The 72,089-nt window shown below is 39.3% G+C and overlaps 3 protein-coding genes across 10 annotated transcripts in view; 2 read left to right on the top strand and 1 right to left on the bottom strand.

Annotated features, from left to right (window-relative positions):
• Nucleotides 1-8,206, bottom strand: part of st8sia1 (ST8 alpha-N-acetyl-neuraminide alpha-2,8-sialyltransferase 1) — a 17,158-nt gene extending 8,952 nt beyond the window's left edge. The window contains exons 1-2 of the mRNA XM_053650559.1: nucleotides 7,834-8,206; nucleotides 3,670-3,814 (exon numbers count right to left, since the gene is read on the bottom strand). Coding sequence (XP_053506534.1) covers nucleotides 3,670-3,814; nucleotides 7,834-8,015 — 327 coding nt within the window. The 5' untranslated portion in view covers nucleotides 8,016-8,206. The remainder of the gene's footprint in view (nucleotides 1-3,669; nucleotides 3,815-7,833) is intronic.
• Nucleotides 8,207-17,031: 8,825 nt separating this feature from the next.
• LOC128623577 (paramyosin-like) lies at nucleotides 17,032-38,689 on the top strand. 8 transcript variants are annotated; one of them, XR_008388605.1, is made up of 21 exons: nucleotides 17,032-17,273; nucleotides 17,637-17,746; nucleotides 23,115-23,264; nucleotides 25,598-25,687; nucleotides 25,835-26,005; nucleotides 26,237-26,329; nucleotides 26,560-26,730; nucleotides 26,963-27,037; nucleotides 27,653-27,745; nucleotides 28,266-28,436; nucleotides 28,576-28,644; nucleotides 31,116-31,202; nucleotides 31,435-31,605; nucleotides 31,822-31,914; nucleotides 32,092-32,262; nucleotides 32,488-32,562; nucleotides 32,846-32,929; nucleotides 33,500-33,700; nucleotides 34,337-34,382; nucleotides 34,620-34,712; nucleotides 34,920-34,964. XR_008388605.1 is itself a non-coding variant. In XM_053650688.1 (21 exons), exons 1-21 carry the CDS (start codon nucleotides 17,081-17,083, stop codon nucleotides 38,039-38,041), a joined length of 2,490 nt encoding a protein of 829 aa, XP_053506663.1. In that variant the 5' UTR covers nucleotides 17,032-17,080; the 3' UTR covers nucleotides 38,042-38,689. The 8 variants fall into 8 exon arrangements, 5 of the variants coding, with proteins under 5 accessions (XP_053506663.1, XP_053506664.1, XP_053506662.1 ...); XR_008388606.1 differs by having other exon boundaries at nucleotides 34,330-34,382; XM_053650688.1 differs by lacking the exon at nucleotides 34,337-34,382 and adding an exon at nucleotides 38,003-38,689 and having other exon boundaries at nucleotides 34,920-35,009.
• A 12,083-nt stretch (nucleotides 38,690-50,772) lies between these two features.
• On the top strand, nucleotides 50,773-65,658 carry tnni1d (troponin I, skeletal, slow d). The gene is made up of 6 exons (XM_053650618.1): nucleotides 50,773-50,841; nucleotides 53,405-53,446; nucleotides 58,850-58,981; nucleotides 64,398-64,487; nucleotides 64,610-64,792; nucleotides 65,096-65,658. The coding sequence occupies exons 1-6, from the start codon at nucleotides 50,788-50,790 to the stop codon at nucleotides 65,195-65,197; spliced, it is 603 nt and encodes a 200-aa protein (XP_053506593.1). The 5' UTR covers nucleotides 50,773-50,787; the 3' UTR covers nucleotides 65,198-65,658.
• Nucleotides 65,659-72,089: the final 6,431 nt, after the last annotated feature.

Genomic DNA, 72,089 nt, shown 5'->3' with positions numbered 1-72,089 from the left:
TCTTACTATAGGTCAACTTCAGATTGTGTGCATTGACTGCCTGAAGATCACAGGAAGATACTACCACATCCACATTCTATTGCTGCACGCACACTGCAGCCTTATATCTTCCCATAACGAGTCTAACACTCTTCACTTTCCTTATATTGTCTATTAGCTTCCTGTTCTGATCAATGCTTTCACTATATCCACCAACAATAATTAAAATGAGAGATGCACTGATGTATCGGCCAATAAAGGCAATTTTTCACATTATCGGTTTAAAAACATCCGATATTCAGGACCGATTATATCCTGTCAATGAAAAGAGCGCGGGAAAACATCGATTTCGTGCTGTGTGTAAAGATGATGTCTCTTCTGTGGAATGACGACAAAACTGCAGTTTGTAAGCTCTGTAATATCTGCACCACAAAATTTTTACACCGGACGCTGCGGCAGTGAAATGGAAGTTTTGGCATCGAGTCAATTTTTTTTATGCCACGCTGGTCGAACTGCTTGCGCTGAATTAAAGTGGCAGTACACTGTTGAAAGATTTAAATGTAGATGAGTTGACAAAAAGTATATACTGCACAGAAAAATATATTTGTAGAGTGGTATATTTCATATCCAGTTAATATATATAAAAAAGTTGATATTATATATTACCAGTTTGATGTCAGTGATGAAGTAGAAATGCTTGTGTTTGTGGTGAGTGAATGTGAGATTAACAGGAGGTTTTTTTTAGAATTCAGTCAATGTTAATATGAATTAATAACATTCAATAAGTTAAGAAATCTTACTTTAATCTTCAGAATTTAGTTAAAGTGTTAATGTTAATTAGAGTAATGTGTTTTCTGTTTATGAGACCAGTTACTGTGAAACAACTTGCTGAAATGGAGAGAATAAAGCTTTTTTGCATTTCCTTCAGAATTGTGGAATTAATTATTATTAATTTAAAAGAAGGCATAAAAGGCGGAACTATCGGTATCGGTATCGGCTGATATCACTCGGAATAATCAGTTATTAGAGATGCACCGATACTAAATTTCTCAGCCGACACGATTATTCAGAGTGACTTCGGCCGATACGATAGATATAATATATCGGCCCTGATCATCGGATATTTTGAAACATGGCCAATACCGTGAAAATTTGCCTTTATCAGCCGATACCAATTATTGGCCGATACATCGGTATCGGTATCGGCTGAGAAATTTAGTATCGGTGCATCTCTAATTTAAATATAAATAAACAGGCTTGGGGAGTAACAGGATACAAAAAACTGGTAACTGTAGGGCTGCAACAACTAATCGATAAAATCGATAATTATAATAATAATCGACAACAAATTTCATTATGGATTAGTTGGATCTGTCATGTATATTGTGGATAACCCCCCTCAGTGACGTTATTTCACAATGGTGAAAAACGCATTTCTATGAATAAAACCCATCTGAGAAACAGCGGAGGTTAGAGAGTGAGCTGCTGCGGGAAAAGTGCACGATCCAGGTCGTCCAAACCATGAGAATGTTTTATATTAAGCTCTTCAAATAAACTCGTGAGTGTATTAACGTGGCTCGTCGTGTCAGATGCTGCAACAGATGCGTGTGCTGATTAATGTGTTCCAGACGTGTTTTCTTCAGCGCAAAAATGACATTTTTACCTTTATATCCTTATCTGTAACTGTTATAAATTCACACCAGTGTTTCCATTTTACATAAAGACTCGTCCTGACAGAGGCAGTGAGTATCCATTAAACATGCCTGAATGAGCGCCAGTCCACGCATGCACATCAGTCAAACAGCGCGCAATAGAAAGGAATCGCTATAACTCTGACTAAAATATTCATTTTGATGAAATATGTTGTTTGATGCTATATTTATAAACAAAAGTAATGCTGGTTTTTATGAGAGCAGTAACTGTAATGTGGTGACAACAATTGTGTATAAATGTAAGAAGTGTCATACATTTACAAAATAAAGTAACATGTTACTGTGTTTAGATGAGTGAATGTGTATGTGAAGGTGAAGATGAGTGAAGGTGGCTCACATGAGCAATCTCCTGGTGCATGAACAAATAAAGTTAGCGCAAAGTGAATTTAGTAGAAATGAACACAAATGAAATGCTTTTGTTAGGGTGACCATAGTTCCACTTTTTCATACGCTTTTTTGGACCTTAATATTTCTAATCTAATAATAATTTAGATTTCTAAATTTGAGAAAATTTCCGGGATGTCCGGGAATGTTTTCACATTGCTTCGTATTATATGGCCATTCAAATGTGTAAATGATGGCAGAAGGTACACTTGTGGCATCGGATATTTTATTCCATGGACATTCAGTGATTGTTTGTTTATTTAATTAATTAAAACAAATCCAAAAATGTAATATATTTTAAGCTTTTTTTTAAAAAAAAGTATTTAGATCATATTGCTTTTTTCTTGACTTTATTTACATATAAGACCTTGAAGTAATCCAAAAATAATCAGATTATATTACTTTCATATTGTCATACTTATACTCGCTTATGAGGATTACGGTACTTATGGGGGAGATATACAACTGTGCATGTACGAGCGCGGGAGAGAGAGCCTAGGGGGTGAGAACACAGAGTTGGGGGAGTGTGAAGAGATAGCTACTCTCCACTTGTGTTCCTTTTTTTGTTTTTCCTTTTGTTTTGTGCAGCTGAGTTGGTTGCTGTGCGCTTCTGCACTCGTCCTCGTGCGTGCGGAGGAGGTGGTGCTCTTTTTTTTTGGACATGTTAATTAAATGCAGGGTGAAGTGCTGGCTCCTGTTTGTCTCGTGTACATTTTTAAAGTAATCCTCCCAACCCTGTAAATAAATCAATAGGAAAAATAAAACTGGACAAAATGGCAAACCTGCAGCATCAGGGTTACAGTAAATGAGAATGTACCTATCAATCTTAATTAACTTTCTATATTTTTATTTTCAAAATCTAGACTATTCCCTTCATTTTAAATTGGGTTCATATTCCCTAATTTTGAATTTTGCTTATATCTGTCCCTAATTGGTCTTTAGTGTATTATAAATCACCTAGCAATAAATTTGTTATCCATATAACAGGACTGTTTGTTGCCAGTTGCCTGCATGTAGCAGAAACTACATTACTTATTTTGTTTGTGACTGCTGTATGTTCTTCCTTAGGAAACCTAATACAATACTAATCACTTTTACCAGTACTGAGAGAATGCATGACCTCTGAGAAGAAATGAATATTATTAGCCTTATGAATGTTAATAGTTCTTATGGTCATTTGTTTAGTACAAACATACGCCATCACTGCTATCACAAGCAATCAAAATTCAGCCGAAGAATCAGGAGAAAAAGAACTATCACGGCATAACTTCTTTTACACGCGATACACTTGTTTTTAAGTGCAAAAACATGAATAGTGCCCCAGTGATCAGTTTGAGTGAGGCTGCATTGGTTACTAGATGGTCCCAAAAGGGATCTACCATTCAAGTTTCATTACAATAACTATTCACTATGATAAATGCCTGCTGAAATCTGATTGCCGGATAGTGGCCATGTTTTTTTAATCAGGCCAAAAATCCAATTAAAGTGGATCCATTTTTCCTCGCACCAAAACATCAATTATATAGCAGTGTGCATAATAACCCTGTGTGTTTACTGTTTTGATTGTCTATGATTCTTATTTGTTCAACTGTACCTGTATAAATAATGGGTAGGTGTCATTGTTGACTGTATGGTAGTGGTAGAGCTCGCCATCATACCACAGGACTTTGCCAATCTGTGAATTCTCCTTGGTCAATGCAAACGTCCTCTTTGGGTCACAGCATTCAGCTACCAGCTTCCTAGAAGATATATGGATAAGTAAATGAAGATTTATTTCATATTAATAAAATAAAATAGAAAGCGGGTGAATTCACCACAGATGGCACCCCAGCCCATCACTGGGCACCATTCACACACACATTCACACCTAGAAACAATTAAGCGGAGCCAATCTTCCATCCTACACGTTTCTGGACAGTTGGAGGAAACCAGAAAAACCTTGAGGAAATTCATGTGAACATGGAGAGAACATGCAAAACTCCACACAGACCCACAGTAGTAGTAGTGTTAAAGAAAATGTATTACACTACTGATGCATCATACAATAAATGTATACAGTGGGGGAAATAAGTATTGAACGCGTCAGGATTGTGTTCAGTAAATATATTTCCAATGATGTTATTCACATGAAATTTTCATCAGACTTTGGTATTAACTCAAGAAATCCACACATATAAAGAAATCCAAACATTAAAGTCCATATATGAAGTTGTGTGTAATAAAGTGGAATGACACAGGAAAAAAGTACTGAACATATTAACTGAAATGTATTTAATGCTTTGTGGAAAAGCCTTTGTTTGTAATGACAGCTTCAAGGCGCTTCCTGTATGAAGAAATTAATGGGCCGCAGTATTCAGGTGTGATTTTCGGTCCATTCTTCTCAACATATTGTCTTTAAATCTTGTTCAATTGGATTCAAGTCAGGTGATTGACTGGGCCATTCTAATGCCTTGATTTTTTTTCCTCTGAAACCAATTGAGAGTTTACTTTACTGTATGCTTCTGATCGTTGTCCTGCTGGAAGGTCCACCCACGTCTCATCTTCATCATCCTGGTGGATGGCAGCAGATTCTCCTCAAGAATCTCCCAGTAAAGGATTTCATTCATCGTTCCTTCATTCCTTCCTGTCTCCAAGTGTTTCTGGAGCTCTTTCCTAGTGGTCCTTGGCTCTTGGGCTACTCTTTTCATTATTTTTCTGACTCCTTGCTCAGAAATCTTACGAGAAGCTCCTGTGCATGGCCGGTTTATGATGGAGTGATGTTGCTTCCACTTGGCCCAATGGCGCTTACTGGAAGATTCAGAAGTTTTGAAATATGTCTGTATCTGATTCCATCAATATGTGTCGCAACAATAAGGTTGCGAAGGTCAATAAGGTTGCGAAGGTCTTGGGAGAGCTCTTTGTTTTTACCCATCATGAGATGTTTCTTGTGTGACACCTTGGTAACAAAGAGCTTTTTTATAGACCATCAATTTACTAACCCAGCTGATATTAATTTGCACAGATAGGAGGTATAATTATTTTCTAACTACTTACGGATTTTCAGCTAGTCCCTTGCCTTACCTTGCCTTGGAGAACTGCTTTTTCTTAGTGTGTTCAATACTTTTTTCCCGTGTCATTCCATTTTATTACACATACAACCCCATATATACATATATATATATATATATATAGAGAGAGAGAGAGAGAGAGAGAGAGTGTGAGAGAAGAGGCATCTCTTAGAAAAGAGACCTGAGAGAGACGAGGTGAGTTGGGTGAGTTTTGAGAAAATATAATGATGAGGAATAAAATAAGTGACTAGACAGATAACAGTGCAGAAAGTAGCTGATTTAATGGGTGTGAATAGACAGAAGGTTTTGCCAATGTTCCTCTCTAAGGCCTACACCTGCACAGGCTACCTGTATGAAAATATGCCTTCCCATACTAAACCCACTGCAAGTGTCAGGCTCTGAGGCATTATCTTAATCAGCTTCTCTACAGCACTGTGTCTGTCACACATCCTCTTGGGAAGGAGATTTAGATGTAACAAAATAGGGCCATGGGAGGATGAAGTCTCTCTAGGCTGCAGTAATACAGAACAGGACATAATACACTCTGCAAATGGATGGATAGAGCTCATTATGAGCCAGCCACAATCAAGTAACTGCTCAAGGAATACACAATCAAGAAACTGCTCAATAACAGAACATACCTGGATATAAACTTGAATCTTAAACCTTTACTGCACAGTGCTGCCATTAGCGATGAAACGACTAGCGGTTTCACGATAAACCACGATAAAATTCACAGACGGTTAGTATTATAGTTAATTATCATGAAAACTGTGCGCGATTATCATGATTTGTAAAACTCACGGTAAACGCTGTCCACACACACACACCCAGCATGAGTATGACGCCGCCACAGCATACAACATTGAGGTTTTTTGAGCGTGAAAACATGGCGGAAGGCACTGACAGCACTCGGGAGATTTTCCAACCTATCAAGAGGACCAAATCCACAGTGTGGTCATATTTTGGATTTTATAAAAAATGCTGAGGGAAACTTAATAGAAGATGGTAACTCTGTCTGCAGAGCTTGCCGGACGTAAGTCGCTTCGAAAGGGGGCAACACGTCCAATCTGCTGAGTCATTTTCATTGAATTGGGCTGAAATAATTTCTTATCTCACATGTAATAATTGCAGGCTTCCACGAAGAAAAAGCTCCTAGCAAGTGCATGGCTTTGAGCCAAAAAAACGAACAAGTTCAATTGCTAGTTGCTATTGACAACGGTCATAAACAGGAAATCAGACCATGGAGTGAGCAAAATCAAGAATTTCAGAGATCCATGTAATAATATATTATGTAGTTTAGTCTCCCAACCAACATATTTTGATCATTTAAAATGTGTGTTTAATAATAATAATAATAATAATAATAATAATAATAATAATAATAATGTAACCACACCAATTATAATATAATAATAATAATTATTATGCTGCATTTGCTATTTCCTTGTTTACAGAGTTGGCGTGCAGCAGGTAAACCCAGTGATGCTCCTGGTTCCTCATCGACTCACTCCTCATTTACACTTGTAACACAGACACTCGAGCAAGCATTATGCTGCTGATTTTATTTGTTGTTTGTTGATTTTCAAATAAAAAACCAGTTTAAATGATTTCCGTGTGTGTATCAGTACTTTTTGTACATTTTCAGCACATTTGAACAATACAGTGATAATACTGATAACTGAGTTTTGGTCACGATAATCGTGATATGAAGTTTTCATACCGTCACGTCTCTAGTTGCTATATGGCAACAATTCATTTATTCACAGTTTTTTAATAGACAATAATACAAAACTATTATTTTCCGACTTAACTGTTAAAAATGGGCTTTACCTTTGATATAACAAAAAAAAAAAGTTACCATCCATCCACATGCTTTTTACAACTGTAAATCCTTTTTAAAAGATATCATTTTTGGCATGCTTACTAGGTGGCAAACAACTGCAACTTATAGGCTGGAACATGCAATAATTTCAATAGCAATGTCATACATTTAGTGTTATTTTTTGACTAAATGATACTTTCCACCATGGCACATTGTTGCCATACGGCACCAATTTACCAATCACCCCCCATAAAAAAAAGAGAAGATTTTATATATATTTTTATTACTTCAGCTAATTCAAGTAAAAAAAAATCCATAATTTTTTTTTATGTTTTATGTAAATATAATCATTCATGCAGTAGAGAGTTAAGGGCTAATCTTGTGTCTTTTCCCGCTGTCAAGTCATATGCTACATCACAGCACATTTCTCCTATATGCTCACTTTCATAAAAAGTAGTAATACGTGATATTAGTAAAAAGTGAAATTGAGAGACACTAGCTATAGGCCAAAGACCAGGGGTATCACTAGGGCTCGCTTCATAAATTTGGGTCTATCTATCTATCTATATCAAACATAATGCATATATCTATCAATCTATAACATAACGTATAAGTATTCATATGAACATATGAAGTTACATAGAATTACTTTGTGATTATTAATAAGCTAGATATATTGCATAAAAATATGCAATATATGCACGCAACAAAATTAAGCCCCAGATGTTTTAGCTCAGTGCCAGATGTTTTCAAATCCTAGAAACGGCCCTGCTAGATCGAAAGCTGACTTGGAGCAGGTTAATAAATAAAATATGCGCTGTTCAGGAGAGGGGAATCACGGCCTTATATATGATGCATAGACCCTGGCATGGCATACAGGCGATACCTGTATAGGTCGATCCCAGTCTGGTTCTTGGTCCACGCCTGGCCCTGGCGCAGCACTTCCTCCACGATGTCTTTATCGCTCGGCATCCTGTACACAGGAAAGATGTAGAGCCAGCAGAGCACGAGCACACACACGGCGGCCCACACCGACTTACTCCTGTGGAATCGCAAACACACCATCATGTCGCCTGCCACGAAGAGCCAGAGAGACGGACCGCGCTCCTGTTCACTCACGTCCCCTCGCCATTACGACTCATAAATGGGTCTGGTTGCAAAAAGTGTTGCATCGTGCTCCTCGGGATACAGTCCTTTCACGCGCAGCCTGCATCTGACCCCCAGTGTTTCATTGTTCAGTGCTGTGCGTCTCCCCCTCTCTCACTCCCTCCCTCCCTCCATCCCTCCATCATCCGCTTCCGGCCGCGCTGATTCCTTCCAGCAAACACAATAATTCACCTGCCCCCCATGTCGCATGTAGTCCCTCTTCACTGGAGCATCACGAGGTGTTTCAGCATCGAGTACTAAATCCTCACTGTAGCGTTCCGTCTTCCCTCCGTGGCTCCATCGCAATGGCCGTGAATGAGGGATGAAAAAAAAATCAGTCTCTGCTGGTGAGACAAAAGACAGCTTGGTCAGCCCGGATGCCTCAACACGCTTCAGTTCGCACCCCCGTAATGGCTCACTGCTGCCGCCTGCTGGTGGACTCCCATCACTCCCCATCACTTCAAGCCCATTGTCTTGCTAATGGCGATTTGCTGTTGCGGAAAAGATGCGGTCACACCCTTTTATCTTGACCATAGATTCCTAACACTGGTCCTGGAGTACCCCCTGTGACAGGGGCCCTGTCCTACACATTTTAGTGTTTTGCCTGCTCCCTATCTAATCAGCTCTGTCAAACAGGGCATACCACTTTTATACAACCAAAGCAAGGAAACTGAGATCTAGGAGATACAGTGCATGTGTATTAATCTCTTGTGGCATTAAGTTACTTACGTCATTTATTTTGCACAGTTGCTGTTAATAGTACTTCATTTGGGACACAACTTTATTATTTACTCTACGAAGCAGAAGTAACATAATGAGTAAATCTCCCCCGTGCCGCGCGCATACCAACTAATCGATAATGAGATTCGTTGACAACAATTTTCGTAATCGATTGTTATGGATTTTATTGATTAGTTGCTGCAGCTCTACTTATTTTATAGAAAAATTGGGTCCAGACACGGTGTGATTCGGTGTAATTTTAGCTGTATTTAAAATACACTGGCTCATTATTTTAAATATTAATTATATTGATTTTATGTTATTTTATTTTACCAAGGAAGTAGAAGTAATTCTGTCTTGTCAGAATAAAGTAAAAGGAAGTTAATAAGCATCCAGTGTCTAATGTCCTTTACACATTCCTTTTATTAACTTTTATTAAGCTGCTGTCTGTCCTCTGGCTTTGCTGAAACATACAATTGTGTGTCATCAGCATAACAGTGGAAGCTAATGCCATGTTTACGAATAATTTGACCCATAGGTAGAATATATAAAGAAAACAGCAGTGGGCCTAAAACAGGACCTTGTGGAACACCAAACTTTACCTCAGTATGCACAACAACAATTTCTTGTCTATCAAGAAGAATAGTATGATCTATAGTATCAAAAACTGCATTAAGGTCAAGTAACACAAGCAAGGAGACACAACCCTGATCAGAAGCCAGTAGTAGGTCATTTACCACTTTAACCAGTGCTGTCTCTGTACTATGATGAGGCCTAAATCCTGACTGATACATTTCATGAATGCTATTCCTATGTAGGTACAAGCATAGCTGCTGTGCTACAAACTTTTCTAAGATCTTGGAGATAAAGAGGAGATTTGATATTGGCCTCTAGCTGGAAAGTTGACAGGGTCAAGGTCAGGTTTTTTAAGCAGGTGTTTGATAGCCTCTAGTTTAAACGATTTAGATACATAGCCAGTGCTAAGGGAAGAATTGATTATTTTTAGAAGGTGTTTGATTAAGTCTGGAATAATCTGTTTTTAAGAAACATGTACATAAGGGAGCTAGTATACAAGTTGATGATTTTGATGAAGAAATGAATGAATTTATTTCAGTCTCTCGAAGGGGAGTAAAACATTCTGGTCGTTGGTCTGATATGGCTATATTATTATCTACAGGGTTTGTTCTAAAACTCTCTGGTTTTAAATTAATGGTCTGAATTTTTTGTCTAATATTTTCAAATGTTCCAATGAAAAAATTCATGAAATCATCGCTGCTATAATGATTGTGTGCAAGTTTCTGTTGTGGTCTCATTCCTAGTTAATTTTGCTACAGTATTAAATGAGAATCTAGGATTATTTTTATCTTCAATTAAGGTGGAGAGAAAGACTGATCTAGCAGCACTAAGAGATTTTCTGTAGTTCAATAGGCTCTCCTTCCATGCTGTTTGAAATACTAACATTGTTGCAGACCAAGTATGGTAACGGTGTTCCCTGGCCTCATTCAGCAGGATAATGCACCCTGCCACACTGCAAAACTTGTTCAGGAATGGTTTGAGGAACATGACAAAGGGTTCAAGGTGTTGACTTGGCCTCCAAATTCCCCAGATCTCAATCCGATCGTGCTTCTGTGGGATGTGCTGGACAAACCAGTCCTATCCATGGAGGCCCCACCTCGCAACTTACTGGACTTAAAGGATCTGCTGGCAATGTCTTGGTGCCCGATACCACAGCACTTTTTCAGAGGTCTTGTGGAGTCCATGCCTTGACAGATCAGAGTTGTTTTGGCAGCACAAGTGGAACCTACACAGTATTAGGCAGGTGGTTTTTAATGTTATGGCTGATCGTTGTCTACTTACCATAATGTTCACTTGTCAGTGGAAATAACAGCAAAATGTCATCTCACAGATTTCATACTTCATTACATTTGATACTTCTTGCTTAGGAAGCAGGCATACTGAACAGGGCCATGTTGATGAAGCTGGAAATAATGCAAATTATTGATTTTATAAACGGGTCTAATATTATCATCCATATAACGTAGTAGCGGTCGTAGCGGTGACTCTGTGGTTAAGGTGTTATGCTACAAACAAACCTTTACATTTTAAACTGTGCAGTTGTATCTTGTCTTCAGTGTAAGCTGCTTTGGAAAAGTATCAGCCAAATGAACAAAATGATAATATCTCTGGCTAAAATTATTTTGCTACTGACAGTACAGCCCAGAAATCTTCAGTAGTAGTGTAGTGACTCCCAATGTTTCTATTGGCCTTTTTCTGACTGCTTTAGCAGGTACTACTGGAAATGTTTAGCATAAAGTTTAATGTTTTACATTTGATATTATTTATTTACCTACAGGAATGTTAACATTTTGAATGTTTAGCTCAGCGCTACATTAAATAAAAGCTACCATTTTCAACTTAGATTGAATTGCAGGTTGCTTCCTGTTCGTTATGTACCCTACGTAATGTAATACGTATGTAATATGGTATGTAATACGGCTGTGCCATATTGTATCATCCATAATATACTGGTACAATGCCTCCTAATGATAAGAATTTGTCATCCCACAATATTGACGAAATAGTTGATGACGTATTTACGTGCCACAACGGCGGGGATCCCGCACATAGAATGAGATCAAGCACGGTGAAAGGCAGAGATCCAAACCTAGACAAGGAAGAAGAATTAACCCCCCAAAAAGGAACTTCCTCTGTAATATGGTAGTGTTTCAGATACAGTGTGTTTATATACTGTTTTCTTGTTTTGCATAGTTCAAGATTTGTTAAGTTTGCACCATTTGAACATTTATATGCACTTTTACAGAATTACAGTATTACATTTCCATTAGTTTTTCCTGGGGTTAGATTATGAGTCCTGCGTGCACGGTGTTTGCATTTTCACTGGAATTTTAATTTGCGAATAAAATTTTCATATTCTATTTTTTAGCCCACGTAAATGGTATAGTTTAGTATTTGATGATGGTCAGGATTAAGTTATTAGTGTTGAATGATACTATTTTTATATCATCGTTACATATTGTTACAGATATTACATATCTGTGAGTGGCAAAAGTATGTGAACCCCTACATAGCAGTTAATTTGAAGGTGAAATTAGAGTCAGGTGTTTTCAGTTGGATGACAATCAGGTGTGAGTGAGCGCCCTATTTTATTTAAAGAACCAGGGATCTATCAAAGTCTGATTATCATAAGTGTATCATGTCATGAACAAAGGAGATTTCTGAGGACCCCAGAAAAAGAGTTGTTGATGCTCATCAGAATGGAAAATGTTATAAAGCCATCTCTAAATGGACTGCATTTATTTAACCTTTTTTTTTTAAACCGATTTTTAACCTTAGCGGTTCTATAAAGCACTTTACACTGTTTCTCATTCACCCATTCACACACACACCCACACTCACACTCACACACCAATGGCAGCAGAGCTATGATGCAAGGAGCTAGCTTGCTGTTGGGAGCAACTTGGGGTTCAGTGTCTTGCCCAAGGACACTTCAGCATGTGGAGTCGTGTGTGCCAGGAATTGAACTGCCAACCCTATGATTAGTGGACAGCCCTCTCTACCATCTGAGCCACAGCCACCTTAAAGAGTTTGGACTCCACCAATTCACAGTCAGACAGATTGTGTACAAATGGCGGTAATTCAAGACCATTCTTACCCTCCCTGGGGGTGGTCAACCAACAAAGATCACTCCAGGAGCAAGACATGTAATCTGTAAAGCCACAAAGGAACCCAGGGTAATTCTAAGCAACTAAAGGCCTCTCTCACATGTTAATGTTAATGTTCATGAGTCCACCATCAGTAGAACACTGAACAACAGTGTTGTGCATGAGTGGCAAGGAGAAAGCCACTGCTCTCCGAAAAGAACACTGTTGCTCAAGATCACATGGACAAGCCAGAAAGCTAATGGAAAAATGTTCTGTAGATAGATGAGACCAAAATAGAACTTTTTTGGTTTAAATGAGAAGCATTATGTTTGGAGAAACATAGAATGGATAGATAGATTGATTGCTAGATAGTCAATACATTATATAAGTCACACCAGTGACAGAACAAGAGTGACAAGCTGTAGTAGGGCACAAAACTTTGTATTGAATTCATAATGAGATGGTTTTAGATTTGGTATTGCTGAAGGTAACAGTGGCGGCCAAAATGATTGTAATAAGGAATGCAAAAAAATGTGTCTTCTAATGAATGCACACATGTATATTTATATTTATTAAAAATGGCAATAAATGAGTTGATTGTGTGATATTGCTTGTCAGTGTAATTGTCCCTGTTCTGTACTTTGACCCAGTTACAAGGAAAACACTGCGTTCCAGCATAAGAACCTTATCCCATCTCTGAAACACGGTGGAGGTAGTATTATGGTTTGGGCCTGATTTGCTGCATCTTGGCCAGGATGGCTTTCCATCATTGATGGAAAAATTAATTCTGAATTATACCAGCGAATTCTAAAGGAAAATGTCAGGATATCTTTCCATGAACTGAAGAGAAAGTGGGTCATGCTGCAAGTCAATGACCTCAAGCACACAAGTCATTCTCCCAAATAATGGTTAAAGAAGAATAAAATTAGTGTTTGGGAATGGCCAAGTCAAGGTCCTGACCTTAATTCAATGAAAGAAATATTGTGGAAGGAACTGAAGCAAGCAGTTCATGTGAGAATACCCACCAGCATCCCAGAGTTCTTCTGTACTGAGAAATGAGCTAACATTCTTCCAAGGCGATGTGCAGGACTGATCAACAGTTACCGGAAACATTTAGTGGCAGCTATTGCTGCACAAGGGGTCCAATAGGTCATATTTATGCGGAAATATAGAAAATTATAAAGGGTTCACAAACTTTTAATCACTACTCTATATTGCCAAATCAAAGATTTATTAAAGAAAGGGTTGCTGTTATATATGTATATATATATGTCTCTCTCTCTCTCTCTCTCTCTCTCTCTCTCTCTCTCTATATATATATATATACATACACACACACACACACACACATATATATAGATAGATAGATAGATACATAGATAGATAGATAGATACATAGATAGATAGATATCAAAATTTGAGGGGTTAGATTTAGTGTGAGTGCTAGAGGTCATAACTTTTGCTACACTTTCAGTCTTATAGGAAATACAATTAAATTACTTTGACTCATTACATGAATCCTTACATGTATTGGGTCAGATGTGGGCTGGACAACTCCACAATTACTTAACGACTTTCATTTATCTTAACATGCAATCATGCATCACTTATATTGCCAAATCTTTAGGCTTTATTAAAGAAAGGGTTGCTGCTGAAAGTGGACCACTTCTGTTACAGTGTTGCATTATACACAACTCTATATAATGAAAACAATGACGTCTGTGCACTCATACTTTTTCTCTCCTCTATGAGGTAAGAGCTGATTTTAAATATTTGTTTATAATCTTTGCAAATGCTTAGGTATTCATACATTTGAAGCAGTATAATGAACCCCTTAACATCCCAATTTGATTTATTTACTTTAAATTATTCAGTAACTGTGGGAGGTTTGATTTATTTGGGAGCAAGGAGTCTGAAGTTAATTAACAACAACAAAAGTATGTAAAATATAATATATTGCATTTACCTACATTGTTGTTGCTACAATTTGGCATCCATGGATGTCTATGAGGATCTCTGGAATATGAACATGGACATCGCAAACAAGACTCTCCGGCTTGACTTCTTGCAGAAAATGGAAGCCAACAGCCTGCAAGCTGAGTGCTATGTCAACTTCACTTTGCAGATCATCAACTATGTGCAAGAGGTTACCAAAATGCTGAAAATGATGAGCAACAAGGTCAACGAACCAGAGGATATTAGAGACTTCATGACAGGAAGATACACAAGTTACAGGAAATTTCTGGACTTGTTACGTGAGAAATATTCCTTATAAGTAAGAGCTGAAATGTTGCAATACTTACAATTATATACATGATATCTCCATTCTTTTTAAATTTCACAACATATTTTTGACTAAAGAGTACAAGTTTTATCAAACCAACACCAGCCATGAAGAAATATCTGGCAACTTGCAGTGAGGCGATGGAGAAAGACCCTATCTACTTTGCTGTAGCTCTCTTGCCCTGTGCCAGGCTCCGGGTGTGGCTAACTAACAATCTGGACATATCTGAAACCAATGTCTACTTCACATGGAAGAAAGACAATAAGGATGGCCACCCTGAAAAGCATTACAAAGCTTTACTGAACAAATATCTAAACACAACACAAAGAATAAAATATGCCAAAGACCTGTTCCAAAAGCAAATGCGAAAATGAGCTTGACTTCTTTGCCAATTCTTAAATTGATCATATTGTACATTTTGGCAGGTTTATCCTTTTTTCATTCAACAGGTCAGTCCGTTACTGAAATTATAAATATAAATGTGTTTAATTAACAAACAGTTGAACCCCCACAAAATTAGCCACCACTTTTTAAAATTTTAGTAGTTGTCTTTGTCAGTAATTTTATTGACTTAGATTAGTTTTTGTTTTAAGGTTTAAGACATGTTTTTCAACACAGTTAATCATTTAAAAAAATGTAATGTTTCTGCAATAAAAAAGAAATATTTTAAAATGCCTCATAGTATGCCTTACTATTAACTAAAACATGTGGAGTTGTGTGGCATTTCTGTGCTTGCAGTATCTGCATGGGTTTCCTCAGGGTTCTCTGGTTTCTAGGGTTACCTAGATCTTAATCTGAATGTGCGTGCATGTGTGTGTGTGTGTGTGTGTGTGTGTGTGTGTGTGTGTGTGTGTGTGTGTATATATACATTGTATGGAGTTCAGGTTCCAGCACGAAGTGGCTAATGAATCTGTAACGGTTTTAAGATAAGATGATGCTTTATTAATCCCCAGATGGAGAAATTAGGGTAACATGGAGATATTAGGGTTGTACCTATATAATAATGGTTATAATGTGAATTGTAATAGCTTTAATGGTCCCTGTGGGTCTCTCTCTCTCTCTATATATATCACAAAAGTGAGTACACCCCTCACATGTTTGTAAATATTTGATTATATCTTTTCATGTGACAACACTGAAGAAATGACACTTTGCTACAATGTAAAGTAGTGAGTGTACAGCTTGTGTAACAGTGTAAATTCGCTGTCTCCTCAAAATAACTCAACACACAGCCATTAATGTCTAAACCGCTGGCAACAAAAGTGAGTACACCCCTAAGTGAAAATGTCCAAATTGGGCCCAAAGTGTCAGTATTTTGTGTGGCACCATTATTTTCTAGCACTGCCTTAACCCTCTTGGGCATGGAGTTCACCAGAGCTTCACAGGTTGCCACTGGAGTCCTCTTCCACTCCTCCATGACTACATCACGGAGCTGGTTGATGTTGGAGACCTTGTGCTCCTCCACCTTCCGTTTGAAGATGCCCCACAAATGCTCAATAGGGTTTAGGTCTGGAGACATGCTTGGCCAGTCCATCACCTTCACCCACCATTCAAACCATTCAATCCAGCATGGGTCATTTTGACCCCCTTTATGCATTCATGAAGGTTTTTTTGGTTTATGCATTGTAGGGTTAAATATCAAAAATCTAAAAGGTGTGCGTCATACCTGACATCATTCCCTTCAAATGCTACTGAGCTTTAAATTATGGTATATTTTGTGTATGAGCCCATTCTGTAGAGAAATACATGGCAATATTTACATATGACGATTAAATATATGGCAATATTTAATAGTTCATTTTAATAAATATCAGAAATCTAGTGCTTCATACCTGACTCCTAGATGAACACTTTACAGTTGGTTATGTGACTGTACATCATTCCCTTCAAATGCTATTGAAATTTAAGTAATGGCATATTTTGTGTATGAGCCCATGGAGTAATTAAATACATGGCAATTTTTATATAGGATTTAATAGTTTATTTTATTAAATATCAAAAATCTAAGAGGTGTGCATAATAGCTGACACCTAGATGAACACTGTACAGTTGGTTATATGACTGTAAGTCATTCCCTTCAAATGCTATTGAAGTTAGAAACGTATTTAACAATGTCGTATGTAACTTTAGAGACGTTCCCTCGATTTCCGCATATCCGCGAATATTGAACGTCCAACGTCACACCAACTTCATTCCAGTGGGCTTCCCCCCCCCCGCGCTTCCTTCCATTATGACGCTGATGGAACGTGCGCATCTTCTGGAGTCTTCTGTCACTATGACAACAGAAAGGCAGAGTTTCAGTGTTGACTTAGACTTTCTAAATGACAGGCTGTTTAACCGAGTTCAGTGCTACAGTGCAGAATTTAAAGAGTTTAGCTCGCGCTCGGGCGGCAGATATTCCACTGCGCCCCCTGCTATATGCGAGTGGAACTGCAGCCGCGGCCGCAGGAGTTTATTATTATATTATGAAGCGTGGCGACGGGGAGAAAACAGCGGACACAACTCTCACCGAGGGTACTCACTCTCTCTCTCTCTCTCTCTCTCTCACACACACACACACACTGAGGGTGCACCATCTCTCTCTGTCCTCACAGTTTAGTTCTCTCTGTTTTTATATAAACCATATTTGACTTCAGTAGAGTTTTTAGTTTTTTTAGTAGAGTTGCAACCTGCTCTACCACCTGAGCCACAGCCGCCCAAAAATCTTCAGGGCTACAGCCCCCAATGCCCAGGCCAGGTTTTGCCCCTGGGATCAGAGCTAGAAACTTGTGATGGTGTGAAATGTAAAGTGTAGCAGAAGTAATGAGCGTGTGTAATAGAGACGAGACTGTGCTGACTGCAGGGTGAAGTGATGTTTTGGTGCTTGTTTGTATTTAGACCCAGTACAGACCCAGCTCTCTGCAGTAGATGTTTCTTTGCTGGATCCAGGCTTGATGTCTGATGTGGATGGAGTCCGTGTCACACAGACTGACAGCGGTGTCCCTCAGGTACTCACCAAACCACAATCACGGAAATAACACATTGTGTTCGTAAGGTCTAGTTAATGACAACACATGTTGTGTTGCTTTTAACACAGTCAGTGTGTTAGTACGTTTAACACGTGCATGTTAGTACATTTCCACACAAAGATGTGTTAAAAAATAACACAAAAATAACAGAGATCTGCTGTTTATACATTTTCCCCTACAATTAACCCAAAATGCAATTTGTATATATGCTAAAATTCTACTAAATGCTCATAAATTAAACAAACAATTGTGTGAAATTCAGGTGACTTTTATTAAAATCTTTTAAACATTTGACAGGTGTAAGAATTGGAGTTGATGCATTTTCTTACAAATGTCCCTGCCATCTGGGAAGACAAGAGTCCCGCTCCCTTCTGCTGAAAAAGAGCAAAAAGAGTGTTAGTTAATTGTTAGCTATAAAATATGGACAAATGCCTTTGGGCTTTAACTGAGAAATTGCGTTACAGAATCCCAAATTGTGTAATTTTGGAAATATGACCTCCAGTCTCCTAATGAACAAAATGGTGCTGTAGATTCACCAGGAAAATCTAGCAAATTTGTGAATATTTATTTTCCAGCCTTTAGCACCTCACTGCCAATTTAGTTTGCACAACCTAATTAATTTAACCAACATTACAGAGATAGTGGAAAGCATTACAACCTGTAACCCCGTCCTCTATTTTTGTCACGTTAACCTTGTGAAGAACTTTTGGCCTCGACAGTACTGAGAAAACACAGAGAAAGTCTGATACCAAAATATTGATATTTTACTTAATATTAATGCTGAAGTAAAAGGGACATTTCAAATTAGTGGACAATTGAACCCATGCAGACCAGTTCATAGGGACCTACTCTGTGGTCACCATAAAGATCAATTAATTTTACTGTAGAATATTAAAGTAATTGCTCTTCAGAGTCATTGGATCTGGCAATATGCTTGAACCAGGAGGCACTATTTAATCCATATTTACTAACCAAGCTGATATTAATTTGCACACATAGGAGGTATAATTAATTACGGATTTCAGCTGGTTCCTTGTCTTAGTGTGTTCAATAATTTTTCCTGTGTCATTCCACTTTATTACACATAATTTTATTTATGGACTTTAATGTTGTGCATTCTTTATGTTTCTGGATTTCTTTATTTAATACCAGAGTCTGGTGAAAAAAATCATGTGAATAGCCTCATTGGAAATATATTTACTGAATGTCACGTAATGCAGGCTGAGACGGAAGCAAGTGCACCTTAGGTAGTTTAATACAATAGAAAATGAAGGTACATAGGCAGGCAAGGGTCAATCGAACAGGCAAACAGTCCAAACTAGACAAGGCAAGGAGACAAGGTCATAAACTAGAACAAGGTCAAAACCACAATAAACAAACACGGTATCTTGGTAACGACAGAGACAGAAGGCAACTGAGCATATACTTTGCCAAGACTTAGTGTTCAAACAGTCTCTTTTATGTGTGGTGTAATTGTTTGTGAGATTGGATGCAGCTGTGCATGATTAGAATGAAGGTGAGTGTTCTGGGAATTGTGGTCCATGGCGTCCATGTTTGTAGGCCGCAGCGCAGGATGGGAAATGTAGTCACTGGTTAGCTGTGATATGACACTGAAAAAAAAGTTGCCGCATTCAATACTTATTTCCCCCACTGTAAGTTAGTTTGATTGTCTAAAATTTGAACCGTCTAATTTATAATGGATTAAAAAGTGCCTCCTGGCACAATTGTATCCTCCTGAGACCCAAGGGAAAAAAGTGTCATCTGATTTTTTGTTTTGTTTTGTTTTATTTCCTACCTATTTTATTTAAAATTTTATTTTAAATTTTACGTCATGTCCACTGGAGAATACATGGCAAGGGATCTGAGACCATTCCTCCATACAGAATCTCTCCAGATCCTTCAAATTTCAAGGTCCACGCTGGTGGACTCTTCTCTTCAGTTCACCCCACAGGTTTTCTATTTGTCATGGGACTGGGATGGCCATGGCAGGACCTTGATTTTGTGGTCAGTAAACCATTATTGTTGATTTTGATGTATGTTTTGGATCTGCTGGAAGATCCAACCACGGCCCATTTTAAGCTTTCTGGTTGAAGCAGTTAGGTTCTCATTTAATGTATGTTGATATTTGATAGAGTCCATGATGCCATGTATCCTAACAAAATCTCCAGGTCCTCTGGCAGAAAAACAGCCCCAAAACATTCAAATTAAGATGCTTGAGTGTGTTTTTGGATGAGAGTAGAGGCTTTTTTCTTGAACCCTTCCAAACAACTTGTGGTGATGGAGGTGACTTCAGATTGTAGTTTTGGAGATTTTCTGACCCCAGGACGCAACTTAGTTCTGCGATTCTCCATCTGTGATCCTTGGAGATTTTTTGGCCACTTGAACCATCCTCTTCACAGTGTGTTGAGACAATATAGACAAACGTCCAATCCCAGGTTGATTCATTACATTTCCAGTTGACTGGAACTTCTTAATTATTGCCCTGATGGTGGAAATGGCCATTTTCAATGCTTGTGCTATATTCATATAGCCACTTCCCATTTTGTGAAACTCAACAACCTTTTGCCGCACATCACAGCTATATTCCTGGGTCTTACCCATTGTTATGAATGACTAAGGGGATTTGGCCTGTATGTTACCTCATATTTATACCCCTGTGAAACAGGACTTCTTGGTTGAACAATTTCTTTTTCCATATCACCCAGGTGTATTTAAAAATGAAAAATATCAATAGGAATATACTTAAAATATATTTTTCTCATATTCATCGGGGTGCTAATGATTGTTACACACCTATATTTAACAAATATTGTTTTTGATAAACCTGTGTTTTGTTTGCAATTGTTTATCAATGACAGCAGAGTATTTTTGTGAATTTCTTTTAACAAAAGATGAAAAGGTTAAACAATAAAGACAATTTTTTACCAATAAATTTTTCAATAAAGACAGTTTTTTTCAAATGTATACCAAGGGGGCCAGTATTAGTGGAGGGCACTGTATGTCCATACAATTTGTCAAAATCAAAAATACAAACTTTTCATTCTTTAGCCAATTTGCATATTTCCTGATACCACGTGGATAATCTTCAAGCCTCACTGATTAATCATCAGTGACAAATATAATTTATCACTGGTTGTAGTGAATAGCACGCGTGTGTGTGTGTGTGTGTGTGTGTGTGTGTGTGTGTGTGTGTAGAACATGGGGTCATTAAGTACATTAAGATGGTCCTGGTGTCCACTATAATTGACATTCATAAAAAGGCTAATATTTTAAAACACAAACAATTTAACTGCTTTCAGAACTAAATTTATTCTTTCTGACACTTTAAGAAAGAAGAATATTTGTGATAATCATAGTAAAAAAACAAAACAATAAAAAATACAATATTTTAATTATCTCTCTTCTTTCCATAAAATGTGCTTGTTCCTATGCCAAGCATTTTGGATGCAGTGTAAGAAGTTGTTAATAGCATCCCAGCCTATAACGTGACCGATAACTAGAAAGCCCAATATGTCCTCTGTATAGTACAGCATGAATTGCTAGAGTAGCTCAAAAACGTCAAAGGACATGTATGAAAACATAAAGTCCACTATAGAGGACACAAGTCAATGGGCGGGGTCTCAGGAGGATATTGACAGTTCCAGTAATTTTGAATTGCAATGACTTTAAAATTCTACAGTAAAGTTCATTAATCTTTATTGTGAGCATAGAGTAGGTCACTGTGAACTGATTTAAGTGGGTTTGATTGTCTACCAATTTTAAATGTCCATTTTACTTTTAATGTCCAACATTAAGATGAAATCAAATATTAATATTTTGGTGTCAGACTTGTGACTTGCTCTGTGAAATGAACCATCTACACGTTTTAAAAATGTATTTACAACAACAACAATAATAATCATGATAATATAGTTTCTTAAAAGATGTTTTTAATAAATGTTTTTTATTTGGTTTAATGCTTTACAGGGTCTCTTCAAACATGATTGATTTTGCCATTATTTAAATATAAAGGGTTATAAAAACGGTTTGACTGTATACTCATAAGTACTGTCAATTATCGTGTTTATTTTGTTACTTTATTTATTTATTTATTTTAAATGATTGTATTCGATAAAAGTTTTTCTATAAAAATTTGCTTTTCTTGTGTAGGAGCTCGCGGATTCTAGTTTTTTCTTTCTGTGCTGTTTTTTTATGTGTGGCTAGATTAACCATGCTTTCAGGAAGAGCGGCTACTAACCACAGTAGCAGGAGCTAGGTATTAGCTAGGTAACTACATAGCTCAGCTGTTAGCAGTCTTGTCCTGGATTAGGGTTTAGTTTCAGTATGTAACGAGACTCACTATCACTCACAGCATCCAGTTTTTAATGAAATGTTGGTTATAATTCATGTTTAAAATGTGTATATACAAGTACGTATTGCTAGCTGTATAAACAAGTAGTCTGTGAGGTTAGTAAATAGATGCTACCTGCTCTCCTGTACAGCTTTTCCCCTGGTTTAAACTTGTTCATGTCACCTGGTTCACTGAGATTAATGAAGCTATAAACTGTTTACTGTAATTACTTAACTATATTATATCTTTTACTTCCTTATTACATTATAGTGTCAGCAATTCTGCACAGTTGTACAGATTTCATAAGTATATAACTCCTATTCAGTAAGCATTAGCTAGTGAAACAGCTAGAAATAAGTGCAGATGTTAAACCTTAAATAATTGACATTCTGCCTGAAATTTGCCTCCAACACACTACAGTAATCCTGTTTAATAAAAAAACGAATAAAAAAAACGCTCATATTTGCTTAAATTGCGGAAATGTTTTTTTGTAACTTATGAATATTTTATTGGATGTTTTGATTAAATCCTCAGTTGGCTGTGGGAATATCAAGTCTTCCATGATATAAGCATTTTAAATATTTGAATTGAAGGGTTTGACACGCCTGAGGGAGGAAATTAGGACTAGGCTAGACTAGACTGGATACCAGGACTAGGCTAGACTAGACTGAATACCAGAAAAACCTTTCATAAAAATGTCAGGACATTCAGCTGCATCTGGAAACCTTTTACATTTTTACAAACACCTGATCCCATTTTGCTGCAGTCCAGCAGGTGTCTGTGATGCTGAAACTTATGTGGCAGTTGATGTTTAGATATTCTCTGGACACCTTTTGTCTTTGACACCTGTCAAAATACATCTCAGGCTATTTACAGAACTGACGAGTCTCCAAAAGTGTTTGTTCATTGTTCTTTAGTACTGTTCTGTCTCCCTGAGTTCTTTGTCAGTCCTCAAAATGTCTGAATGCATGTGTAAAAGTAAATAAAGCCGAAAGCATTTGGACGTTGCGTTTTCAGGAGTCTCTTAGCGAGGCTGGGGAGAAGAATCAGAAGGTGGAGGTGTCCAGTGCTCCGGTGCACAGTGAGAGGTCCAACCTGGAAGACAGAGTGAGGGAGTTGGAGGAACTGCTTTGTGAGGCACACAGAGAGTGTGAGAGAAAAACCAAGGTGAGCGAGAAAAGCCTCACATTAAACAGTACTTTTTAAAATATTATGAGTAACAAACAATATGGCAAACATTGAGAAAAGAATATATCTGCACACTCACTTGTGTTTGGAGCCTGAGGGGTATGAGCAGTGACGGCTGGACCTGATATTAGTTATGAGAATGAAATTTCATCTCAAAAGACATCAAAACACTTTTCTAAAATCAGGTCAACATTAGCAGTGTCGACCATTTTACACCAGAACACAGCTAAGCTGCTAGCTGAAGAAGGAAGTCATAGCTAGCTGTCATGTAACGGGGTTGGAGACGGATGCAAATGCAGTTAAAGCTTTTATTAAAGAGACAGGCAGACAGATCCAAAACGTAGAGCAATATCACGGTCACGAAACAGGTGAGGGGTCAGGCGATTGGCAAACAACCTAAACTAGGCTTAGACGAGAATCTAGAAACGTGAGGACAAAACAGGATCAAAACCATGAAACACGGAACAAGGATCAAAAGGCTCGGTACGGGTCTAGCAATAAACACACAGAAACGCAATACTTTGCACAGAACAAAGACACACAGGGGTTTAAATATACAAACTAATCAAAGAGGGAAACGAGAACAGCTGAGACATTAGGAAGGAACCAATTACATAACAGGGGCGGGGACAGGACAGAAATCAAAACAAAACACAGGTGTCAATAGTAAACACAGTAAAAGACAACCCGGAAGCGTGCGCTGTTGCGCATCAGGCAGTTCGTTCCGGCACTCAGTGCGAGGGGAAATCCCTGATACTAGCTAGCTAGACTTATAAACAACACATTTCAGAACTGAACACAAATAATGAAACAAAACTTCATACTTATAGTTTATTTACAATATTTATAAATGACACCTACTGCAACTGTAAGTTATTCCATGTGGAACTGATATATGTAAGTCTGAGATGTCAATACCAGACATGCTAATCCATGCTTTCATCCATCCATCTTGTATACCACTTTTCAGGGTCACGGGGAAACCTGGAGCCTATCCCAGGGAGCATGGGGAACAAGGCGGGGTACACCCTGGACAGGGTGCCAATCCATCACACAATCACATACACATTCACACACTATGGACAAGCCAGTCAGCCTACCATGCATGTCTTTGGACTGGGGGAGGAAAACCCCAGTCCAAAGGGGAGGAAACCGGAATACCCGGAGGAAACCCCCGCAGCACGGGGAGAACATGCAAACTCCGCACACACAGGGCCACGGTGTGAATCGTACCTCCGACCCTGGAGTGTGAGGTGTGAGGCGAACGTGCTAACCACTAAGCCACCGTGCGCCCCCTTTAACTCTTTCATTCAAACTAAAAACAGCAAACCTATGATGTAACGTCTGTTATGATCTGCTTTTGTCTGTGTTTTATTCAGACGTAATGTGTTTCCCATATGACTGTAGAAAGGGCGTAAAAATAATAAATGTACAGCTGAGTCATATTTATTGGCACCTCTGCACAAACCATAACACAACCAAATATGTCAGCCTTAATTACATCACAGCATCTGTTTAATACCCAGTTTTAACAAGTGGAACTGAAGAGCCTCGTTGTAGATTTGAAAATCTAGCACATTTGTTATTACTGCTGCTCTGGTATATGCAGACAACATTTTAATCCATCTTGTTAAATTAGGAACAAAACTGTGTAAAACGCCAAACAAAAGACTCGACTCAGCCCTGTCCCACTCCTTCTCAGCGTCCAGGGAAAGAGCAATAAACCGGGTTATGGTCTGATCTGTTTAACCGTAATAGATTTCTTCTCTTGTTATCAGTAAAGGAACAGTTCTGCACAAACCCAGCCTGGTCTGGCTCTATGATGTTTGGTGGTATCTTCTCAACACGTGTTACTAGTTAGTTAGTTAGTTACAGTTACATTTATATAGCACTTTTCTAGATACTCAAAGCGCTTTACATACAGTAGTATGGAAGGGGAATCATACCACCACTAGTGTGTAGCATCCACCTGGATGATGCGACAGCAACCATAGTGCGCCAGAACGCCCACCACACACCAGCTATTAGTGGAGAGGAGAGAGTGATGTAGCCGATTCAGAGATGGAGATTATTAGGGGGCCATGATAGAGAAGGGCCGATGGGGGAATTTCGCCAGGACACCAGGGTTATACATACCCCTACTCTTTTAGGATAAGTGTCCTGGGATTTTTAATGACCACACACATTGTACAAAATGTGCTAGTTCTGAAACGAATAAGAATAAGGTTTTTCCATGCAAAACCTTAGAAAAACCCAAAAACAACTACTCTGAATCTGAATTTTGTGTATCGTTATAACCCTATGTGTTTTAGGAGTGTGAGCGGGAGCAGGAGGCTCACAATATAATGAAGTTACAGTACGATGAAATGAAGGAAACATCACATAATGCGGCATCACTAAAGGTATTCTTTTCTAAATCTGTGTGTGTGTGTGTATATTCTTTTTAGTCTGGATTTGGGGAAATTTTGTTCTTTGTCCAAAAAAGATTTTAAGCAGTTCTGATGAGCAGTGAGTTATATAAACTAAAGCTTTGCTTGTTAAACTTCCAGGTCTCTCTGGCTGAAACTGAAAGGAAATATGAGCAGGTGATGGAGTCCAATGCTCAGCTGAAGAATGAGAACTCTGACCTGGTGTCAAAGGTGAACACACTGCAAGACTCATTGCAGGATTTGGGCATCCTGCTCTCTGAGACACACACGGAGTGTGCTGAGGCAGTGAGGGTAAATGAGAAAATCCTGCGCTTTAAACAGTTCCTTTAGTAACAATGTGAGGACTTGTGATATTCGTGGTGCATTAAGAATTACTTCACAGGCTTTATGTACTCCAATAAAATAAACATCACACTTTTAATGAAAAATGCTAGTGTTGTTATTAAATAGAAGTGGCCAATTTTTCATGTGAATTTTAACCACTAAAGTTTGAACTTCTCATTCACCATGGCGGTGTTTTAGTCATATGAGTCGGAGCTGAACCTTCGCAAATATGTGCAGTCCGAGTACGATAAGAGGGAGGAAAACTGTAGTAAGAAAATCAGCACACTAAGGGTAAGCTGTTCTTCTCATGAAACCCCAACCTTTATTTTGTTTGTGTGTGTGTGTGTGTGTGTGTGTGTGTGTGTGTGTTAGTGGCCATTGTTAGTTAGTCATGTTTTTGGGGACATCTGTCCACAGAACATTTCAATCTGTTCTGTTAAGTGAGGAGTCGAGTCCTCAAAAGTGTCTGTGTGTGTGTAGAAGTAAATAAAGAAAACTAGCTATGACTGTTGCACTTCCAGGTCACGCTTGCTGCAGCTGATAAGCAATACGAGCAGGCGATGGAGTCCATTGCTCAGCTGGAGAAGGAGAACTCCAAGCTGATGTCCGACGTGAAGACACTGCAAGACTCGATGCTGGAGTTGGACGAAGAGCTATCTGTGACCCGGATAAGGTGTAATGAGATAACAAGAGTAAGTATAAAAAAAAATCCTTGCATTAAGCAGTTTGTTTAGAAATAATACTCATGATGCTCATGCTGCATGATGAGTTACACCACAGGCTATATGGAGCTGAATAAAATATTTTAATATTGTATTTCTAGTCTTAGATGCTAATTTTTAATTTGATGGAACTGGTGTATTGCAAATGTGAACATATATCACTCACATTTTAACCTCATTTCACTTCATGGGTGTGTTTTAGGAGTGTGAGGGAAAAACCTGGGAGTTGGGCATGCTGCAGTCTGATTGCAATGACATGAAGGAAACTTTACTAAAGGTAAGATTTACTTATTATGAAACCAATAAGCCATAATCCAGTCTGAGCATTACTGAATAATGAGCAATTCCCCCAATGTTTAACTTCATATCTGAGCTTCTGGGCTTTTATTAAAACAGAGACTCATGAATTCACATGTCAGCATTCACCTAAGTAAAGTGGGTCGTGGGGGGAAAACCCTGTTATTCAGTGATGGGAGTGAGGAACTGGAGGCATGCTTCACAGGGACCCTTTTTGATGTTTATTTATTTCTTCTCTGCATGCTTATCAGCATGAATAAAAACGAGCTGCACTTAACTGATCAAGCAGTGTTAAGTTGGTCAGATTGGGTTAATTGTTTTGATTGAAAAGTTTTGATAATGTAGTTATTTATCTGGCAAAACATTCAGATTTGTTTTGGTACTAGAGCTTAATTTGATCTTATTCTAAACTTTTATTTGAGGCTTAACTTATTTGTCAAACAAAAAGTCACTTAAGTGCCAAAAAGTCACTTAAGTCCTCAGTTTCTACTTGACCAAATTCACAATTCTTTAAAGTTACTACTTTCTTACTGAAGTGAAGCAGCCCATTTAGCACTAAAGTTTAAACCTCTTTTGCTCCATGGCTGTGTTTTAGGAGTGTGAGAAAGACCCGGAGGTTCACCGTATGCTGCTGTCACAAAACGATGAGTTGAAGAAGTTGTTAAATCAGAAGGAGGAGTTACTTAAGGTTAGCTCTGTCATAAAACCAGGCCTGCTATTGTGAGCTGTGTGTGGAAAAATATCGACCGTGACCCAGAAGAGTAAATAGTAGCAAAAGTTTAATACATAAGATACATTAATCGTTTACATGTATTTATTTGCCTGAAGCTTAAATCCAAAAGAAGAGACAGTCCAAACATAGTTATATGAAAGTATCATAAAGCTAAGTAATTGACCATATAAAATGCAGGATAATGGTAGAAAGAGGAGAGAGGCAGAACTAAACACATAAGTGTAGGTACAAGTCCTCAGCTAATACTCAGGAGTGCTATAAATACTCTATAATAATCAGTCACTGAAACTATGAATGATTCAAAAATAGGAATGTGGGGTTGGCAGTGTTTGTTCTTTCTTGTATAGTCATGTTCTGTGGGACATTTTCTCCTTTGTCCACAAAACATTTCAGTAATGAGTTGAGTCCTCAAAAGTGTACAAATGTGTTTGTAGACGTAAATAAAGACAACACGCTTTGGTTGTTGAACTTACAGGTCTCTCTGGCTGAAGCTGAGAGGAAATGTGAGCAGGCGATGGAGCACAATGCTCAGCTGGAGAATGAGAACTCCAACCTGATGTCCCAGGTGAATACACTGCAAGGTTCAGTTCAGCAGCTGGAGGAAGAGGTCTCTGAGACACACAGGAAGTGTGAAGAGATAAAGAGAGTAAGCATTAAACAGACGGCATTAAACAGGTCCTTTAGAATTTATATAAGTAGTTGAACAAAAAAGATGTCTAGTTTAAGATGGTAGGAATATTAAGCAGTCCAGTTTAAACCTCTTTGGTCTCATGGCTGTATTTTAGGAGTATGAGCGGGAGGCGCAGTGCAAAGAGATGAGGGCAACTTTAGAACAGTGCAATGTGTTACTAAAGGTAAGTTGGCTGCTTGCACATTGACTACTGGTTATGTTTCATATCCCATATCAGCATTCTTTACACACACATATAGGTAAGGTACATATTTGGCCAGAGAAGAACGTTAAATTTATAGCGGCTCAGAGAGAGCGCATTTGCTCTGCACCCTCCGTGTGTTCTTAATTTGCCATCACAATTCCACAATTCATACTCATTCAATACAAATGAAAGTATATACAGTCCACAACAAAAAGACAAATGTAGTTTTATTCTTTAAAATAACTTAATTTTTTTCTTATCTTGTTTTATACACTTTTTTTAGTTATTATTAAAAAGGGGCTGGCCTTTTATTTTTGTCGTGGACTGTACAGCAGTGTATGCATGGTCTTACCTTTATTCATCTGTCATTGCTCACATCATCAAATCCCAAAAACACCTCCCTCACTTCACAGGCCACCTCACTTTTAGCCACATAACGCAAAATGACAGAGATCTGGACTTTGTTTGTGACATCCGTTGTCTCGTCTACTTCTACAGCAACAAATAGGGCTGCATTGATCTCCTTTTTTATATAATTTCTAATCACATCACTTATTGCTTCAATTAAATCGTTCTGAATTCTGTTTGATAAGCCAGAAAACACAGTGAATGTCTCCAAATGTCTAGCTAACCTATCATCTTTCTCAGCAAAAGCATGTAATAGTTCTACATAGTTGCCACAATTAGAAGAGGTCGTACTCTCATCGTTAGCACGAAATGCTAATTGCTGTTTGGCTAGGAAGCAAGTTGCATTAATGAGGTCTTTTAAAATTTAAAACCTTTACCCTAGCATTGTGGACGCTAATATTTAGTCTCCGCTGTTCGTTCAAAGCCAAATCTATCCTTGCGCTTCCAAAATTTTTTAAAGCAATTTGGCTTTGAATGAGAGTAGTTGAACTTTCATGTCTGCTGAGGCTTCTTGGTATATTTTTCAAGTCACAAAATCCCGTTGTAGTCCAGACATTGTCACTCGTTGAGAACAAAAGGCAGGGAAAGCAGAAAAGGCGGTTTCTCGTAGCACAGCCACACCGCCAGTCTTTTCGGGTATACCACTCCGTTTGAAAAGAGCGTGTTATCTTCTGTCCCGTCGTTTGAAGCAAATCTTTTAGCTCCAGCATTGGTCTTCCATTATTTATCAATTCCAGTTTTGATTGAAAGTCCAGTTTTGAGAAATGTTTTAGCTTATATATATATAATCTTCCATTTTTGCAGTCAGGGCAAAAAATAAAAATAAACGGACAGATGCGGTGCACTTGACTTTCTCTACGTGACTTTTTTAGCTAGCATATTACCCACAATGCCATTTGTCTGTAATACGTGAAGAACAACAATAGGAGAACAAGCCCGTATGCTCACACACGCCCCCTTCAGTGAGGCAGAGGTACTGCCTGCCTCCCCTCCCCTCCCCTCCCCTCCTTATGTCAGATAAGCAAGACTAATATGTTATACACATATGTGAAATACATGACCTAGACTATGGAATGTGATGACATATAAAAAAAGTGTGTACAAACATTACAGTGGTGACGTACAGAGAGATCAATTGCACGTGCTCAAGTTGAGCAAAAAAAAAAAGAGCAGCTCAATCCAGTTTGTGAGGGATTGCACAATCCGAGAGAAGGCTCAGCTCGTCGCTGCCTCCCTTCGCGTCTTTCCCCCGTATTTGAACAGGAAAATACACAAATTCAGCGATATTGGCTATAAAAATCATTGGAATGATTGGAATCATACAACAATTGCATTTCTATCACAGATCAGTGGACAAATATTTATTAATTTTTTTAATCATTATTTGTTTTTTACATTTCATGATGACACAAGGGAGGCACTGCCTCCCCTGCCTCCCCTTCCCGCACGTCACTGACAAAACTCTGCCACCAGGATCCTGAAGGGAACCAGGAAATGTGAACATATTACTCCTGTTCTGGAGCCCTTGCACAGGCTCCCGATCAGGTTCCGTGTCGATTTTAAGATCATGATGTTGACATACAAAACATTACATGGCTTGGCTCCTCAGTACTTATCTAGTTTATTAATTCCTTACACCCCAAATCGCAGACTGCGCTCCTCACAGTGTAATCTGTTAACTATTCCACAAACACGCTTAAAATGTACAGGTGACAGTGCTTTTTCTGTCTATGCTCCTTCACGTTGGACCTCTCTTCCTCCTGAACTCAGGGAAGCTCAGACCTTTGGCATTTTTAAAGTTCAACTTAAGACACTTTTTTAAACTTGCATTTCACTGCTGATGTCTTTTTTATATTTTATCATTATTATTATTAACGTCGTTGTTCTTATTAACTTTTATATGTTTTATTTTTCTGTGTACTGCTTATTTTGTGTACAGCACTTTGAGAAGCTGCTTTTAAAGGTGCTTTATAAAATAAAGTTTGTTATTATGATTATTATTATTATTATTAAACCTCTTCTGAATCATGGCTGTGTTTCAGGAGTGTGCGCGAGAGAGGGAAGCTCACAGTGTCCTGAAGTTGCAGCACTCTCAAGTGACTTTAACACACACTGAGGAGTCACTAAAGGTATGTTTTTCTTCTCATGTTACCACGACTGCTATTGTGGTGTGTGTGTGTGTGTGTGTGTGTGTTCGTGTGTGTTCATTATTGTTTAGTCACCTATTTAGTGTAATTTAGTGTTTTGTCCAAAAAAATAAATGGTGACAAAAAAACAAAATTTTGAGTTCTCAAAAGTGTCCGAGTGTGTGTGTGTGTAGATGTAAATAATGCCAACATGTTTTGATTGTTGAACTTGAAGGTCTCTTTAGCTGAAGCCGAGAGGAAATATGAGCAGGCAAAGGAGACCAACACTCGTGTGGAGAATGAGAAGTCGGTTCTGGTGTCCAAGGTGAACCAACTGCAAGACACAGTGCGGGGGTTGACTACACTGCTCGCTCAGACATACAAGAAGTGTACTAAGGCACTGAGTGTAAGTGAGAAAATACTTGCATTAAGCAGTTCCTTTAGTAATAATTTGAAGACTCCTGATGATCTTGCTGCCTGATGAGTTACACCACAGGCTATATGTACTTCAGCAAAATAAAATTGTATTTCTAGATTAAAATGCTATTTTTTATTGAATAGAGGTGGCGTATTGTAGATGTATATAGTTCGAACCTTTTTTTGCACCATGGTTGTGTTTTAGGTGTGTGCCATAGCGAAAGGCGTTGCTGATTTTGTGGAGTCCGAGGCCACAAAGCGGGTGACGTTTTTAATTCAGACAAAAAAATCACTTGAGGTACGCTTTTCTTCTAATGAAATCACAACTGTTACTGTGTATTAGTGTGTTTATTCTTGTCAACTTTTCGGGGACATTGTTTTTTGTCAACAAAAAATTTTATGCTGTTAACACAAGTGATGCCTTGAGTCCTCAAAAGTAAATAAAGTATGCAAACTTTGGTTGTTGAACTTCCAGGTCGCTCTAGCTGAAGCTGAGCAGAAATTTGAGAGGGCAAAGGCAGAAATTACTCAGCTGGAAAATAATAAGGCTGAAATAGAATCTAATATACGTACATTGCTAGACATGGCGAGTGACTCAGCGGAACAGCTTTGTGAGACCAGGAGAAGGTGTGATGAGGTCACAAGGGTAAGTGAAAAAAATCCTTGCATTAAACTGTTCCTTTAGAAATAATGTGAGGACTTGTGATCATGTTGCACAATGAGTCACACCACAGGCTATAAGTATTTGAACAAATTAAAATTGTATTTTTAGTTTAAGATGCTAGATTTTATTGAATAGAAGTGGTGCATAGCAGATGTGAACATTAAGCACTCAAGTCTGAACTTCTTTTGCTCCCTGGCTGTGTTTTAGGAGTGTGTGCAAAAAACTCGGGATTTGAGGAAGCTAGAGTCCAAGTGGAATTTGTTGAATGAAACTGTACTAAAGGTAAGTTTTGTATTTTAAAAAGTAATATTTAGTTTGATATTTTTTTATGAAAAACTTTTTTTTATAAAATTCATAAGCCAAAATCCAGTCTGAGCGCCTAACACTGAACAATGATCTCTCCATTTTTTATGTCTATATTTTTTATTTGGTGTTGGAGCTCTTTTAGACACTGGACCTCATTTAGAACTTTTTAAGAAAAAAAAAGTTTCTCCTTTTACATTTAATGAAGCAACCAATTTAGCACTGAAGTTTGAACCTCTTCTACACCACTGCTGTGATTTAGGATTATGAGGCAGGGTGTGTAGCTCACGGTGTCCTGAGGGTGCAGTACAATGAGCTGAAGGAACAGCATGAGGAGTTACTAAAGGTAAGATTTTTCCTCTCACTAAATCATGACTTCTGTAGTACACTGTGTGTCAGTTATGGGGCAGAAAAGTGAATATAAAACCTCTGGGCAATTCACACACATATATTTAGAAGCAAATATTCAAGCTTCAAAGGATTGCTGTAGTGAACTGTGTGAGGACTCTTCATATTCATGCTACATGATAAGTTGTACTACAGGCTGAACAGACCTGGTGACTTTTTTGTTTTCCCTCATTTTAACACTATAATAATGAGCTTGTGGTTGCACATAATAAAACAAGTGTTTTTTACAAAAAGTACATATCTAAAGAGTGGAAATAATGCACCTCAGTTTGGACCTTTCCACATGTGATGCAGCTCATGAACAACTCTGCAATTAGCTGACACTGATGTACCAATATTGTTAAACTGGAAAACTTCAGCAGGCCGAGAAATAAAACAAAATTTTACTACAAACCCTAGTGTATGTTGGTGGAAAAGAAGCCTATTTTATCAGAATGTTTAATACTTATTGTAGATGTTAACATTAAACACTAAAGTTTACCTTTACTGCTCCATGACTGTGTTTTAGGAGTGTGAGAGAGAGAGGGAGGCCCATAGTGTCCTGAAGTCTCAGTATGATCAGATGAAGGAAACTTCAATGCAGTCAAATGCTCAGCTGGAGAACGAGAAATCAGACCTGATGTACCACGTGCATAAACTGGGAGGCAGAGTGCAGCAGCTGGAGGAACTGCTGTATGAGGCAGACATGATATGTGGTGCTATAAAGCAGGTTAGTGAGAAAATCCTTACATTAAGCAGTTTTGTCTGAACTAATATGAGGACTCGTGATGTTCATGCATGAATTATTCGTACTGGTCATTGCTGTTATCAGTGTCATATAATGTGCAACAGAAACACTTGGTAAATCTGGCTGTGATAGACTAGTTTGACCAATAACAGAAGCTGCACTACAACATCTCTGTACAACGTTATCACAGAAGTTTGCCCCACCCTAGACTGCAACAACAAGAAAATCATTGGGTCTAACCTGGCAATCCCATTGTAATAGGTCTGGGTACACCGCTACAGATTATATGCTGAAGATAGATCTATGGTAGACCTGCGATTAAATAATATACTTTCTGCTTAGGTCATCAATTAGCACAATCTACACTTGTGCAAAAACAAAAATGGACCCTTGTTATAATGGTAGTGATATTATGCCAACAGAAATTACTCTTTACACATCAAAGTTGATTATTTTTGGAGCTGTTCGCCCTCGCAGAATGTTGAGAACACGAATGCCAATTCCCCTGCCAAGTCAACTTTATGTAATAAGGCTACAGGAAGCTGTAAGTCCGCTACGATTTTTCTGTGCTCCGACCGTTTTTGTCCCTTTCATGATAAAACTCAAATGAGACATCAGAGACTGTTGCACCCTGGTTGGCATGAGGAAGCTGAGAACTCAGGAGGTAGGCTTAGAGAGAGCGAATTTATGTTTATGTTGGGTATTTTTACTTTACATGTGTTTCAGCAAGACAGCCTTATAAACTAATGAAAAATACTTGTAATGTAAACAAAAACGTAAAATTCACAAATTCTACATGACCAAAATTCACTCTACTTTGAAGTTATTCCTTTTTCATTGAAGTGAAGCAGCTAGTTTAGCACTAAGTTTAAATGTCTTTTGCTCCATGACTGTGTTTTAGGAGTGTAAGCGTGAGCGGGAAGCTCACAGTGACCTGAAGGTGCCGTATGATGAAATGAAGGAAACTCAATCACACAACAAGGAGTCACTAAAAGTAATCTTTTCAACTTCTTCTCATGTAATTATGACTGCTATTGTGAATTGTCTGTGTTGATCCTTGTTCAGTCATGTTGTGAAGACATTTGGTCCTGTGTCCGCAAAACATTTCAGACTGATCTGATGAGTGAGGAATCAAGTCCACAACAGTGTCTGAATGTGTGTGGGGTATAGAAGTAAATAAAGCCAGTTTTTGAACTTCCAGGTCACTGTGGCTGAAGCTGAAGAGAAATATGGGCCAGCGATCGAGTCCAGTGCTCAGCTGGACAATGAGAAGTCTGACCTGATGTCCCAGGTGAACACACCGTGATGCTCAGTGTAGCAGCTGGAGGAAGAGGGCTTGTGGTTCGATTCCCACTTCTGCCCTGTGTGTGCGCAGAGCTTGCATGTTCTTCCCATGCTTCAGGGTCTTCCTCTGGGTATTCCGGTTTCCTCTCCCAGTCCATAAACATGCATTGTAGGCTGATTGGTATTTCCAAATTGTCTGTAGTGTGAGAATGAGTGTGCGAGTGTGTGGGATTGTGCACTGCGATGGGTTAGCACCCCGTCCAGGGTGTCCCCCACCTTGTGCCCCGAGTCCTCTGGGATAGGCTCCAGGCTCCCTGTGACCCTATGTAGGATAAGTGGTACAGAAAATGGATGAGGGGGGGGAGGGGGGGGGCAGAAAGGAAAAAAAAAAAGAGAGAGAATACCTGTATATTAGTTAAATAAATTAATTAAAGAAGAACAGTTAACATTGGGATAGAAGAAAGATTTATTTATGAATTTCATGGAATTTTGATAAACCCTTTTAAAAGTGTGATTACCCATTTGTCAAGATCTATTGACATACCTGGTCAGTAAAATCTTTTGGATTTAGCATCTTTAGGGTTTTTTTCTCCACAATGTGCACCAATGCTGCTGGCATGAAACGCCATAAAACATCCTCTGCACCACAGATAACCTTCATTTTTAGTTCAAATAAGTTACCTTTATATCTGCTGTAGTACAGCTGACCATCTGCAAGATAAAATACGGTATTAATTAAAGCATCAAGCATATATATATATATATATATATATATATATATATATATATATAAAACGTGAAATCCTCTTGTACAAACAGAGAAAAAATCTTTTCCCAGTTAGAACTGTTTCAACCTGCCTGTCTTAATGGATTCCCTAATTGAAAAGAAAAAACAGACAGACAATCTCTCCCTCTGGCTCGCTCTCTTTTTCATAATTTACTGAATAATTTTTTCTAATTATCTTTTATTTTAAACCATATTTCTTTCAAGGTCACACAACCCTTTGATGTTGGGGAACTTTTGTTGATGGATCTGATTGGGAAACTTGTTCTCACAGACCGTGACCATCAGTACATATGCGTAATGATTGATTACTTAACCGAATGACCACAGGCTTATCCACTTCGTTGTGTATGCAGAGGTCACACACTGCATTATTATTTATTTATTTTTAATCAGTTTGAGGCACCAAAGTGCATACTCGCTGACCAAGGAAGGGAGTCTGTTAATCAGGTAAGTTAAAGCTGTACCATACCATATAGTAATAGCATATACAGATGGTAAATGGTACACCATACTTTTTTTTTTCTATAAATCTACTATAATTAAAAATAACATTATGATTGTAATAACAATTTAACCAGAGTTTGTGCCCGTCGTATCATCCCCAGGCTAATTGTCTTGTCAAAAGCATGAATGGGACAATACAGAGGTGCTAAATATTGTGTATATATCCAGGTTTATATAAAGGTACTTAAAAGGTATACTATGTAACTTTTTTTTTGTTCAAAATAAATGAAATTTAAATAATGTACATCATAAATCCATCTTACAAACCGTGTTTTTGTCTTACTCTGATTCAGTAAGTTAAACCTATTATAAGTATTTACATGTTAGACCCGTCGAGATGGATTTTGCAGGAAATTGCGTACATACGTCATTCGCCCGTGCGTGTCTTGTCATATCCATAAACAGAGAAAAGTAGCTTCCAATTGTAGCCTCATACCCAGTCCCCGACACTGACTTTCTTGAATGTACTGTTTCTGTCAGCTTTACCTTTTATTCCCTTATATATATATATACACACACATACATACATACACACACACACACACACACACACACACACACACACACAGTATCTCCCAAAAGTGAATACACCCCTCACATTTTTGTAAATATTTGATTATATCTTTTCATGTGACAACACTGAAGAAATGACACTTTGCTACAATGTAAAGTAGTGAGTGTACAGCTTGTGTAACAGTGTAAATTTGCTGTCCCCTCAAAATAACTCAACACACAGCCATTAATGTCTAAACCGCTGGTTTAATTAATGTCTAAACCATATATTATTTTTTTATCTTATTTATTTAGTTTATATTATGTACAAGTACTTATGCATTATTTTTTATGGATTCACAAAAAGCACCAAATTAAACTACAGTCCTAAATTAATAATATATATTCTTGTGTGTGTTGGGTTCTTTTCTGTTTTGGACAAACAGTTGTGTAAATTTTTAGTCTGCATTTATATTTGTAACACTCAGTTTGTGGATTTTATGTTAAATAAACTAACAAACAAAAAAAAGGTACTGAACATTGCTATCTGATTAATCGACTAATCGAAGAAGAAGAGAATAATAATCGGCCAACTAATCGATTATGAAAATAATCGATTAGTTGTAGCCCTAAAAATAAGCATGACATTGCCATTTTTTCTGAGTTGGATGTTTTATACTGAATATGTGGTCTGATGCTGTGGCTCTCAAATTTGGGCCAGCATATTTTTTTTTTTTTTTTTACCTGGATGACGTGGAGGTACACTGGCCATGTTTGCCACAGGACTTTGAACTCATCAACTCATCAAGGACAAAGCATTCTGGTTGTATGGGAAAATATTTCACTACAAAGCCTCCCACATGCATCTTTACCTATCTGTACTCTAGACCGGCCTTGACCAGTACATGAGCATACAGAGTTTACATACAGACATTTGCAGCCACTGGAGTGGTTTGTAACTTCCACAATGTACTGGGCTTCACACTGAGTCCAGGTTTATATCACACCTAATTAGGCCACCTGCCAACTTGTACCCTTCCCAGGAATGGTGACACGGTGCATTTCTCTAGTGTGTTTCCTGTGTACTTGTGTGGCTGCCAATGTGTATGCTGTCTAAATATGTGTTAGTCCATGTATGTGCATGCACTTACGTTTGTTTATGTGAGACAGTGTATGTTTGGCTGAAATCATACCTATAGTGTTTTTATTTGTCATAGCAATTCCTTTTGGGAGGATGCCATAGTCTGAGAAGCTGAAGCTGAGCTGAAGCTCAGAGCAGAGCTGCAGATGCCTGAGAAAGAAGGGAGAGAGAGAGACGCAGCTGGATGACTGGAAGACTCTGGCCAGCCAAATCTATATGGCCTATCTTAAACAGTTCCACCTGAACAAGGCTGTCATGTATCAGGGGAGGAACTATGGACTCCAGTTCTCAGCAGCCACTGCACCACACTCATTAATCACATGACCACCTGTATTCACTTCCTGGTTAACAAGCATGCTTATATATAGCCACTGTTTGCACTGCTACCTTGTCTCAAGTTGTCGTACTATGCTTTTGTCTATGCTGCTGTGTTTAGTTTTTTTTCCACAGTGTTTCGTCTTGTTTATTTTGATAGCGTGAATCATCTTTATTAATAGGCACAGTTCCAAAGAGGATCAAATGTTTTCTTGTTCAAATATGGTTTTTTTTTTGTAAAAAATTCCAATGGATGTACTTGTTTTTTCACTTGATTGTATGTATTCATGAAACTAATTCATTCATTCATTTGAGCTCACGTTTGAACCACGGAGCCTGGAGTTGTGAGGCAGCAATGCTATCCACAGTACTGCCAGAAAAAAATAAAATAAAATAACCTAATTTACCTTTTTTAAATTTGTATTAAAATCTTTGTTTTGATTTATAATGGCAGACTTTCCATAACTATGTGCCTTAAACTCTCTAAATTCCAAGCTTATTATTCATTTATTCTTAAAACATATTACTTTGTAACTATTAAGAATTATTTAATGGCTAAAGTAATACTAAGTAAACATGTCGTTACATCAGAATGATATGTGCATCCTGAGCTTGTACAGTTGCTGCTTACTCCTCCATCTATTACATTATTGCTAGTAGTAATTTCATGTTTTTTTCACCCCTGAAATGCTTTCACCAGCCATTTGTCATTCATGACCTGGACACACTACAGCAACCACGGTCTGTTCTGGAAATGGATAAATAAATAAAAAAAAATGGTCCAAATGCTTATTTCCCATCACTGTATATTTTCCTGGTGGTTGCGCTTATTTCCCTTCACTGTGGATGATCCGATTGTGCTGTGTTCTTTCTTCTCTGTGTTCTTTCTCCATGTGTCCTATGTCTATTTTCAGAGTCCGATGTCTCTTACTTCTGGGTTCCTGCTTCATCATCTGCTGGTCTACAGTTGCGTGGAATTTATGGAATTTACTTGACACGGAGTGGATACAGCAGCTTTCTGTTTATTTTGCTTTTCTTCTTGAAGAGTGACACACATGTTTTATTGACCATGAGACTTATTGATAGATATTGTTTACTTTCTGTAAATGCTTTGTCATTTGTGTTGCACAGTGCAAGTCACTGGGTGTAGGGCTTGGCCTCCCGAGTTAGGAAAGAAGATTGTCTGGTTTTCTTTGTTTTTCTTTGTTGTTAAATTATCCTGATTTTTGTGGTTTTCTTTTTGTAATTTTACAAATATTGGTTATTTTAAACAACCACAATGTGGAAATATTGTTCAGACAGTAAATCTACTGTGAGAAACTGTTTTTGTATACCCAAAAAGCATATTTTACAAACATATTGCCTTTTATATTACAGTACCAGCCATAGACTGGGGCGTAATGGTCAGAAATTGAGATGGAGATGGATTTTCCTGGTGAATCTACAGCACCATTTTGTTCATTAGGAGACTGGAGGTCATATTTCCAAAATTACACAATTTGGGATTCTGTAAAGCAATTTCTCAGTTAAAGCCCAAAGGCATTTGTCCATATTTTATAGCTAACAATTAACTAACAGTCTTTTTGCTCTTTTACAGCTTTTCAGATGGAAGGGAGCGGGACTCTTGTCTTCCCAGATGGCAGGGACATTTGTAAGAAAATGCATCAACTCCAATTCTTACATCTGTCATTTAAAAGATTTGAATAAATGTCATCTGAATTTCATACAATTGTTTGTTTAATTTATGAGCATTTAGTAGAATTTTAGCATATAAACAAATTGCATTTTAGGATAATTGTAGGGGAAAACGTATAAACAGCAGATCTCTGTTATTTTTGTGTTATTTTTTAACACATCTTTGTGTGGAAATGTACTAACACGCATGTGTTAAACGTACTAACACACTGACTGTGTTAAAAGCAACACAACATGTGTTGTCATTAACTAGACCTTACGAACACAATGTGTTATTTCCGTGATTGTGGTTTGGTGAGTACCTGAGGGACACCGCTGTCAGTCTGTGTGACACGGACTCCATCCACATCAGACATCAAGCCTGGATCCAGCAAAGAAACATCTACTGCAGAGAGCTGGGTCTGTACTGGGTCTAAATACAAACAAGCACCAAAACATCACTTCACCCTGCAGTCAGCACAGTCTCGTCTCTATTACACACGCTCATTACTTCTGCTACACTTTACATTTCACACCATCACAAGTTTCTAGCTCTGATCCCAGGGGCAAAACCTGGCCTGGGCATTGGGGGCTGTAGCCCTGAAGATTTTTGGGCGGCTGTGGCTCAGGTGGTAGAGCAGGTTGCAACTCTACTAAAAAAACTAAAAACTCTACTGAAGTCAAATATGGTTTATATAAAAACAGAGAGAACTAAACTGTGAGGACAGAGAGAGATGGTGCACTCTCAGTGAGTGTGTGTGTGTGTGTGTGTGAGAGAGAGAGAGAGAGAGAGAGAGAGAGAGAGAGAGAGAGTACCCTCGGTGAGAGTTGTGTCCGCTGTTCTCTCCCCGTCGCCACGCTTCATAATATAATAATAAACTCCTGCGGCCGCGGCTGCAGTTCCACTCGCATATAGCAGGGGGCGCAGTGGAAGATCTGCTGCCCGAGCACGAGCTAAACTCTTTAAATTCTGCACTGTAGCACTGAACTCGGTTAAACAGCCTGTCAGTTAGAAAGTCCAAGTCAGCACTGAAACTCTGCCTTTCTGCGGCTTCTTCTGTTGTCATAGTGATAGAAGACTCCAGAAGATGCGCATGTTCCATCAGTGTCATAATGGAAAGGGTGTGTGTGTGTGCAAGCCCCCTGATCTTTTACCTAATATTATTTGTGTGAATATTATCTTGATCTGTTATTTAAAATAAAACCAGGATAGCTCTGGTTCACAACCACTGACACGCGCCACGTTATAACCGTAAAAAGAGAGTCTTTCAGTAGGTTTCAGACAACACCTCTGCCATCACTGCGGTTAATCAGCCGCTCTTCCTGAAACCCCGCTTCCCGCAGGCAAGAATGGGTGGAGACTCGCCAATCTGCCAACAGATGTGGAGGCGAATAATACAACATTTCTAGACGAGACAAATCGGTAGGATTTTTGGCATTTCACCTTCTACAGTGCACAATATAATTAATAGATTCAAGGAATCCGGTAAAAACTCAGTGCGTAAAGGGCAAGACAAAAAACACTTCTGAATGTCTGTGATCTCCGATCCTTTATACGTCACTGTCTTAAAAACCATCATGAGTCTGTAATGGATATCCTGACATGGGCTTGGGGGTACTTTGAAAAACCTTTGTCATTTGCCGCTGCATCCACAGATGCAAGTTAAAGCTTTACTATACAAAGCAGAAGCCATACATCAACACTGTCCAGAAGCGCCGCCGACTTCTCTGGGCTTGGTCTCATCTGAGATGGACAGTAGCACAGTGGAATCATGTTTTTTGGTCCGACAAGTCGACATTTCAAATAGAACAAAACAGTCATTGTGTTCTACAGGCCAAAGAGCAAAAGAACCATCCAAGCTGTTATCAGCATCAGGTCCAAAAGCCAGTGTCTGTGATGGTATGAGGGTGTATCAGTGCCCATGGCATGGGTAACTTGCAAATCTGTGAGGGCACCATTAATACAGAAAGATATGTACACATTTTGGAGCAACATATGCTGCCATCCAGAGCAGGACAACGCCAAACCACATTCTGCCCGGATTACAAGCGCATGGTTGCATAAGCAGAGAGTGTGGGTGCTAGCATGGACTGCCTGCAGTCCTGACCTGTCTCCAACTGAGAATGTGTGGCGCATTATGAAGCACAAAATAAGGCAAGAAGACCTCATTCAGTTGCGTAGCGGAAGAAATGCATAATGGATGAATGGGGGAAAATTACGCTTGCTAAACTTAAAAAAACTGTTGTCTTCAGTGCCTAAACGCTTAATAAGTGTTATTAAAAGAAAAGGTGATGTTACACAGTGGTAAACAGTCAACTGTCGCAACTTTTTTGGAGTGTGTTGCAGTCATTAGATTAGAAATGAGTGTATATTTTTAAAAATAAATGAAATTCACAAAGTAAAACATCAAATAATGTGTTAATAATGTGTTTTCAATATAGTACAAGATGAACTCAATTTTCAAATGACTTTTTTTTTTAAAATATATATATTTTTTTGCATTTTCCACACTGTTCCAACTTTTTTGGAATTGGGGTTGCATATCAGTGTCCACTTACATCAGAGTCAATCTAGCCTTTGTGTATACACATGTTGCCTTCAAGTTTCATTGTGCTGTAGTTGCACAAACTGGTGAACCAAGGCATTATTCAATGTAGGATTCAATGTAGGTGTGGTTACCACGACAACCAGATAACGTGCCTATTCATCACAGTGCCATATTCAGGTTTTTTTTTTTTAACTCCTTGTTTGACCAGGGTTTATCTACAGACTACAGAGGTACATGTTTTTAGTTTTTTAGCTTAGCTGTTTGATGCTAGCGTTGACCACTTATCATGCGTTTTACTTGTTTAGTGTGATGTTGGGCTACCGAGACTGTGTGCATGGGTGGTGTGCTGCTCACTCTCAGTGCGGTGTGCCGTCAAGGCTCCCATCTGTGTAGCATGGCAGTTTAACGTAGCCCCGATCGGAGCGCCAGCTGTTGCTGTCACAACTATTAAAGAAGCTATCATGATTTTAGTATGTGCCATCGTGAGTATTATATCATCGGATCACGGTAGGTAAATCGTTTAGTTCTATTATTCGAGCTAAATGATCTTGCATGCTTTCCAAATTGAGGTTGTAATACCTGTTTGTTGTTCTTAGGGTCCTCAATTTTGCATGTGTTAAGGCAGGCAGAGTGAGGTGTGGTTGTTTCAGTATAGCTCACTTGCGGAGCCACGTTGCTTTATTTTGCTGCTTTGGGCTGCTTTGGGCTGCTTTGCATTGTTTTTCTTTGTTTTGCTTTGTGTTGGTTACTGTCACTAAGCCCAGTTTCTCAAATTCATCTGTGTTTAGTCTTTATCAATTGTGCTGATACCGCTATGTGGTAACAGTGGTTTTGGTCAGTCTTGGAAAACTTGCTACCTGTAATCATTTTGAGCTCTGTGTTATCTTTGTGTTTTTGTGACAGTACATTTGTTTTTGTTTTGTCTTGTTTTTTTTTTTTTGTTTTTATTCTTTTGTTTGCCTGCTTTGAGCATACTGTAATTGATTTTTCTTGTGTTTTTGTTTTCTCCTTGTAGGAACTGAGTGCTTGCTGAGGCTGGGGGGGAGTTCTTTGCTGTACCTTAGGCTTTACTTAACTAAGTGTCGTTATTATTGCTGTGTTTATTTGCAGTGAATTTTGTGGGTATGATTCTGATTGGTGGGGTTCTTTTCCCTTTTGTATAGCTGGTGCTGTCGTACTAGCTTGCCCTTCATACAGGAAGCCTCAGTCCTCCTATGATTATTGTTAAATTCTTCTTGTGACTGTTTTATTTGACCAATGCCTGCCTGTGTTGGTTGCTGTTTATTTATTCATTTTTTTATTAATTCTTGGCCAGTCTTTTTAATAAAATAAATTTTTGTATGGAAACCCATGCCTGTTGCCTGTTCTAAGTGGCTCGTATTTGTGTGCCTTTGTTTGGGTTGTTTTCCCCGATTTCTAGGGGTGGCGTAGTTTCTACAAATGAGCCACTTGCTACACTACCAAGACTGAAGGGCCTCCAAAGAAGAAATGTACCCCCTCTATGACACTATTCTGCCAGGTGACTGAACTGTCTAATGCTATGCAGGGCATTCAGGCTTTATTGGCAATGTAGTTTACTACTGCCAGTCAGAATGTGAATGAAGGAATGAAAGCATCCGTATCTGCCTCCTCATTGACTTGATGTGAACCGGCAGCTAATTTTTCCAGGGAGGAACTGGACACATTATCTCTAGCAGCCTCAGATTCATCGATTACTGATGGGAAGAGACCTTACATTCTCTGTCTCAACACACTCATAATGATGAGGGTTCAGTCCTTCAAGGTGTTGGGTCTTCAGTAGTGTTTTTTCTGCAGGATACAATCAAAATGGCCCTAGCTAGCTTAAATAAACTTCCTCCTGTGTTGGGCACTTCAAACCTCTTGCATCATTCAACTGCTGGAGGACTTTCAGATACCTAGCTGTCCTGATTTTACTGAAGTAGTCTTCACTGCATTTTGCTCAGCCCCATCATCCAGGCCAGATCGTGTACCATGCACACTGGCAGCAATGGCGGAAGCCCAGGATAAGGGGCTTGGTAACGTGCCTCCTATAGAGCCATGTATTTCTTCCCTGGTAGTATCTCTGGATGAAGCCCTGAAACAGGAACTGTGCTACCCTAACCCGGAATGCAGGCGTACTTATGACTTATTAGTCCGTATTTATAGCACTTTGTCAGGGTTGAGTCATATGGGAAATTCAATAGCCCATCTGTTGCTGGCACTCCATTCTACGCGGACTACTGCACCATCAGATAACACTACATCAGAACTGTTTGATGTTTCTATGAAGGCCTTGGGATTGATTGCATTCTCCATTGGAATGGCTCTTGGGCTTATTATGCAAGCCAGGCAGCAGGTGTGGCTTGCCCAGTCCAAGCTTCCAGAAGCATGCCATAACAACCTTTGCAAGTGCCTGGCCAGGTTTTTGGTCTGGCTGCTCAGGAGGCTCTGGAATGCAGAGCATGGGCAGTGGAATCCCGATCTCAGCATATTGAGCGCAGTGTGAACTACCCTGGCCTGGTTGCACACCGGATGCCTTTTCGTCTTTCAACTTCGCAACAGCATAGACAGGGGCAGTCTTACAGTCCTCTTCAGCAGGCTGCTCGACCTGGCTCATCATCAAGAGAGGTACCCTGCTCTCATTTTAGGCCACCAACCTAGAGATAATGCAAATGTTCCCTGCTTACGCTAGGGGTTCAGGGTCTGTGATGGTCCACTGTTCAACCTCTCAGTTACATCATTGGAGAGGTATTGCAGACACCAAGTGGCTCCTCGACACACTCGAGAAGGGCTATTGTCTTCAGTTCTGTCACAGACCCCAGTGAGCATCCAAGTTTGTCCAACAGTTGCCCAGGACCCTTGTCAGGCCCTTTCCCTATCAGTGGAGTTATGAAAGCTGCTGGAGAAGGGTGCGATAGAGTCAGTAGACCCCCGGACAAATCCTGGGATTCCACTCAAAATATTTCCTTTTTCGGGAGAAAGATGGGAGATTCAGGTCCATCCTGTACTTCAGATGCTTAAATAAGAGCCTCAAGTATCTTCCTTTCCACATGTTACAGATGGTAGATGTCCGACATACTATCGAACCTGGAATGTGGTTCAACTTAGTGGATTGAAGAACGCGTACTTTCATATTCCCATTGTCTTGCACCACAGAAGGTTCCTTCAGTTCAGGACAAAACATATCAGTTCAGAGTCCTACCATTTGTTCTCTCTTTATTCCCAGGTCTTCTCACGGTGCGTTCAGGTGGCACTGGAACCTCTTCTGTGGGAGGGCATGCTGATTTCTCCTGTATTTGGATGATTGGCTGTTGTGTGCAAGATCACCTCAGCATGCTGCCAACAACAAAGCATCTGTTACATCATGGCAGCGACTTGGGTCTGAAGATAAACCTACAGAAGAGCTCTCTCACACCACACCAGTCAGTGTGCTTCCTGGGTATGCATTTGGACTCAAGGCAGGCCTTGGGGAAGACCTTAGCAAGGTTCCAGGTTCATTGCAAGCTGCCCTTTATCTGCTTCCTAGGGCACGCGGGCCTTCTCACAATGGTCTCATCAGTCATTTAACTAGGAATTTTTTACATCTTCACCCATTCCAATGCTGGTTGATAGCCAGACCGTTGTCACGGTTCACAATCAATGCACTCTGGTTCGAGTCTCGACCAATTGCACCACCTCCCTGAGACTCTGGATAAGGGAGAAGTTCATACAAAGAGGCATACCTATAGGGCCACCCCAGCACACAGGGAGGTGGTAACCATGGACACTTCCCTCAGCGGTTGGGGAGGACTTTGGCAACACTGAGGCATACGGGGCAGTTGTACCCCACAGCTAAATGCATCTCACATCAACCTTCTGGAGTTGCAGGTAGTACTTTCACCCTGAGACATTTCAGGCAGGAACTCTCAGGAAGACACATTCTGATGAGGACGGACAACACCACAGTGGTGTTTTTAATCAATCACCAGGGTGGTACAAGGTCCCTACCCTGTCTCTGGTTGATACGAGTGCTTCTGTGGTGGGCAAGAAAACACTTCCTGTCAGTCAGAGCAACACATATTCCTGACCACTGCAACACTGTGGCAGATTCTCTCTCCCATGCGGGGCCCAAGCCAGGGATGTCTGCACAGGGAGGGTGTGGCAACCTGCCCCGGATAGATTGAATCTATGCATCTGGCCCCTGGGGTTGAGAGGACGCTCTCTGTGTTCAGCGTGAGTGAACAACACTGTCATGAGTGCTAGGGCCCCTTCAACACGTCGTGCTTATGCCAGTAAATGGAAACTGTTTGTTCATGGTGTACAGATCAAACTCTTAACCCAGCTGACTGCCCTATCAGTGTAGTGTTGGAATTCCTGCAGTACGTATTGGACACTGGTTGTTCCCCAGCCACTCTTAAGGTGTTTGCGGAAGCTCTGTCAGCCCATCGGGATCCTTTGGGGCAGGTGCTGATTGGTGCAAATAGGCTAGTGGTGACTTTTCTTAAGGGAGCTATGCATCTTAAGCAACCAGTACAGATAGTGTATACCCAGTGGGATTTGTGGGTGGTGTTAGACAGTTTGTGTTTGTGTTCAGCACCCTATGAGCCGATTGAGCAAGCAGGTATTAGGAGTTTGTCTATTAAGACTGCTTTCCTTTTGGCCATAACATTGACCAGGAGGGTCGGCAAGTTGCATACTCTCTCAGTGAGTCCACAGTGTCTCAAGTGCGGGCCAGAGGATAATTAAGTTACACTTTGGGTATTGTCAGCTCAGTTCGCAAATCAGCCTATTCAGCTGGCAGCATTTCCAGAGGATGAGGCCTTCCAGGCAGCCTTAATGCGGCCCCTATTACTTTGGTTAGCTCCGCTGTATTACCAGACAACACTTAGTTTGTGTTCCATATGATTTGGCTGTGTTCGTCTTCCACCAAGTACCGACCGTCTTTGGTGGTCTGGAATAGTGAAATAGAATGCTGTTTACTGGCGTAACCATGGTTCTAGGAATGGTGGAAGACCGCAATCCTGGTCACTCAGATTGCAAAAATGACTAGGAAACCAACTGTGACATAGGTGGAAACTGATATAGCTTCCGACCCGTCATCGGTCAAAGTCACGTGTTACTGAATCAATACGAGATTCTCAATGTGATGCGCGAGATGTGACGCCTTCCACCATGTATTGACCGTCTTTGGCGGTCTTCCACCATTCAAAGAACCAAGATTATGCCAGTAAACAGCGTTTTCTCTGTGCTTAATGAGAGTTGCTCATGGTAACTGCTACCCAAAAAACTATGTCAAAATATCATTATGTTTTATACAAATAAATTCATATTCTAATATGTGATCTTATTGCCATGTGTGATACAAATATCTAACACCATCACAAACTACAAATCTATCGTGTTGACCTAGACAAAGTTGACTTAGATCTTGCTATATTTTTAATGTCAGCATCTTCAAAATTGTAACTGTTTATTAACAAAATGCAATTTAGGTGGAGTAAATGAGGAAATACTGTTTAGTAAATATGGCAGTTTATTAAATATGCCCAGACTTCGGTTGATTGACACATGGCCTTATCAGTGTATGTTCTGTCAAACGTAGGAGTAGTGCATTTTTTTTTTGACCAATTGCAACAGCCAGTGACTCATGTTAAGGCAGGACAGCAAAGAATAGGGGAGAAGAGATGATGGCATGTTATCAAGGTTGACTTAGTTTATTTGATGGCCATGGAAAATACTTGTTTCTCATAGGCAGGCAGTGTCTGTTATTGTTTTATAATGGGACACCACTAATGTAGATGCAGTCAAAATTGTAAGAGTTTTGAATCAGTGCTCCTGCAACTATGTAATCATGTTGGAATGTAACCATGACAATGAGCATAAATAACAGTTTAAGCTAGGCCTATATTCAGGGGTGGATTCTCTTACATATAAATCTCTAGCCAGAGCAACTGTTCCACTTGTTTATTGTTCTAGCTGGACAGAGTGACAGAGGCACAAAATGTAACTGTCATCGGTCTGAAGAATGGATGGATGAATGTAGATTGAGCCAAGTCCTGGCTTAATATTTAATACCCTATAGAGAAAAGCAGCAGTAACTAGCTTTAACTTGAGTATTCCACACCTCAATAAAGAGTGTGCTACAATGAATGTGTTAGAAAGGGGAGCTGAGGTATCACCAGCTTTCTGAGAAATATAAGGGCAGAAAAAAAGTGTGTGATGCGATGGGCCCCAACAACTGTGCTAGCATCATGTTTCTGAATAAATAGCAGAGTCACCTGTCTAGGATGAAATCTAGCTTGACACAGACGCATTTGTCGGCACTCTCACAGTGTTCCCTGTGTGTGTGTGTGTGTGTGTGTGTGTGTGTGACATTTGATGTTGGATTATCGCATCTCTATTACCTTGTTCTGCGAGACCCGTAGATTCTTCTGGTGTGAAGGTACATGGTATTTAGCCAAACCATGGAGTAAATGCAAACTACATTTTATTCTTTGTATTGCATTATATTTAGTTGATCATCATTGTACTGGTCTAATCCAGTTGTGATTGTAGAGCCTTTACAAAAGTGACTCCTTGCACTAAACTGCCAGGATGATCATATAAATCAGTCCATCATAAATATTTCCGACTATAAACCCTTCATTCATATAACACAGAAATGAGGTACTTTGACCCAGAGGCATTACAAGCCTTTGGTGAGTAAACGGAATGTTTGACCTCTACACTGGCCATTTCCCAATAAGAGTTCCTGATGAGATACAGTGTTAGGAATGTGGATATGGGACATTCTTAGCATATCACTATGATCTACTGACAGATAGCAGGCTTGCCCACATGCTGATAATTTACAGGATGAATACAGAGGGCCCTTTAAGGTCAACTATTTCTTTTAATAACAAGGTCTTTCTCAGGTCTAATTTTGGTGGCTGTTAACATTAATGAATTTGGGTTTATTATTTATACTGCTAAAGGTTCACTCTCAATTTTTCATTGTTTATGAAAACAATAAATAAATGTGTGTTAGGGTTAAATTTACATTTTTACTTAAATTTGAAAGTCAATTATGATATGGAAACATTATGCATGTAATTATAAACCCAACTAATCAAGCATTTTAAAAAGAATGTGTGTAGCAATGAGTGTCTATTTGTCCTAATGTGGAAAATTAGAATTAGGTTACACTGGCATGTAGGCTACATTAATTAATTCAGTTCATTAATTCACTTAATTCAGTTCATTAATTCAGTTAATTCATTACTCAGGCTTCAAAGAATTCTGCATCTTATTATCATGTGCCATAATGAATGGAATGGTAAAAAAAATTGTGTGCATATTTCATCAAATATTTCAATAGTTGTACTAAAAGTTCATAGTGCATGCAAACCTCAAAGCAACACAGCAAAAAAACCCCAAACCTGTTTGCACGTCCCCACATCCAACCAAAGCTTGCTCATGGTGTATTCTTATGTATTGGCTGTATTAGCCAGGCTCACGGTGGGTGATATTTAATCCATGAGGGCCTGCCAGCTCATTCCTCAGGACAAACGCTTGACTATATCTGCTACAGCACATAAAAGGTTCCATTGTCTCAGCAGCTCGTTGTTCTGGTCTCAAATCAGGTGGTCATCTACTTGACAGCACCCAGGTAACCAATAATAATACTAATAATACTAATAATACTACTACTAATAATAATAATAGCATTTACTTGTGTAGCATCTTCAAACCTAAAGAGGCTTTACAAATGATTTTAAAGTTGACTTAAGGCAGTTTAACATTCAGAATTTCATTAAAAATGGAATGTTGAATTTGTGGAGCACATTTCATTTGTTATAATTATTTCTCCCTTTCTGTGTGCTAAAAAGTGTCATCATGTCAGGGTAAGTATCACTGTTTTTCCTTTTGATTCATTTTACTTGCCTGGTTTACATCAATTAGGCATTGTATCTTGTTTGTGGGAAAATTGTAATTACATAATATCACATTTAATGATACAAGAAAAAGATTTGTTGGTAGCCTGAACAGGACATGTCAGCTTAGATACTTGAGTTATTAAATGAGTTATTGGGACATACCTTGCTTCAATACAAAAACCCACTTCAATTCTTTTCTCAATTCTTTCTTTTTTTTTTTTTGCACCTTCTGTATTCACTTCATCATTTGATTATGACAGCTTGGTGAGCATATTTTACATTATTGCATATATGATTGCATGAATTGTGTATTTTGCTCATTAATGTGCAATAGGTTTTATTGACATTAAACATATACCTACTATGTAGTGTTCTAAATGTGATACTAAGCTTAAACTTAAACTGTTTTTATGTAATTTGTCTTTGTCATGGGTACCCTCTTCCAGGCACGTCCAAAAGGAAACCCAAAAGGTTTTGACAAGGTATTTATAGAAATCATCTCACCAATGCTTAAGATTATGGATGGGCGGATTGATATGAAGTATGCATATTTTTGATCCTGTTAATTCCTTTCAAAATTCGATCCTGATATACAGTCATGTGACAAAAATAAATATATCCCATGGAAATTGTTGGCTTTTTTGACATATTTGGATAGGAAACATTTGATCCTCTTTGAAACAGTACCTATTATAAAGTTCATACATTCTATGGAATGACACATAAAATCGTCATTTTGTAGTAATTTTCACAATTTAAATTAACAAAAAGCAGATCAGTTACATGGAAAAAGTAAGCACACCCCTACATTTATCACATCTTCAAATCCATAAATTAGAATCAGGTGTTGAAGATTGGGTCCCAGTGAACAGAACCTCCTCAGGGAGTGCAGGGGGAACCTGACTTATTTATACCCTCTCATAGCTAGTGTCTGGTGTTCCCTTTGCTATTCAGGTGTGTGGTGTCATCATGCCAAGATCTAAAGAGTTCTGTAAGGCCTTCAGAAAAAAGGTTGTGGATGCATATGAGTCTGACAAGGGACTTAAAAAGATCTCCAAATTATTTGAAACACATCATTCCACTGTAAGGAAAATCAACTAGAAATGGTGCAGATTTCTAAAACGACTGCCAAATTGACCAGGACTGGCCATCTCAGCAAATTCAGTGCAAGAGCAGACTGTCCAATGCTAAAAGAAGACTCCAAGAACCCCAAAATTTAATCACAGGATCTGCTAGTAAGTCATTTGTTGGTGTCAAAGTGCATGCTTCTACAATCAGAAAGAGATTGCACAAATTTGACCTGTTTGGGAGGTGTGCCAGGGGAAAAATAATTTGTTTTACAGTTTGCCAGTGAGCATATAGGCAAAGACCAGGCCTTTTGGAATAATGTGCTCTGGACAGACGAATCAAAGATAGAGTTGTTTGGCCACAGTAACAGCAGACATGTTTGGCGCAGACCAAAGACAGCTTTTCAGGAGAAGCACCTCATACCGACTGTGAAGCATGGTGGTGGAAATGTTATGGTTGCATCATATCAAAGACTGCTTGAAGATAATGTAAGGCTATCTGTCCAAAAGTTCAAGTTGAACTGAAAGTGGACCTTTTAACAGAACAATGATCCGAAGCACTCTAGCGAATGCATCGAATGGCTCAAAAAGAAGAAATGGAGGGTTATGGAATGGCCTAGTCAAAGCCGGATTTGAATCCCATTGAAATGTTGTGGGGGATTTGAAATGGGCAGTACATGCAAGAAAACCCTCAAACATCTTACAACTGAAAGAAAATTGCATGAAAGAGTGGTAAAAAATTCCATCAAGCCTGGTGGACAATTATACAAAACACCTGCAAGAAGTTATTTCTGCTAAAGGGGGAAATATTAGCTTCTAAGGCCAAGAGTGTACTTACTTTTTCCACAGAAGAATATCACATCTATTGATATTTCTGTTGAATAAATAATTGAAAAAGCTAATTGTCCTTGTGGTTTTGTTCAAGTATATCAACTTCATTTATAGGCACTGTTTCAAAGATGATCAAATGTTTGCTTGTCCAAATATGTAAAAAAAAAACAACAACAACAACAACAACAAAAAACAATTTCCATGGGGTGTACTTATTTTTTCACATGACTGTACATCAATCAGCCATAACATTAAAACCACTGAAAGTCACATGATGTGCATTTGGCATTGGGCAATACTACAAAATTTACACAAGATTTGTGTACACGAGGTGGAGATTGCAGCAAACAGAGGCATATATCAGTTATGCGTGATTCCGAGCTTGGACGTCAGCTCATTTTTCTTGCATGATGTCTGATGGTATGATATAACCACTATATGTCATGCTGAAATTTATGTTTTACACAAAAAACCACTAAATTTAAAATTGATAATTTATTGATAGGATACCTATAAAATCCCTAAAATTATCTTTCTTTGTGCGCAGAGGACCTCGGAGGAGACAGCATCTTAGTTGAAGTAATTTCTTGATAAAATTGTGAACTACAATATTTAAAGTGAGCTGTAAGCATAGCAGATGAGTGCTTAAACAGCTAATCAACTTCACCTACAGATTTTTGGACAGGAGAGCAAATTGACACAAACATTGGCATTATTTTATTAATTTGACCATTCAAAATAGCAAAACAGCAAATACTCATTACAATTTCATAATCTTGTGTCTAGTGGCTTTATTAATTGTTGGAGCATGATATATTGAATATTGAATGGAAAATGTGTTGGATGTGTTGGATCAAGTGCTATTTTATAAGCTGCAGAATAATGAGGGTGGAAGCCATATTGTTAAATTAAACCAAATTTGCAGTGATCAATGTGATAACTGATTCATATGTTGATTGCAATTAGTACTATTTTTGTAGCAATATTTAACCAACATCAAACAAGCAAGTGGCAAGTGTGCTGTTTACTGAATACCAGCACGGCTGTGATTCGGCCATAGACATGATGCCACACTGCCAAATAAACTTTTAACCTAAATAATGTAACTGAGTTTGAACTTATTTAATGTGCTTTTTTATCTTCACAGCCAAAATGCAAGATTTCGGCATCTCGGAAACTCTCTCTCAAGGTTAGTGTCAATGTTTCAGGACATTTAGGATTTAGGATTATATGTTATGGTAGCAGTTTTTGCTAACTTTAGTCAAACTCTTTTACGCTTTTGTTTCACCCAAGCAGTTACATACTGATTCCAGAGGTTACTGGTACCTACAGTACATCATTTGTAAATCACTGTAATGACACAGGACTATATACAGGAAGTAAGCACAGGAGCAATGTCTTTATTTGAAACACGGCAGGCAAAACACAGGGAACGCGGTCTAAACAGGTCAAGGTTAACTGGGTTAAACATGGAACTTAAAGTCTAGGCATGGAACGAGAACAAACGTGAAGCTAAGACCGCTAGCATGCTAAATATATTCGCTACTATGTTAACACATACAAATAATACTGCCCGAAGTGCACAGCAACACGAGGGGTTTAAATAACCAACATACTCAAACTAAAATACAGACACCTGGAGTAAATTAAGACACACCCACGAACATCAACCAATGCTTTAACAAGGGGAAACCAAAACAAACCAAGGCGCGTATCCATATACAAAAGTCTCGTGCACGCACGCTCTCTAAAGCCGCCCTTGCCTGTCGACGCCGCAGTGCCATCTGTCGGCAGGAGCGTAACAGCACCCCCCTCCAATGGCAGTCCGGGGCCCCTGTGTAATCTTTCTCTCGCTGCATTGGAAAACAGGGTGGCCTCCGCCGGGCAGCAGACAGCTGGAGCACCACCCCCAGTGGGATTGAAACTCGGGGCGCCATCCCTGGCGGGGTTGGAATGCTGGGCGACACCCCCAACGGGGCTGGAACGCTGGACGATGCCCACAGCGGGACTGGACCACTGGGCGACGCCTTCAATGGGACTGGAACACTGGGCGATGCCCTCAGCGGGACTGGAACGCTGGATGGCATCCCCAGGGAGGGCAGTAGGACAGCCTCCTCAGCTGGGCAGGACAGCGGGACAGCTTCCTCAGCAGGACAGAACAGCGGAACAGCCTCCTCAGCAGGACAGGGAAGCGGGACAACTTCCTCCACAGAACAAGACAGCGGGAAAGCTCCCTTAGCAGGATAGGGAAACGGGACATCTTTCTCCGCAGAACAGGGCAGCGGGACAGCTTCCTCAGCAGAATAGGGAAACAGGACAGTTTCCTACGCAGAACAGGGCAGCGGGACAGCTTCCTCAGCAGGACAGAGCAGCGGGACAGCTTCCTCAGCGGGCTGGAGCTCCGAAGCTGAGACCTCCCCGTAGGTCTCAAGCTGGAGCTCTGAGGTCGCCATGTTGACCTCAGGCGGGAGCTCCACAGCTGAGACCTCCCGTAGGTCTCAAGCTGGAGCTCCGAGGTTGCGGTTACCCCCCCCAAAAAATGTTCTAGGCCAGCCTTCGGTTCCGGACTGGGCAGTGTGACTGGGTTCTCAGTAGGGCAGGAAGGTGGAGCACTGTTCGGCGCTACGGGACGGGGCGAAGCACTTCCTCCACGGTGCGGAGTATCTGATTTATTTCATCCTCCCACTGCTTCCACTGCAACTCCTCCTGCTGCCTCCTTAGCGCAGCTTGGTGGTCCACCAGCCGCGGGAAGTCCCGGTAATACCGATATTTCCCGACACGGCGCACTGCTACTTCCATGATTTTGGGCGCAGTATTCTGTAACGACACAGGACTATATACAGGAAGTAAGCGCAGGAGCAATGTCTTCATTTGAAACACGGCAGGCAAAACACAGGAAATGTGGTCTAAACAGGACAAGGTTAACTGAGTTAAACATGGAACTTAAAGTCTAGGCATGGAATGAGAACAAACGTGAGGCTAAGGCCACTAGCATGCTAAATATATTCGCTTCTATGTTAACACATACAAATAATACTGCCCGAAGTGCATAGCAACACGAGGGGTTTAAATAACCAACATACTCAAACTAAAATACAGACACCTGGAGTAAATTAAGACACACCCTCGAACATCAACCAATGCTTTAACAAGGGGAAACCAAAACAAACCAAGGCGTGTGTCCATATACAAAAGTCTCGTACACGCACGCTCTCTAAAGCCATGCGTGCCTGTCGACGCCGCAGTGACATCTGCCGGTGGGAGCGTAACAATCACAAACATATGCTCTCCTCTCCATGCACCTCCAACCCCATTCCTCTTTTTGATGCATCAGTCTGCAGAACAAAAGAGAGATAAAAATCAGGTAAATGCAACAGTGCCCAGAAATAAAACTGCTTTTACCTGGACCAGACTTATCTCTGGTCCAAGCTCCTCCCTCTTGGGAACCACCATCACCAGAACCACTTATCCCAATTCCATGAATGATTGTGGACTTTCGAATAATATTTATAAGCATTTGTTTAAACCATTTGACCAGCTCTTCCCTCTCTGGGTGGTAAACACTGGTGCAAATCGATTTAATCCCCAATAAGTTGTAAGTTCACAAAGTAATAAGTTCACAAAGTGTCTGTGACATGAACATAGTGCCCTGATCAGTCAGGATCTTTTTTGGGATCCTAACTTGGGAGATAACATGGAACTGGCACTGCCTCCAGATATCGCATTGCATAATCCACCAAGACTAACACAATGCAATATCCTCACCTTTCTAATGGCTCAACGAGGTCAATTCTTTCAAAGGGGACCTCAAATAATGGAAGGAGGTGCAATGGCGCTTTTGTGGTGGTCAGCAGATTCACCAGCTGACATTCGCAAAATGCCAAACACCACCGGTGAAGTTCACCGCGAATGCCCAGCCAAAAGACACGGCCATCAGATGTTTTAGTATTTTGTCATGGCCCAAATACCCAGCCATGGAATGAGCTGCATGGAACAGATGTTCCCTATGGCTTTTTGGGACCAACAACTGGGTTGTCTGTTTTTTGCTTAAGTGTCCTGCATCACTCAATATAACCTATCTTTAATAACTGAGAAATTTGGGATATGGGTGGGAGATTGCCAAATCAGGCTGAATTTGTTGACCATCAATTACTCTCATTGGTCTCACTTTTGAAAACTCAACAGCAAACAAATACTGAAGACTTCCTCTCTGCCAGGTTCAAGTTCAAGTTTCTTAGCATGTATACCCGTGTGTGTATGACTCACAAGCTCTGCCAAGCGGACTCGCAATCTGTCTCTCTCTCGCTCATGGGTTATGGGAGGCTCCGACGGCACAAAAAGACAAAAATAAGTAAATTTGGGCTAAGAAACAGGTGAGAATCATCATGAGTTACCTGCCGGTTTGACCTGCCTCCTCTCCATCCAGAGCTGACGCTTAACCGCACCCCTACCGCCACACTAACATACAAAGATACAGCTAATTTTAGTACCTTACATTAGCTAACCAGCAATACAATATATGGCCAAAGTATGTGGACACCTCTCCTAATTATTGAGTTCAGGTGTTTCAGCCACACCTACTTCTAACAGATGCATAAAATCAAGCACATACAGTATTGGAAGTATTGGGACAGTAAGGTCAATTCTATTGTGTTCGCTATACAGTGAAGACATTTGGGTTTGAGATTTTTTAAAAAAGGATAATGTACAATAGATCAGAGTTTCAGCTTTCATTTCTGAGGTTTACAGCTACATTTTGTGTCAGACCACCCAATTTTTGGTGAGCAAAAGTATTGGGACAGATAGTCTTAAAGAAAATTTAACGTAAATAACACTTATTATTTGGTTGCATATCCCTTTCTTGCAATAACTGCATCAAGCCGGTGACCCACTGACATCAACAATCTGTTGCATCCTTCTTTTGTGATGTTTTTCCAGGCTTGTACTACAGCTTCATTCAGTTGTTGTTTGTTTTGCCGGGTTTCTTCCTTCAGTCTCCTCTTCAGGAGGTGAAATGCATGCTCAACTGGGTTGAGGTCTGGTGATTGACTTGGCCAGTCTAATACCTTCCTCTTTTTCCCCCCTTATGAAGTCCTTTGAGGCATTGGCAGTGTGTTTTGGGTTATTGTCTTGCTGCATGGTGCAGTTCCTCCTAATTATATTGGAGGGATTTGTCTGCAAATTGGGTGAGAAACAGACTGTTTCTGTAGACTTCTGAATTCATTCTGCTGCTAACATCATGAGTTACATCATCAATAAAGATTAATGAGCCTGTTCCAGAAGCTGCCATGCAAACCCAAGCCATGACACTACCCCATCATGTTTCACAGATGAGCATGTATGTTTTGGATCATGAGCAAATCCTTTCTTCCTCCACACATTGGCCTTGCATTTTATAAAGGTTAATCTGGGTTCCAGAACTTTTGTTACTCATCTCTGTATTTCTTTGCAAATTCCAATCTGGCTTTCAGATTCTTACTGCTCATGAGTGATGTGCATCTTGTGGTATAGCTTCTACATTTCTGTACTTGAAAACTTCTTCAAATGGTGGATTGTGATACCTTCAACCCTGCCCTGTGAAGGTTGTTGGTGATGTCACTAACTGTTGCTTTTGGGCTTTTCTTCACAGCTTTCACAATGTTTTTGTCATCAACTTCTGATGTTTTCCTTGGCCGACCTGTTCCTTGTTTGATTATTGGTACACCAGTGGCTTCTGTCTTTTTCAGGACATTCCAAAGGTGCCATGATCTTGTTGTTGAAGTTGTTTAACACTTCTAGATGTAAATATGAGGAAATGAAAGCTGAAATTCTGATCTATCGTCTCTTCAATGTATAGCAAAAACAATAGATTTTGACCTTGCTGTTCTAACACTTTCAGAGGGGTCTGTAGCCATGCAATCTCTATAGACAAACATTGCCGGTAGAATTTCATATTAATGTCCGTGGTTCTGGAATGGTATTTTCAACAAACTCATGTTGTCATGATGGTCAGGTGTTCACATACTTTTGGCCATATAGTGTATTATACAGAATCTACATAGAAAAAATAATTACTTTAGAAGAAGAAGCATAAAGTTCTGCATCTGTTTTCAAGTCCTCTGTATTATTATACTTGAATTATATTGTTCATATGAATTATTCTTACATAACTCTTGATCGTCTCATCAAGCTAGGTCTTTGCTTCCTGTTAATTTATAATCAGCCTTTGTATGTACTGTGTGTGCATGCACACACAGACAGGGAGAATTGCAACCTTGGTTAATATAGCAAGACCATGTTAAAAAATGTTTTGTTGCTCACAACATGAAACATGACACAACATGTCATAGAAACAATTTTCACCAGAGCATCTACAGTATTTAACTGGTAGCTATTAGTATGATTATCTAAAGTTTAATCTTTAGATTAAATCTTTAGATTAGAAACTTTTTCTTTAAATAAAAGCTTTACAGTTGCTATGCCAAAATTGTAACACAATCTTTCTCTATCTCATATTATTAACTGTGCAATAATTTTTTTTAAAAAAGGCATCGGAATTCTATCTGAATGAAAAAAAAAGAATGTCCTAAATCTGTCATGTCTGTCCATTTAGATGCTGCTCCTCAACAGAGCCATGGAAGAGTTGGAGAAGGAGAAACAAGACAGGGATGAAGAGAAATCTCGCTACCTGGGAGAAAAAATGGCTCCTCTACAACTATCAGGGCTCAAACTGGAAGATTTACAAGTATACTCAGATACAAAGAAATTCTATTAAGAAAAGAGAAAAAAAGAGAATACAGTAGTTCTACTTCCTTTCATTGTGGACCACCAAGGCATTTTCCTTTGGAAGTAGTGTAGTATTCCTTTTTGCCCATTTCCTTACCGAGTAATAATAGCATAATTCTCATCCTTGACCATGACCCCATGTGGTTAGCCTATAAAAGGTCCTAACTATGTCCATCGTGAGTTTCCTATAATAGTTGGCAATGACTTCTGAAGAGTTTAAGAGTTTAAACATTATTCTTAGTAGAGGTCAAAATTCCATACAGGCGGTGACTCTCACTCACACAACATTTTAATCGACATTCACACATACCTTCATCCATAATAGCATGTGCTGGAATAACTCTGTGAAACAAGCCTTGCAGTGGCATCATCAGCCGGTAGTCATTTTTGTGTTAACCTTGGTCTACAAATGCCCAAACATTTGTCAGCAGATATGCACACACTACTCAGACAAGTATATAAACTTTTTTGGCAATCAGAAGTTCCTTGAGGAATACTTAGCTTGAAATATGGGAAATTCACTTTTCCAGCAACAAGTAATTTTGATGTGCTGTGCATGTAGGCCTGTCCTTACCTTCAGGGTAGATCAGATTCTCAGCTTATCAAAGCTGTGATACCACCATGAAAGGATCAGGCTGCTAGTGTGGTGTCAACTTGCCCTCAGTCCTACAGCAGTGCTGGAACAGCACTTGCTAAAATAGAAGGAGCTTAGGTGCATGGGCCCACTTATCTTATTGGCATTGGTCATAGCCTTGTTGTGTAAGGCTAAGTTCCCACTACATGACTTTCAACATCGTCAGATCGCCTGTGCTGTTCACACTACATGACTTGCTGTCTTGTAATCGGGAGTCATGAAGTCGTTGTAGTGTTCACACTACGTAATTGCTTGGTGACAGGAGGTCACACAATACATGATCTGACAACAACTCTGTCATCTGATGACCCTATCTGGTGTCCAAACTACGTTTTGTCACGAAAACACGTGAGAAGTGACATATGACAGATATATGATGTGAAAACCACGTGCAAAACAAGAGTTTATTTGAAGATAGACATAGGACAGGCGTGAGCTATTTGCACGATGATTTGTGCGTGATGATTTGTGCGATGATTTGTGAGTGATGATTTGTGCGAGCTGTTTGCATGATGATTTGTGCTGAAGAAACCCCCAAAAGGAAAAGACAAAGAAAGTGGGTGAAAGAATGGTTTAGCACACGCGGGCAGCAGGGAATGTGTGTGCTGTAGAGAGAGTTCGAGGTGGGTAAAAAATATTTGTACAGCTTCTCCACTTTATGCTTCTGCCATAGGTTTCGTGGGTTTCCCTTCCTCACAGTGACCTCACCATATGCCATGCTCTCTCATTGGCTGTAGCTCATCACCCCAATCACTGCCAGTGATGACATTTTTCAGACCACAGAATGTGGAGTCGCCCAACAGCTCCAGATATCTAGCATGCCAAAAATCTGTTTGCCATCGTCGAAGCCTTGGCGAGCCTTGGCATTGAGTAGTACACACATAATGGTCGACTGCGAATTAGTGCGCGCAGATTACTTGCTGATTTCCCTCTGATCAAACAGTTTTTGTCTGTGAGCTTGGCGACTTGCAAATCAAGCTTAAAATCGTGTAGTGTGAACTAAGCTTAATGGCATGCTGCTTTGCTGACTCTCATGCCTGCTCCAGCCGGTGGTGGTCTTGCACCCAACAGTTGAGGGTGTAGGGCTTGGTACTGGGCAACATCTTGTGGATTCAGTTGACTGGTAATCTAGCATGAAGCCCAAACACTGCATACTGTGAGGTCAGGCCCGTCAATGTGGTGTTGTTGTATGCCTGGAGGACAGCAGGCAACTTTCATCAATGGTGAGGGTTCCTAAGAGGCTCAGAAGGGTCTGACTGAATCTTTCACAGGCTCTGATTCCCTGGGGTGGTATGCAGTTGTGCCCTTCCTCTGGCAGAACTAATCAAACAGCTCAGAACATGATCAGTCAGAATGCGCTTAGGGTAGCCAAACACCTCGAAAAGATGACTCCAGACAACCCTTGGTGCTGTGACAGCTGTCTGGTCCTTAGTAGGCACCGCTAAAGCATAATTGGAAAAAAGGTCAGTCATGATTAGAATATATAGGTAAATATCATCCGGGCCTCCTAAGGAAAAATCCTTACAATTTCAAAAGGGTAAGATGTCATATAATAGTAACCATAGGAGGTCTTATCTCTGGTTCAGCTTTACTTCACACTGGAGATACATGGTAACCCACACCTGTACATCTTTGCCCATTCCACACCAGAAGTATCACAATTGATCACTGATATTCCTGGAACTTTTTTCCCCATCATGGCCCACTCAGGTGCAAGCAGCTCTAGCTTGAAAGAGCAGTGATTCTAGTCATTCCGCTCCACTTCAGTGTGCTCTGCTGGATGGAGGCTGTGGCTGGCACACACTTGCTGCATTCCTGCCTTTCCTGGACTGCACCCAGGCCATCTAGGCTTGCAGGTTAAAATATGGTTAAGCATGTAAAGCATGTGGTACTCATCCTCAGTAGAGTAAAGTTTTAGGATGTTAATCCATTCTTATCCCCAAGAAAGAAGAGTATCATCATCTTGAGTGATTCTTATCCTTTGCAGAGTACAATATCATCTCCTTGAATGGTTCTTATCTTCAAAGGAATAACACAATGCCTTGGTGATTCAGAATGAAAGCAAAAATGGAAGATTACAAATGTAAATGTGGTTCTACAACTCAATGGAGGACTGCCAGGCCGCTGGGTCACTTGGGTTGATGAAAAAGACCAGAGTTATTCAACTCTCTTTTATTGTCAGTACAACATTTCACAGTGAAATGAAGTGTGAAAAGCTTAGCCGCAACTTCCTGGCATTGCAGTTGTACATGGAACCCAGTAAGTACACTCAACATGGTAACAGAGTGCACAGCATACATAAAACAATATAACATACAGGATATACAATATAAAATACAGGATTACAGCAGACTATACAATTACAGAATACAATGCACATAAATAACAATGTACAGTAAAAAAAAAAGTAGAATATACAAATATACAATAACATATAGCACAGTACACAGCACACATTACACAATATACAATACAGACAGATGCAAGTGATATTGCATACGTGGTATACAGACCTGTAGTGATATGTGGTATGTACTGGTGTTGGTATAAGTGTGCATGAAGTGATTATTTTAGTAATAATAAATAAAACATATATATCAGTGAAAGTGTGATATGTATTTGAGTCCAGTGAATATGCATTTGAGTCCAGTGAATAAGTGTTCAGGTCCTTGGGTATGGGGCTATTAATAGTTTAGTAACCTGATGGTCTGACGGAACAAGCTGTTTCTCAATCTGCTGGTGTGGGTTCTGATGCTGTGATACTGTCTACCAGATGGTAGCAATGAGAACAGTGCATGACTTGGATGGCTGGATTCTTTAATGATCCTCCAAGCTTTCCTCATACACCGCCTGGTGTACATGTCCTGGAAGGAGGGAAGCTCACCTCCAACTATGTTCTGAGATGTACGTACTACTCTCTGCAGCGCATTTTGGGTGAGGGCAGTACTGTTCCCATACCAGACGGTGATGCAGCCAGACAGGGTGCTCTCCACAGTGCATGTGTAGAATGATCTGAGGATGCTGGAGCTAATCCCAAACTTCCTGAGATGTCCTTGGAAGAAGAGCTGTTGGTGAGCTTTCTTTACTATGGCCTCTGTATGGACGGACCATGTTAAGACATGGACCCAGAGAGACTTGAACCCTTTCTACTGGTGCTCTGTTGATTGTGATGGGGTGGTGCTTTCTGTCCTGTCTCCTAAATCCACCACAAGCTCCTTGCTCTTGTTGATGTTTATAGAGATGTTGTTCTGCACCAGTGTGTTAGTCTGTAGGCTGTTTCATCATCCTCTGTAATCAGGCCTACCACGGTCATGCCATCAGCAAATTTGACAATGATGTTGGAGCTGTGGGGGGCCAGACAGTCATGTGTGGGAGCTCTTTCCGTGAGGCCATTGTTGTTTACCTCAAAATGAGCATAGAATGTGTTAAGCTCATCCGGAAGAGAGGTAGAAGTGTTTGTTTGGATGTGTTTATTCTTTTTGAAGTCGGTGATGTTATGGATTCCTTGCCACAAGCTTTTAGTGTTAAACTGTGACTCCATTTTGATCCTGTACTGGCGTTTAGCTGTTCTGATTTGCGGAAGGTATAGTTCGCATGTTTTTGCTCCTCCATGGTTCCAGAATTAAAAGCGGAGGTCCATGCATGTAGTGCTGCTCGGACTTTGCCATTAATCCACGGTTTTCGGTTAGGATAGATCCATATTGTTTTGGTCGGCACCATATCTTCTATGCACTTCCTGATGAAACACGTGACAGAGTCTGCATACACCTTGATGTTGTCATCAGAGGCAGACCAGAACATCTCCCAGTCCACGTGATCAAAACAGTCTTGAAGTACAGAATCTGACTGGGCCGACCAGCACTGGATCATTCTAAGGGCGGGTGCTTCCTGTTTCAGTTTCTGCCTGTAAGGGAGCATAAGTAGAACAGATAAGTGATCCGATTTTTCAAAAGGCGGGCAGGGGAGGGATTTTTAACCATTTCGGAAAGGAGAGTAGCAGTGGTCCAAAACCTTGTCTCATCGGGTGTTGCATGTAACATGCTGAAAGCATCTGTTATTGTCCTTAGGTTGGCTTTGTTAAAATCCCCAGTAACAATAAACACGGGTGCATGGTCTCCAGCCTGCTTATGTTTCCATACAGTTCCTTGAGCGCCTGGTCTATGTTGGCTTGTGGGAGAATGTACACAGCTGTTATAACGGATGTTATTACTCTTGTTAGCCAGAATGGTTGACAGAGCAGTGTGAGGTATTCCATATTGAGGGAGCAAGAAGACGCGATAAAGTGCATGTTTCTCTGATCACCACATTTGTTGTTAATCATTAAGCATACGCCTCCTCCTCTATTTTTGAGATCGCAACACAGCTGCCATGCTCGGCAGCAGAGAATGAGTGTATCACAGTGGGGACTTTTTATAAGCTACCCATATGGGGTCACAATCACAACTTTGCTATTGGTTCATGGCAAGGAAATGAGCCAAGGGAATATGGGAATACTCCACTACTTTTTAAAGAAACCACCTTGGTGGTCCTCCACTCATTCTAAGAACTACAGTTACATTTGCATCCTTCTGTTTTGACCCCTCAGATAGTAACCTCTCTGTCAGCGACTGATAAAAAAATAGCATGAGCTTTTACAACACAACTGGGTCTCTAATATAGGATGCGTGTAGAAAGAGGAAAATGCTATAGTGGTGCAGTCTATAATATGTTGGACTCAAAATAACTTGCTCATGTCTTTCAGAAACTGTGCAAACAGCTCTATGAAAAGATTGACATTGTGGATGAAGAGCGGTACGACTATGAGGCTAAAGTGATGAAGCATAATAATGATGTGAGTATTGTGGGACTGCCCCCCACCCTGAATAGATACTGTATGTTATCACTACAAGGGAAAGTTCTCAGGGAATGTGGTATAATAGCATGTTTTATCTTCAAATCTACCCATTATGCAAGATTCGTGAACTGAAGCTGAAAGTTGAGGATCTGGGAGGTAAGTTTAAGAAGCCAGCTCTGAGAAAGGTACGCGTTTCTGCTGATGAGATGATGCGAGCTCTACTGGGCTCCAAGCACAAGGGCTCCATGGACTTGCGGGCCAACCTGAAGTCTGTCAAGAAGGAGGATATCAAACAAGAGAAGGTATGAAGGACTCTAGAAATAAACTTTTTAAATAATGTACAAAATAGAATGTTTTTTTTTTTGTTAGTCAAAATATATACAGTCTTACAGTATTTAAAGCAACAGTACTTTCATACGCCCACAATTGCTATTTAATATAACACTTTGGTTCTGTGGATAGTGCTGTAGCTCTGAGATAATTCTGCGAAAATACTTGTTTATTGAAACAACACAAAATGTTATATTCTGGCTGATGATTAGAATGTTTTTCCAAGGGCATTCTGAAAAGACCAGTCTACAATTTTGTCCTTTTTTGTTCATCAGGTCCTGACTTCAGAGGTAGGTGACTGGCGTAAGAATGTGGAGGCCATGTCTGGTATGGAAGGAAGGAAGAAGATGTTTGATGCTGCTGGTGGAGGCCAGTAAACTACATCCAGATGTAACCCTCTGGAGTCCTCTGGACAGAAGACTTATAAGATGGAGCAAAAGAAAAAAGTAACAGAACAAAGAATGTTACAGTCTCTAGTTTTTATTGAGCTTGGCTTAATGAACAAATTATGGAATATTATTGGCTTGAAGATGACTTCACTTCACAGCTTTAATTGCATATTTATTAAAAAATAATATGAAATGTCCTGTTCTGAGTAACATTAGGACCATCTAATCAACCTTATATACTGGATGTAAGGTTATATCTTTATTTCTTTATTTATTAAAACAGTTCAGAGATAATACATAATTTCCATGGATTCCATGGTCCTAAGTGTATTATTACTGAAATACATCATTGTATAGATGTAGCAGAGGTAAAGACACGATGCCCATGAAGGATATGTCTATGTGCTGTGTGAAAGTCTTAATTAAAGATATGAAGCATGTATAGAATTAAACATTTATCTAGCAGACAGAGTGTTTTCTTTTTATACTATAATTTGAAACTTAATCTGCTGCTTTTGACGCACAGAGACAAAATAATACTATTTTATCTTCTATATAACTCCATTTATGCAAACATACACTGTGACAGTGATGCATTTAGTTGTTATGTTTATTTTTTCAGGGACTGTGTTGGAATGCATGATGTTCTTCAGTCATGTTTTTGGACAAAGTTAATAGTTGTTGCCTCCAAGTACAGAAAGTTATTATTTTTTTTTCTGTAATTTAATTCAAAAAGTGGAACTTTCATATATTCTAGATTCGTTACACATAAAGTGAAATATTTCAAGCCTTTTTTTTGGTTGTTGTTTCAATCTTAATCATTTATATGGCTTACAGCTCATGGAAATCAAACATCCAGCATCTCAAAATATTAGAATAAATAATTTATTATAAAGAATGTCAACCTGAGAAGAGCTCTAATCAGCCTTTAATCTCTGTCTGGTTCAGTACACAACCACAATCATGGCGAAGATGAAAGTAAATTTTCATTTCATTTGGAAATCAAGATCCCAGAGTCTGGAGGAAGAGTGGAGAGGAACAGAATCCAAGTTGCTTGAAGTCCAGTGTTAAGTTTCCACAGTCAGTGATGATTTGGGGTGCCGTCATCTGCTGGTGTTGGTCCACTGTTTTACAGAGATGCCGATTTCCTTTTCCAGCAGGATTTGGAACCTGCCCACAGTGCCAAAACTACTAGTAACTGGTTTGCTGACCATGGTATTACTGTGCTTGATTGGCCAGCCTACTCACCTGACCTGAACCCCATAGAGAATCTATGAGAGACACCAGACCCAACAATACAGACGAGCTGAAGACCGCTATCAAAGCAACCTGGGCTTCCAGAACACCTCAGCAGTGCCACAGGCTGATTGCCTCCATGCCACGCTGCATTGATGCAGTAATTCCTGCAAAAGGAGCCCTGAAGTATTGAGTGCATAAATTAACATACTTTTCAGAAGGTCGACATTTCTGTATTATAAATTCTTTATTCTAATATTTTGAGATACTGGATTTTTTATTTCCATGAGCTGTAAGCCGTAACCATCAAGATTAAAACAAAAAAGTCTTGAAATACTTAACTTAATGTGTAATGAATCTAGAATATATGAAAGTTCCACTTTTTGAATTAAATTACAGAAAAAAACAACTTTCCACAATATTCAAATTTTTTGAGATGCACCTGTAGTTTATCCACAAATTCATCTCTGTCTTATAAAGTTCTTTATCCAGTTTACAGATGTTTTTCATAGATATGAGTAAAGGCTTGAAACTATTTAAATCAGTTCCTTCTGTTATACTTCAGTCTTGCATATGACACTGGAGGGTAAACAATATTGTTCAATAAGTAAATAATATTGTAAAGTCCATCTTTAGTCTCTTAGAGTAGAGAATATCAAATCTTAGGGCCTTAGTAAATGACAACAGACTAATGTCTGGTTTCTGGGATGACCAGAAGATTGCTGATTATCTGAGTGACCTAGAATGAGCATATACATATAATGATGCATTCATAGAATCTGCTTGATGAGGATACAAATGTAAAAGTGTACCTTGCACATTTGCAATGTGCAGCTTCAAAAAGTTCAAACTGTTCAATTCAGTTGTGAATTATAACATGGTCAGCACTAGAATTCATTTAATGACTATTTGTACGTATGGTTGAAATGATTCAGGCCTTTGACGGTGATAAACACACACGCACACACACAAGTAAATACTATTTGAAGATTCATCAGTGGTTCAGATTAACCAAAAACATTATTTTGATACTGAACATAAGGTTGGAATACACACTGAATGGGACACCAGGTGATGGGAGGTAACACTGGGAAAACTCACATGGAGAGAACATGTGACACTCCACATAGCTAAGGACCAAGGTCACTGGAGCTATGCGGTGGCAATGCTTCCCCCCCCCCCGCACTGACTTGTTAATGAATACAGTTGTTAATTAAATCAAATTCACACAAACCTATTTTTACACAATAACACAAGACATACATTAGTATGGCTTGCTAATAGTGCTATTTCATGTTTTCATAGATTTGATATACATATACTTTTACCTTTAATATTTACATCAGCACAAATCATATGCACGTACAATGTATGATGTCTGTAACAAAGCAAATTTTGTGACAAATTTGATGACGCTAATGCAGTGTTTAGGTTCCATGTATTTATGCATGTAGCAACCTGGAGGCTCTGTGCAGAGAAATGCCAATCAAGTGTGCACATTAAAATATTAGACCATGATCTAATAGTTCTTAGCTCAATCTGATCAGCTTTATTCTGAGTAGTATTACATCATACTTCTATCTTTTCCCTTCATGCAAATAACTGAATGTAATATTGAAGTTCAACATCACACAAACACTTAACATTTTATATTGTGTTCCCTGGGACAAAATGAGGCAGGATTCCTACAAAACACTCCATTAAAAATAGTGATAATCTAAGAATATCTGGAAATAAATGATATTTCATAATACCACCATGTTAACATAAAACAGCTTAAAAATAACATACAATGGTTTTGGCTCAATTACCTATTTGTAGTATTAAACACTGTAGAAGCCTATAGAACATAACATCCAACAAAACAAAGTAAATATTAGTTCTGCCTCATGCATAGTGGCTCAGTTCCACTATCCACAAAGTGGCTCTTAATATTCTCAAAGCCAAAGTATAACACCATATGTTGTAAATCAATTACTTAGTACACCGTGATGTGTACAGATGTAACACCGTGGGTGCCCTTTCAAGCAAATCCGCAGCCACATGCACGAGTTTATATAATCCAGCCCTCTCATGCAGGTAATCAGCGTAATCATGCCACACCTGGTCGTGCCTCTTTATAAGCACTCTGCATGCGGATATAGTTCTGTGCCAGTCAATAGAATGGTGGCATGCTGCTTTAACTAAGTGGAGTTTAGTCTTCAGCGTTTAGACAGGAAAATGTAGAGAATTAAGTTTAGAGAAGTACATATTGAGAGTGGAAGGTAGGTAAGTAAGTACTGAGATATTGAATTGAGTGAAGTCCGTTTGCAGCAGTGTAAGAGGAGGTTCACAAAGGAGTCAACCTCCGAGAAGGAGTATTTAGTTCTTTTATGTTTGGTCAACGGAAGGGTTCCGAGCTGCCGGAGCCAACCCAGAAGTTAGCTTTGCAGTTAGCGCTACAGGCTGGCATACACACCCTCCCTGCACCCTGCTTAAGGCAGTTCACTCCGCTGTGCTGTTGTGTTTAGCTGTAGGCTCTAAGTTTTCCCAACCCATATCCTCACACCTATCATCCCTGCAGTTAGCTCAGTGGCTAATGCTACAGTCTGGTGTACACAACCAACTGGTTTGCTTGCCGCCTAAGTCGACTAATTACGCTGTGTTGTTTTTGTGTTCAGCTACAGGCTCTAAGTTTTCTCAAGCTCGTATCCCTCGCAGTAGTTTCATAAGCACTACAACTCTCACAATAGCATCGCTGCATTTAGCTCAGTGGTTAATGCTTCAGTCCACTACACACAGCTTACCTGGTTCATGCCCTAGTCAAGGTGTTCACCTTTGTATGGTGCCATTTGGTCCACTACTGTATATTGTCCTCTGGGACAAGCAGGTCCAAGAAGCTATTCTACATCCTAGTGCAGAGTCCTGTAACAATAGAAGTATTTAATGAGTAAGGATGTTGTAAAGTTTCCTATTCAACCATAAACAGTAGGTATATAGTGGTGAAAAATCACTCATAAAAGATGATTCAAGTTACCTTTTCTCAGCTGTGCCAGTGTTGACCAACAGTTAGTTCCAGTCCACTAATTCGATTGGTCAAACAGTGTTCCAAGACTTCTTACATATTTTATAACCAGACTGGGATGTTTCACTGTGTGTATCAGTCAGCTCATCTGTGCTCACCACAAAAATTTCCACTTCCACTAGTCTGAAACCATTACTACAGTAGTGTTAGTGAAATCATAAGCAGACATGGCAAATGATACTTTTCAGGAACATGAATTTCAGCTTAAAATATGAAAGCTTGTCAGTTGAAGTTGAAAAGGAAGAAGGGATGCCAGTTTTACCAGAAGCACTTTTAACGGGAATGTATAAATCAATGTAAGTTAACTAGCCAGCTAGCTGATGTGCTATAAAGTGAGTGTAGCTTTTTCGCGATCTATTTCCACTAGCAGAACAAAAACTAAAGGGCAGTGGTGGTTTAGTGGTTAAGGCTCTGAGTTACTGATTAGAAGGTCAGGGGTTCAAGCCACAGCACTGCCAAGCTGCCACTGTTGGGCCCTTGAACAAGGCCTTTAACCCTCTCTGCTCCAGGGGTGCTGTATCACCTCTGACCCCAGCTTTCTGACATGCTGGGGTATGTGAAGAAAAAAGAATTTAACTATACATATGTATATGTAGACAATAAAGTCTCATTATCATAAACAGAACATTTGACTTTTTTTGGAGAAAACTTCAGAATAGGTGCGTACATTGGGATCAGCAGAACGAAACGAAGTGACATGAGTGTGCAGTTTGTACTTTAATGTGGAGATTGCAGCTTGCAGAAAAGGTTGCCAGGCTTCAGCATTATTCCTACGTCAACTACAACTCAAAAACTCCACAAAAGCTTGAAACTAGCCCAGAATGTTGGGGCATATGAAAAGGTAGATATATTTTAAAAATCTTTTCCCAGTCTTTTTAAGGAACACAGGTTAACAGTGTTGCACATTTCTGAAGTGCACTGTATATCTGCAATACATGGACACTAATATGCAGAACCTGGTCAAACTGGCTGAGGACTATATGTCAAGTTCATTAACATGATTCTAATGGGAGATGCACTATTTAGCTATAGCCCAAGCTAAACACTGCTTTTTAAACCCACTCCAAAATAAACCCATATTTCAACCACATTCCTGTATGTGACACCCTAAATATTTGGTCACAAATTTTTATATTTTGAATGAATATGATAATCCTATTTTTTTGTGGTGATGTGCTGTGTACCTATATTCAGGCAGCTGAAGATTCTATATTCAGAACTATATTAAGGTGGCTGAACTATATTCAGGGCGACTGTGGCTCAGTTGGTAGAGCAGGTTGTCCACTAATCGTAGGGTTGATGGTTTGATTCCTGGCGCACATGACTCCACATACTGAAGTGTCAAGACACTGAACCCCAATTGCTCCCCATGGCAAGTTAGTGCCTTGCATGGCAGCTTTGCTACCATTGGTGTGTGAATGTAAAGTGCTATATAAGTGCAGACCATTTGCCATATTATTTATTATGGACTGTTAACATGCAATTCCCTCAGTGGACAATAGAGGGGGTGGTTTGCTTCTATAGTGACTTCTATAGACTTTTATTGTGTACTGCTGGAGGTGACACAACTTACCTGTTGTTGGCCTCCCACCCAACGCAAAACGTCGGCAAAATAGTCTCAATCGTTTGTATAGGTTTATAGGTCATTCTGAGATCACTCAGCCGGCCCACATTCAAATTCACCCCAAATAGTCTCCTTTGTTTGTGCTTCGTTTGCGCTGGTTTGTGCAACTAAAAGCTTCGTTTGGGCTGCTTCCGTTTTTAAAATATTAGACATTGAATTATAGGCGATTACTTATCACTTAATTAAACTCGGAACTAAATTCACTCTGTTAAACTATTTTCACCTCTCACCTTGCGCGTGTGTGTTTATGTGTTGGATTAGTTTCTGTGTCGTAAAATAAAGTCTAGTCTGTTTTTACACACGTGTCTTATTTGTTTACAAGGATCACTGCCTTGAATTTCGGATCCTGCTACATGCTCTTCAAATAATGTTCCACTGTATTTAGGATATTATTGCTGCTGGCCATGGAGGTAATATCTAATGCATAATTAATGAATACGCTAAGTTCAACTTATTGCTGGATGAATAGTTGCTCAGAAGTACTAAATTGTCCAAAATTCCCATTTCGAGCTAATCTGCTAGTCTATCTTGCATATTTGGTTGAGAATATAATTGGTCAATCTAAGCAGCTAATTTTTGTTACATATAATGGAGGAGAATATAACAATTTAACCCAAACAGCTTATTTTATATATATATATATATATATATATATATATATATATATATATATATATATATATATATATATTTATTTATTTATAGATTTATATTTATACCAGATCCAATGAAATTGATTGGTTTGTCCTATATATACAGTGCATACGGAAAGTATTCACAGCGCTCCACTTTTTCTACATTTTGTTATGTTACAGCCTTATTCCAAAATGGATTAAACTCATTACTTTCCTCAAAATTCTACAAACAATACCCATAATGACAACGTGAAAGAAGTTTGTTTGAAATTTTTGCAAATTTATTAAAAATAAAAAACAATAAAAAAAACCATGTACATA

The sequence above is a fragment of the Ictalurus furcatus genome, chromosome 19 (assembly GCF_023375685.1).
Source record: "Ictalurus furcatus strain D&B chromosome 19, Billie_1.0, whole genome shotgun sequence".
Taxonomy (NCBI): domain Eukaryota; kingdom Metazoa; phylum Chordata; class Actinopteri; order Siluriformes; family Ictaluridae; genus Ictalurus; species Ictalurus furcatus.
This window is presented reverse-complemented; position numbering and strand designations above follow the sequence as displayed.

Excerpts from the sequence above, each read along its gene's own strand:
- tnni1d (XM_053650618.1), top strand. The coding sequence starts at position 50,788 with ATGGGTACCCTCTTCCAGGCACGTCCAAAAGGAAACCCAAAAGGTTTT. Across the intron at positions 58,982-64,397 it reads TCAAACTGGAAGATTTACAA|AAACTGTGCAAACAGCTCTA; the intron begins GTATACTCAGAT and ends CATGTCTTTCAG. Across the intron at positions 64,793-65,095 it reads AGGATATCAAACAAGAGAAG|GTCCTGACTTCAGAGGTAGG; the intron begins GTATGAAGGACT and ends TTTGTTCATCAG.
- LOC128623577 (XM_053650687.1), top strand. The coding sequence starts at position 17,081 with ATGACAGGCTGTTTAACCGAGTTCAGTGCTACAGTGCAGAATTTAAAG. Across the intron at positions 17,747-23,114 it reads CTGACAGCGGTGTCCCTCAG|GAGTCTCTTAGCGAGGCTGG; the intron begins GTACTCACCAAA and ends TTGCGTTTTCAG. Across the intron at positions 32,930-33,499 it reads AGCATGAGGAGTTACTAAAG|GAGTGTGAGAGAGAGAGGGA; the intron begins GTAAGATTTTTC and ends ACTGTGTTTTAG.